The sequence below is a fragment of the Rhododendron vialii genome, chromosome 12a, assembly GCF_030253575.1.
Source record: "Rhododendron vialii isolate Sample 1 chromosome 12a, ASM3025357v1".
NCBI lineage: Eukaryota > Viridiplantae > Streptophyta > Magnoliopsida > Ericales > Ericaceae > Rhododendron > Rhododendron vialii.
The window spans coordinates 10,690,838-10,751,785 of record NC_080568.1 but is presented as its reverse complement, the minus strand read 5'-3'; the positions used below and the strand labels follow the sequence as shown (position 1 = coordinate 10,751,785).

The following is a 60,948-nucleotide window of genomic DNA, read 5'->3' as shown; positions in this document are numbered from 1 at the left end:
ACGGTTAAGTACCCTGACCCTTTTCGTAATTGGGCTAAAAAATTGTTTTGTATTGGAGCTATTTTATGTTGTTATGTAGTTGGACCCATTTTGGAAAAAAATTGTGAAGCAAAGGCCCATTTCTGTATTGAAAAAGGAAGCAGATTCTTTTAGGAAAAATGCCAGCTGTTTACACAGATTTTTTTCACATAGATCACGTACAGATCATTGTGTGGGGTCCACTTCGAGTCTCATAAAAATGAACCAATCCGTTCATTTAATGTAAAATATTTTGTCAAGGCCTCCTCCAAAAAATCAACTCAATACAATACCTATAAGTACATGATCCAATAATCTAATTTATCATTATTCTAAAATCTGAATGAAAATTTAGATGTTTGGATCGATCATCTATAGGTATTGGATTGAGATGATTTTCATCCGGGTCCCTAGAAAAAATATTTCACATTTAATGAACGAATCGGATCGTTTGTATGAGATCCGGAATGGACCCCACACAATAATCTATATATGCGAGATTTGTGTGGACATGTCTGTGAGGGTAGCACTACTGTTCTTTTACCCCTGCTCTTTATTTATTTTTTAATATTATATACATTAGTGGGGCTCGAACCTCCATCTTCACTGGGGAAGGCATGCCACACGCTAACTGCACTGCATGGGTTTGGCCTGCTCTTCATTTTCTGTCCCTGATTTTTTAATAACTCAGTGTGTTCGGATGAGTTGACACATACTTTGATTAATTCTACGAGACGAACTTCCCGTCCTCCTCTGCCCAGTGCACTAGCAGCAGGATCTTTGGCTTGCTTGGTCCACAATGTCCTGTTAAACAATCAAGGTTCAAGTTAATCCCCGGCCTAAAAAAATGAGTTCAAATTCTTGCACTAATCTGAACTGTTCGGTCCGTTCATTACGTAGAATCCGCAGAGTAGTAAATGCATGAAAAAAATAACCTTTATTGGTAGCTCAAAATTTGAATTTGGTTTATAAATGGTTATGGATGGTTAACTTTGAATTTATCTCCCGACGATTTTATAAACCAATTTTTTGTAATAAAGCTGATTTTTTAAAAACATAATATTATGCAGACCGTACCCTACAAGATGAATGGTTCAGATTACTGCAATATACGCACGGTGGGCCCACATATGGTTAGGACCAACAGTGCGGGGAAGCCGGAGGTGCAACCGCTTTAGCCGGAGGTGCATTCTATTTTTTTTAATTCTTATTTCCTTTTGGATCTTGGTGTAGATACTTATTTTTTCCCTTCTTATTTTTCTTTTGGATCTTGGTGTTTAGATAATATATGACTCTTACACCTCTTAAGCTTTAGTGATTGTACATATTAATCAAAACCAACGTTCAATTCTTTTGTGCACCTTAAATGTCACAAATACGAGTCAATTAAACGCAAGTAACTAAAGATGAATCAAAATGATTTATTTTCAGTCAACAAATATTAATAAAAAAACAAAATAACCGTTAGGAAAAGCACAGTGTATGACTTGTATTTTGTTATGTTTGATTCACAATTTTCTAATGGTATAATTTTTTTTTAAAAAAGAATCTTACTTAAGTAGCTTGTTATGTCAGGGGAAGATAGAATTGTTACAATTCGAACACGTACTTTAGGTCTAAAAAACTATTGAGGACCAAAATTATGAAGCTAAAATACTATATTTAATCTTTTTACCTTTGCAGCCAAAAAAAAAACTTTTTACCTTATATTATCCACCTATATTGAATTCTTTTGTTAAAAAGAACTAGGTCTCATTTGAAAATTCACTTTTGACCTCTAAAATATTAGGTCTAGCCCGAAAAATGGTGGTGGTGGAAAGCCCAAGGCGGATAGAATTTGAACTCAAAAAAATTTACTAAAGGGAAGTATCTATGAACGGTCCTAAAACTCCAACATCATATTATGGCTTAACAGCTTGAGAACATCTGGGCATGCCTTAAAAGAAAGCATCAAAAACATTGTTTAGCAATATCACCAAGCATAGCATCTGATTCAGAACAATCTTTTCAAAGTGGTTTTCATTCCAGCACTTACAGGTATCCTATTCCCGCGCATTGATTTGCCAGTCCCTTCGAATCCCCGAATTGTATACGTTGTTTCTCTTGTTCCATTGCTATTTTTTTTGATCTATAAATTGATGGCGTTTCAATGAGTTTTTTGATACTTGAGGCCAACAAGTTAGAGAAGCTTTAACCCCTCTTGTTTGTGACGAAAGAGTACTAATATTATGGCATCACTCAAGGCTGAGAAACCTGCAGCTGGTTCAAACCCAGCTGGGCAGGCCAAGAAGGAGCCTACGAAAGCTCCAGCCTCCAGTCAGGCCCCCAAAAAGGCTCAGGAGCCTAAGAAGAGGGTACGTACTTACATGCATAGAATTTTTTTTTTAATTTTTGGGTTAATTTAGTCTGAACACGATATCAAGCGATTTATAGAATTCTTCTGTCTTTGCGACATGCTTTTGAGATACTTATCACGGATGAGTTTGTCAGTTGTAGTGCTGGGCGTTACAAGGTTTTAAATTGCGAAGAACAATAGAGTAAGTATCCAATCATACGTAGGAAAAATCGGGTTTAGCAGTAGTAATCTCTTAAAAAATTATTTTTGATGTTAGAATATTAAAGAGATAGTAATGGTCATGTATTGGCCGCGAACCAGGCCCAAAAAAGGAATACTAATGAGTAATGATACGTATAGAATTGGCCGGCTGACATGCTTGTGAACATATTGCATTATTGGTATATGAGTATATCAATGCGTACTAGAGCAATAGCATCAAAAGGCCGAAAAAAAGTGATTCGTAGTGGCAAAATGTTGTGTAGCGGCCGCTTATTAAAACCTTACTAGGATAATTAATTATCTTTTGAGTCATGTGGGTACCGGACTAAAATCAATCTCGATAAGATAATTCATTTGTCTAGATTCAACATTTGGGGATGTGTATTGTAGTAATTTTCCATTAGATTACATCTTAAAGACAAGTTCCAATTCCCTCCCCCCCCCCTTATAAATGTTTACTTCTATTTATGTGAGTTAAATTTATTCCTTTTCAGACATCAGGTAGCAAGCCAGCAGCAAAAAAGAAATAAGGAAGGAGATCGAGCATCACACGTATCTATATATCAGCAGATTCTCTATGAAAGCTTCTAATTAAGTCCTTTTCTCTTTTCCCAGCTTGTACGATCGATGCTAGTATATATGAATGTAACTGGCTTGTGATCTCAACTATCTATGTAGCCCTTTTCTTCCCATCAGCCTAATTAAATAAAAGACAACTATTTGAATGATGAATTTGTCATTTTCTATTTATGGAATTAGTGCTTTTAGTAATATATATATATGTGGATGACACTAATCTACCGGGAGGGGAGTTTGTATTGGAGTACCATTTTTGTTAGATTCCACTCTCTCTCTCTCTCTCTCTCTCTCTCTCTCTCTCTCTCTCTTTTTATATAAAAAAGTACTTATTCCTGTTTTACCAGACATGTCATTTTCTTACAACACATTACATTTAATTCAAAAAATAAGTACTACTTATTTTAAGAAAGTGGAACGGATTGTTCCCGGATTCCGACAAACCATTGGCGTATGTATTTATGCGCTTTTTTTTACGAAGACTTTTGGGAGGTGGTTTAGTTTGATTGAGTCTAGATACTCCACCTGGTGGTTGAAGTATTGGAGCTAGGTGGTTTAGTATAATCATGCATTTCATGTTTACTTTTAGTTGAGAAAGTAGTTGGTATCATTAGGTATATCTCTATGAGTAGATTTCAAAAAAATAAAAAAAGAATATTTACAATAAAAGTCATAAATATTCTAACATTTAAAATTTTAAAATAAAAATAAAAATGTGTGTGTGTGTGAGAGAGAGAGAGAGAGAGAGAGAGAGAGAGAGAGAGAGAGAGAGAGAGAGAGAGAGAGCACATTAAATTCGCACTTGGTAGAGAGAGTGAGAGATGCACATGCAAGTTATTTGGAGAGGATCTAACACTACAAGAAATTACACCATTACCGACTAACAATTTAGTTGGCAAAAGGTAGGAATTTAGTCGGCAATAGTATTTCCCGACTAAAAATTTTGGTCGGGGATTTAGTTGGGGAATTGCGGTCGGTAAAGGAAATTACCGACTAAAACATATTTAGTCGGCATATGTTATCTTTTCCCAACTAATTATTTAGTCGGCTAATTTTAATTATTATCGACAAAGTATTTAGTCGAAAAAATTATTTAGTCGATAAATGTTAAATAAATTACTGACTAAATATTTAGTCGGTAAATATTTAATCAATTACCGACTAAATAATTAGTCGGTAATGTATTTAACATTTACTGACTAAATATTTAGTCGGTAATTGATTGAATATTTACCGACTAACTATATTAGTCGGCGAATGTAACATTTATTGTTAACATATTACAGCTTTTACCGACTAAGTATTTAGTCGGGAAATATAATATTACATATTGTAATACTAATTCTAAAATCTGCTTAGAAATTTTTTTTTTTTGGTGATTCACAATAAATTAAATTAAGCAACATCTATTCACCAATCTAATGTAATCAAGTGTTGAAATTCAAGAACAATTCATTCATAACTTCCATAAATAAATGGTGTTCACCAAATACTTAATAAACAATATCCTAGTTCGCGGAGTACAAAATAACAAAAAATCGTACCACGAAAAGTGTACATAGCATCAAACATATCATATCCAAGCCCCAGAGCGCAAAATAATAGGAAAGTTCAATAACGAGAAAACTAGATTATGGTAGAATCCACGGCAAAAATCCAATTTCTTCATATATAGTCCAAAACGAGATGCCAGATACTCCAATATCTGTGGAAAGAACAAAACACAATAATAAGACACATGGTATAGGTAATAAATGACAAGGGTACATCAAAGGAAGAAAAGAAACCTAACATCATGATATTGATACATGCACATACAACAACATTTCTGGAGTATGGGTATATAAGAATGAAGAGAGCCATCTAATTTGTAAGTTCAACAACTACATACATTAATCTTGCTATTTTATTCTTCCACCAGAAGTAATCAAATGTTTGTTTTATTATATCAAAATATTGTCATGCTCATCTATACTACTTTTTTTAAATGTACGAAGATATTTTCTACTCTTATGTTCTCAAAAAAAAACCCTTGCACTTGCCCACCCCATGCCCCTTCCCAACCGACACAAAGCAACACTCCAACATTAACGATACAAAACCCACGCCCATTCCCAACCAACACAATGCAATACTCCAACGTAAACAATACAAAACAACAATGCCTCCCCTGGCCTCCGAAAAAAAGCATTACAACCTCCTTCTGTCAACCTGTTCTCCTCAACCGCCCAACTCTGCCAGCCGACAACCAAGGCTCCAACTACAAAAACATAATGGACACAACTCAAGTGCATTCCAACAGAGGCTAAGACAGGTAAGGCATGTATTCAACTTTCGTCCTTCCTTTGATTGCAAACACTTACCCCCTTCCCCATTCTAAAGACACCGACCACCAATTTCGATAACTCTGTAGACCATAATTTCACACACAAACTGTTTGACAAAATGAGCCTTTGAGTTCTTCGGGCTTATAGATGGTTTGGTGACAACCAGTGAAGATGTCAAGCATGACAGGAGCAATTTAACAATAACAATAAGGTGAATTTTGACCTACCTTCGGTTGGTACTAAGAAAAGTAAGGTGAATTTATATATATATATATATATATATATATATATATATATATATATATATATATAACGTGTCTCCCAACGTGTCATGTCCCCTATTTTTTGAAAATTTGCGTGTCGGGGTGTCAGTGTCGTGTCGTGTCCATGTCTCGTGTATACATCCGTGTTACATAGGTTCTCTTTATCGAGAAGAAATGAAAAATACTATGGTACTGGTGGGCTTGCGAAGACAATTACCCCTACATTTTTAGGTTCATATGGGCCAAGTTGAAGACTCTTTTGCAAGATCCTCTTACATCCCAAGGTGTTGGGAACACCTTGTTACTTGTTAGAAGAATAAATAGTAAGTACTAAAAGAAAGGTTGCGTTGAGGAATGAGAAGTTTCGCTTTGATTTGTGGGGTAAAGGTCTTCGTCAGAAGTTTCAGCTATTCATTTAGAAGGTGATACATCACATTTTGATGGTTAAGGATGCTTTGTTGAGAAGGAAGATTGATATCAGTCCAAGTTGTCCACTATGTACAGAGATGCCAGAGACGATTGAACATTTGTTTTTCCAGTGTGGGTTTCGACTTTGAAGTGGGCTCCTCTGTATCCTTTGTGGAATGGTTTTCTATTTGGCTTAAAAAGGCTCCTAATAAAGGAATAATAGGGGAGTTAGTCCTCATGTTAATATGGTGCATTAGAAATGATGTTTTATTTAGAAATGGCCTTAAAAGTTGTTACAGGCCAGAAAGGATGATGAAAGAATGGATGTGAATGGGCCATGTGCAGCTAATCTGGTGTTAGGGATAAGTCTTTGAAGACTTCCTTTTCCAAGTTTGTGAAACATGGTGCAACAATTGATTTTTTAAGCCCTTGTGTTTCTGTCACTGATGGAACTTGGAGTGCAGATTCACTTCGTGGTGTAGCAGCTTGGGTAAGGGAAGGCAGTGGCAGGCAGGGTGTGGTGCATCAGGTGGTAGTGATGGATTCGATTTTGGCAGCTATCGTGGCGATCAAAGCAGGCTTGCAAGTTCTGCATTGGGCTATTGGCAATGGTGTTGCTGAAGTATTATTCGCGTGGGCTGTGCAGTTTTGTGCAACGGCTTAGAATCCAATAGTAGCCAAATTAAAATATTTAAATATCTAACACAAATTCACAACATCCATAGGAGTCGAACCCTAGATGACAATTGATATGCAACCCATTAAAAGTTAACCCATTAATTCATAGCAAAGAGGAAATTATGTACCAAATATTTCCCACCATCACCTCGATCACACATTGTCTTGTCCATGCATTTGCCTCATCATCATGGCTTTGAGTTCATCAAATTCATGTTGCCTTTGCTCATCTCTTAGCCTTAGCTCCTCATCTTTTTGCCTTTGCTGCTCTTCCCGTTGTCTTTGCTCCTCGTCACGCCGGTTCTGCTCCTCTTTCCACCGCCTTTCATACTCCTCCCGTTCTCTTCGTCGCTCAGCACGAAGTAACTCCATCTCGGATTGGACTTTCTGCAACTTTTGCTGTGCTGAGTTGGAGCTGGATTGGGAAGAGAAGGATGAAGGCCTCGGGCCAACCCCAAATCCCCTTATGTAATACTTTGCTTCCCCAAGACAAATCCTTGAAAGTTCTTCGTCCGTCAGCGGACATCCTGATTGAGATGTCTCGTCTCGCTTGGCCACCATCCTCGCCTGTCGTTTGCAAAAAGAAGAAAATAAATAACGAAAAATATAAGGAATAGACTAATTGAAAAAGAAAAAATAAAATGTCTACAGATATTAGATGCATACATGTATCTCCTCACATTGAGGATCGATCCATCCGCCATTTTTCAATGTATGTGATGCTTGGTATCTCTCACACAAATCTGGCACCTTTCCATTAGGCTTGTCTGCCTAACATATTCAAATACTGACTGAGGAAGTGCTTTACATCATACATATTCACTTACTGCAGATTGTGGGCCAGGGCCTTATATCGGAGTACATTGAAGCACAATCAGATTCAAGCATGTGTGCTCAAATCACATATATTCCTATCATAGCTCACCAAGGATAGCATATAAGCTACTATGAGGCATCATGCTCTGTCAAAATTTAACAGACTTAACAAACAAATCTATAAAGGCTTAATAGTGTGCATCTTTAAGACATGGTCAAAAAGCAGTAAATGACAGCACCACATCAACATCACATAAAAAACATCAATCCACCTCACATCCAGTGCAAACAGAATTTATAGGGCCATTTTTCACACTGAGTGTGTCTTTTCCTTTCACGTGGCAGCAGTCTCCCGTCATACACAATTCCTACAAAATATGTTGAAAATTTTGAAAGCCTCTCGCACTTTTCTTCTCTGCAGTTTTTGTTATTGAGATCTAGCAGATAAAACTTAAAAGCTAAGAGTAACCAATGTGGATTGCACGACATAAGTTCCTATGAACCTTCAAAGCAAGGAAAAGCTATAGCTTATTCCCCTACTGTGAATTAGCAGGTTTTAAATAATTTCCTGCTGGACAAAGTCAAAGATTAAGAATTTGAGGGCTCATATCCTAATTGTGAAACAACCAAAAATACACATCGGTGGTAACCCCTCGTATTTAAATTGAGATTGATTTCATTTGGCACCAGTAATATTGATGACAATTGCTTAACTTAAATGATTTCATGGACCGCCCTTAACTTTTTAGAAGGAATTTTTTTTCAGAACTTTGGAGCTTTGGTGAGAGAACTGTGACATGCTCTCATTATGGAGCTATGACATGCTCTCATTGGTATGGATATATGTCTACCACAATGTCTATAGATAAAAAAAAAAAAACAATGAATATATCTACATAACAGTAACCACATTGATGAAGCTCAATCATATGCCCAAATTCTGAACTATTTTCCAACTCTGTTTAATATTTGATGGTATTTAAAAGGTCTTAACAATGCACAAAAAATCTCACCTCAATGGTGATTGCATCAACAAATGATCGAGAACCCAAAGTATGACCATGAGAAGCCACAGAGTAACCATCTACTGGAGCATTTCTATTTTTTTGCCAGCTATTTTACGGGGTTGAAAAAAAGAACTTGTTAGATATAAGCATAGAATTGGAAATGTAACTCATACAAATATCTGAATAACCTTCCAATCTGGATCGTTGAATATATGATCAATCATAAACTTCCAAGCATCCAGGCTTATGTCTTTGGTAAAAGGAAGCTGATATGGGTTTTTGCCATCTTCCTTCATCTTTTCATAATGATCCTTTGTCTTTTCGTAATGATCACTCATTCTCCATTTCCAGTCTTTGTAGAGTAAGCCGGCTTTATGCTTAAAAACTTCCTCAACTAACGGAGTGAACTCAACGTTATCTTTGGTGACTTCAAATTTGTCCTAGAAGCATATAATAAGTGGAATTAATCCCTTACGATATTTCATTATTCACTAGAATAATCACTATGCACAGTTTGACATTCTTACCAGTACGGCTTGTATTATGGCGCTTGCAGCACTAAAGGAACACTTGTCCACGAGTGGCAAAAACTGTCAGCAGTAGGGCGACACATCCTCCTAATTTGTGACCCCAATTCGTTCGCCACTTTAGTTGCATTTTGCCCGCAAAAAGCTCTCATTTCCTATGTCACATAAACTGGGAGCCTCGTCCCATCCTTGCCATCAATCAACCTTCTAACTCTTTTTCCAAGTGTAGGCCCCTGCACACGTCGCTGCGTTCTTGAAGGTGCAGCTGCAATTGAGATGCAGAAATAGTATAAAAGAAGAGAGAGATACACGAAGAATGTTCATAGCAGAATGTTCAACTGATCATATAATGCCTTTTCTTTCTATTTTTTCTTTGTTCCTTAACTAGTATGGATGGTGGTAGGATCCTAGATACAAGACCCAATATCAGAGATACCATTGCACATTGGCAACTAAGCAAGCTGCTCAATCTGCCATCAATCTTCCATCCAACCTAGCAGTAAAAAAGCAGCAGAACTTGCAGGATAGCGGCAAAAAAATAGCTCAACAATCAGAGATATAACAATAAAACAGATGCAATACAGCAGCAACACAGTAGCAAGACACAAACACAACAATACATGACAGCAATACAACATCAATATGATATGCTATATAGACCATAGCTGTAACCATATGATACACAACAGAACAGATCTGTAGTTACTGGACTGTACCCATTAGAACATTAGAAGCAGCCATATGAAACAATAGTTTGCAATTGTAGAATACACCAACTTAGAGCCTAATTCACTCTACACCAACTTGGATTAAAGACAGTAGCCATATCAGAAAATTATCTGAAAACTTTCAAAACAACAGCAGCAGAATAGCAGTAGGCGTGCCATAACAGGCAGCAGTCATAATAGTCAGCTTCAATACTGGACAATAGTAGGAAACTAGGCAAATAGCAATTGGTGGAACAAACGTGATGCAATAGACAACTAGGGACATGCTCCCAAGAAAAGCGTAAACACGCCAAGGGATGTTCAAAATTTTTAAATGATGTGCTTTCAATTTCCTAGACCACAATAAATACTATGAGATAATTACTTATGTTCAGATTTTTAAAAAATTCACAAAACTCCTAGTTTACTGGATCGCTGGAATGTAAAACGAAGCTAAAAACTAGCAGGATGAACATATGTAAATGTACTTTTAGGATTGTCAGAGAGAGATGTACTTACCTGCAGCACTTGTATGGGTAGAAGGAGATGCAACACTCGAAGGAGTAGATGCCATAATAGGAGGAACAAATGTTGTAGCTTCTGGCTCCGGAGTAGGTGTAGCTGTTGTACCAAGTCGCATTTCTGCAATTTTACGCGATGTGATACTCGAGTTGGAAGATGCATTACTCTTTCTTGATCCAGGACCCATGATGCAATCTGTCAAACGGTGAAATACTACTCCATTAGAAACAAGGATATAAAAGAAGTGAACTATAATGAGACATGTATAGCAAGTGACAAATAATCAATAATAATGAAATGTTTCTTACCAAATGATGTTGCTTATGGCTAATAAAAAAAAATTGATGTTGCTTATGGACTAAAGTAATAAGAATTCTTTCATCTATATTATCCCCTAAGCATGAATATACACATAATTAGACTCCTTAGATACCATAGACAAGTACAAAAGAGACACCCGCCTCTTTGTCAGGATTAAAAGACACACCATAGACAAGTACAAAAGACACTACTTAGTTTACCACCATGAGTACAAAAACATCAAATCTTGAAACATAATGTTCTTTGTCAGGATCTATATCATAATCTTCTTCTTCTTCATCTTCATCTACACCCTCAGATTGTAAAACCATATCCTCGCTAATAATTGCAGGTTCAATGTCATTTCTCCGCAAAGAGGTAACATTGAGAAATTCGGCGACAATTTCTGGAACCTCAGTAGTTGTGTCTTGCTGGAAAACTTCATTGGGAGCACTGCCGGTTTCCAAACTATCCATCTTTGAGACATTCAAGATTCCTTGACGTTGAATTCGTTCTACTACTTTCCAATTTTCACCAAACTTGGTATTTTTAATGTAGAATACTTGCTGGACTTGACTTGGTAAAACGAATGAGTCATCTTTATACCATCGAGTCCTTGTATCATTGCAATGCGCATCAACTCGCGTAGTTCTACTGCTACTAGTATTGTACCATTCACACTGACACAAAACAACTTGATGATTGAACAAATAGTCCAACTCCCATACTTTGGTTAAAAAGCTATAAAATTCTATTGTCTGTTGTTCATGCTCCCCTTCCACGATTACCCCATTATTCTGACTTGTATGTCGATTGTCATGTTCAATAGTATGGAATTGAACGCCATTAGAAATGCACCATGAATATGTGTTTATTAATGCATCAGGTCCATTGGCCAATGACCACAGCTCATTAGTTGCTTCTGGAGACCCTTGGTTCTGCAATTCATTCATCTACATTAAAAAAAGTTCGTATTACGCTACATTGGATAAAAAACATAGCTTAATCTGAAACATGACTAATTCAATGTTCTATGCCTTACGTGCCCTTTGAACCATTGGGAAAACTCTTTGCATTGTCTTTATGCAATATCAACGGTATTGTCACCCTCCAGCAAAGTCTTGTGTATCCTAGTTAACATGTAAGATTAATAATAATGATAAAACATCAACTCAATTTAGAATACATTTAAGTAAATGCGTACTCTCAATAAAGATCGACTTTAGGGCTATTGTATAAGACAAACCAATGAGCCATGTCTCGTTGGTTGACAGATACATTAGGTGCTCTTTGGATTCGACCGAAGGGACGAACATTTTGATTGAATGCTGCTAACCCCAGTGTGCGCTCACCACCATCATCATTCCTTTCTACGCGGTTAAACACTGTCTCAATTCCATCGAGATACATAGAACAAAAAGTTGTACATTCTTTGGATATGTAAGCCTCCACAATTGAACCTTCGGGACGAGCTTTATTAGTTATAAATCGTTTCAGAACTCCGAGTAATCTATAAAAAAAATACCACTTTAATGTGTCATAACTTATAAATACGACTATAAATAAATGACATAGTTAGTAGAATGGTCTCGCCATACCTCTCAATCGGGTACATCCATCGATATTGCACTGGCCCTCCAAGCCTAACCTCGCAAGGCAAGTGAATAGCTAAGTGTACCATAACATCAAAGAAAGCAGGAGGAAAAATCTTTTCAAGCTTGCAAAGTACAAGTACAATGTTCTCCTGAAGTTTATCCAAATCGCTCAGCTTCACTGTTCTTGAGCACAACTGTTGGTAGAAGTTACCAAACTCAAATAGCGCGGTCCTAATTTCCTTGTTCAAATAGTCAAGCATCCCAATAGGGAGAATTCGTTGCAAAAGGACATGGCAATCGTGACTTTTGAGGCCTGATAGTTTACCACGATGAGTGTTCACGCATTTGGAGATGTTTGCTGCATAACCATCAGGGTACTTGATAAATTTTAAGAAATTGCAAAAGCCTTCTCTCTCTTCCAGGGATAATGTGTACATGGCTGGGGGCTTCTCAAATGTCCCATTTGCACGCCTCTTTAGGTGCAACTCCTTTTTTATTTCCTGATCCTTCATATCCTTCCGCGCTTTTTTCGTATCCTTGTTCTTTCCATCTATGCCCAAAGATGTACCCACCAAATTCTCACATATGTTCTTCCTTATGTGCATAGGATCAAGATTATGTAAGTCGGAATAGGCAGTACCAGCGGAACCTTGGTACCTTTGGAGTTGTCTAGCGAAGAAGTATTACAACAAATTAATTTAGGTACATACTTGCCGTTCGGAAAACATCCAAACAAGAGCAGGAAAAGAAAAAGAGATGAGTATGAGAACAATTTGAATTGGGGGAAGAAAAACATTTTGTTTGAGCTACCTTACGCTCCTTTTCTCAATCTCCGAACTAGTCCTATCCTCAAATTTACCATTAAAGAGCTTGCTCTTTCACCAAATATGGTGCTCGGGTAGATAGTGACGAGCACCCAAATATCCAATCTTACTCCTTAATCTAACCGATGAGTTGTCCTCGTTGCAAATGGGACAAGCTAAATAACCCTTTGTAGACCACCCAGACATTATGGCATATGCAGGTAAGTCATGGATGGTCCACAAAAACCATGCACGCATTGTACAATACTATCCAATGGAGGCATCATAAGTTCGCACACCATCCTTCCACAACACCTTCAACTCATCAACTAACGGGCACAAGTAAACATCAATATCTCTTCCAATTGTTGATGGGCCAGGAATAAGCAACAACATGAAGCAAAATGGCTTTTTCATGCACTTCCAAGGTGGGAGATTGTAAGGCAGCATGATAACATGCCACATACTATATGATGTACACATATTTCCAAAAGGATTGAAACCATCAGTAGCCATTCCGAGCCTCACATTTCGCAGTTCAGCAGCAAAATCGGGAAAATGTTCATCGAAGTCCTTCCATTCCTGATCATCAGCCGGATGATGCAATTCATCATCATCTACACGTTTATCTTTGTGCCATCTCATATCAGGAGCTGTTTTCTCATAATAATATAGCCTTTGTAGTCTTGGAGTCAATGGTAAGTACCGCAATATCTTGTGGGGTATCTTTTTACCCGTTCCATCGTTCACTTTGTACCTAGGCTCGTTACATGTAGGGCAGTTTTCTAAATTTGCATTTTCCTTCCAAAATAATGCACAGTTATATTTGCATGCATGAATAGGAATATATCCCAAACCTAAATCCCTCAAGAATTTCTTAGCATCATAAATATTCCAAGGAATAGTACTCTCAATCTCACGGTCTACAGGTAGTATCTCTTTAATAATCCTTATAATCATGTCAAATGTCTCATTGCCCAACTTCTTAGACACTTTCACTTGAAGCATCTTAACAACGAATGTTAACACTGTCTTTGCACAACTAGGATAAGCTTTACATTGAACAACATTGAACAGCTTATCAAAATTTCGCAAATCATCCCTCTCAAGATTAGGCAATCCATCGACATCCTCATCTAAGATGTCATCGACATCCTCATCTAAGATGCCACCAACAAATGACTGTTCCAATATATCACGCAATTGGTTGTCACCCTCGGGGACATCCCCTCCTATTTCATCCCCAATACCTTCATTGTGTTCGTGATAGTCGTCATATTGGCTGATGTGCAGGAATAGGTTCCCCATGGTACACCCAAGTCTTATAAGAAGAGTCGATTCCTTTTAGTATCAAATGGGTCCTAACAACTTCACTGCTAAGTGTTTTGCTATTTAAACAATCAATACATGGACACCGAATCTCAGCTTGTGCTCCTGAATTCGCCATTGCAAATTCTGTGAAAGATTCCACCCCTTGTTTATACTGCTTTGACCACTTATTTTTTATCGCCATCCAATCCTTATCCATTTCTTATTACCTATAAATAATTTTAAAGGTTATACAAGTCAATGTTCATGATAGAGTAATGAAACATGGTGGTTTGGAAGCATGCAACTCCAGTGATAATAGTGTTAAGATTTAAAAAAATAATAATCTTATATGCGCTATTATGATGATCTAAAAATAGAATAGATTGAAAATGAGCAATATTGGCAAGTAAAACATGCAGAAAGGTGATTAAATGCTTAATAATGCTCGTAAATATAGCCTACAGGTATAGAGGCAAAAAGAAAAACTACTAGAATTCTTCATCTAACTTGTGTTTCCAATCAAACAAAAACCGCATGTAGTTGATACTAAAGGAATTTACAAAGCATTATAAACAAACTTGCAAAAGGAAGAGGAAATGTAACCAAAAGAGCCCAAGCAAACACAATTCCTCAAAACTTCATAAAATTTAGCTTAAACAAAACATGCAAATATCATTCGTCTCTCTTTACATGCTACGCCTTATCACATTCGCAAAGCAGCTCTTAAAATTCGTGATTTAAAGTTGAGAATTGCCACAAATGAATTTCAAATAGCAAATGGGCGCCAACACATCTCAGTAGAGGATTGTACCTGGAGTTGTTTATGAGAAGCAGAGTTTCAAATAGCAAATGAGCCCCAACACACATCTCTCTCTTTCTAGCTTTGTTAATAGTTGCACCGTGTCAACTCAAGAGAGAGCTTTTGTCTGCTCAACATGTGAGCAATGTGGTTAGATGATGTAAAATGCAAATATAAAGCCAGATGAAAGAACAAACTTCGGTAATAGAAAATAGCAGGATATAGAGATAACATGACAAGAAGAACAAACTGCAGATATTACTTTATTCTACACTAAGAAGAAAATATACAAAGACAGGATACAGAGACAACATGATAACGACAAGCAAACATGCCATCTTGACAGGAAAAACAACTGCCATAACAGAGAATGACAGCAAGACAACAGCACCCGTAGGAAAACAACAGCAGCAGGCATAATAGGCAGCCACAATACAGGTCAACAGCAACTTTAACATGATATAGAGAATAGCAGTAAAGCATAGCACCAACAAGCACAAAGTATTGAAGCCCCTCATTGGGATATGATTCTGATTGCATAATGGTATGCCAACAATACAAATTAAACAACTAAAAAAGAAGGAAAATCTTACATGCATAAACATGGTACTGAACAGAAACAAGGCAAAATAAGTTGTAAGACCAGATAGTTAACTCCACCAAAATCCTTTTAATCATTTCAAGATAGTCACCTCTAAAGTCCATTCAATGACTTTAGGTCACCAATGTCATTAGTTTTCGCAAAATTCAAACGGTCATTTTTTGAAATTTGGCATGGAGGAGGGTAGTTGTCAACTTTGACAACTTTGTCATTCCCTTCAAAGCCACGTAGATTTTGGCATCAAAGAAGACTGTAGGTTGGATTGAATTTTGGTGTCAATTGTTACCGTTAACATGTCCACGTAGGAATTGACATCTCCCATTGGAGATGCTCTTAGAAGCCAATAGGTGATCATGAGAAACGCCACAAGGCACCTAATTGTTAATGGAGTTCTGACTAGCCGACTCCAATTTGTCTCTGCGTACCTGTTTAGACTCACCCATTGTCAAGCATTCCCTACACAAGCCTCTTTTTCATCATCCACGCGCTTTGTTAGCATTAGAAAAAATTATCCAATACGGATGGAATGTTATATGGTAATGTCCCAACTCATCATGTATCATTGACTAATATTGAGGGACCTATCAGTTCTTTTTAATGATTTGAGAAACAGATTAACATTTGGCATTTGATGAGTAGTGGAACATTGTTTCAAAACCTCCAAATTTAATTATAACTTTTCCTTTCTCTCTCTAGAGTTGTCAAATGTTTACATGTACTTATACTTGTCCATACATATACATACATAAATATATAGCTCATAGCTAAAACTTTAAGCACTTATAACTTTTGTTCTGCAAATTTAATTTTACAAAAAGAATAAATCTGGAATGTACTCGATGAAATCTTTCAAACAATATTCACTACAAGAAAAATTCAATTGGGTGACGAATGAAAATCATCACAAATTGCATGTTTTTCGTCACAAATAATATAGGTGACGAAATTTTTTTTGTCGACTAAAGGTTGTCTAGGATTCCTACCTGGTGACAAAATCTATTTTTCGTCACCTATAATGCCTTTTGATGACGAAATATTTCGTCACCAAAAAGTGAATAATTTGTGACGAAATTTTTTTCCTTGCTTATTGTGCTTTTTGATGACGAAATTTTTTGTCATCAATTATTCCTTTTGGTGACGAAAAAATTCGTCACTGATGGGTCATATCGGTGACGAAATTTTTTGTTGCAAAAGATGTTTTCATATGGGGAAAAAACTCATTCTTTCTTGCTCCTACTGTGTTTTGAACCCGAGTCCCCTGAGTTTTTCGCGCAAGTTTCGACCAACTGCACCACACACATTTTTCAATAAATGGTTGAATTATCTAATATCTAACACATATGTTTAACATGAAAATATATTTCGAATGTAATTTTGAACCTTTAAACATTAAAATTGGTAATTTTGATAAACATGAAAGTTGTAGGCAATTGAGTTATGTTCAAACCCAATTTGAATTATCTCAATCAGAGTTTTTAGTAAAGAGTTATGTCCGAAATACATTTAGTGACAAAGCGCAATTAATAAATTTCGTCACGAAAGGTACCCATTTGACGACGAAATGTATTTTTCGTCATTGAAAGCGTTAAAATGGTGACGAAATTATTTTTCGTCACCAAAGTTAAGCATTTGGTGACGAAATATATATTTTTGTCATCAAATGATTATCTTTGGCGATGAAAAATAATTTCGTCCCCTTTTTTAAACTTCCGGTGACGAAAAATGTATTTCGTCGCTAAACAGGTATAATTGGTGACGAATTTATTTTTTCGTCGCCAAATATACTCATTTAGTGACGAAATTAAATTTCGTCGCCACTTTTTCGTCACCAATTTTCATTTTTCTTGTAGTGATTTATTTTTAATATGAAATTGTGTACACGTAAAAAAATTATTTTATTCCTCGTCTACGATTGGGTCTTTTGTTTTATTCATTTTGTATATGAAATTGTTTGATTGGTTTTACTAAACTCCTCATTGGTATCCTTAGATTTAATTGCTCGGGTCATTTGCTTTCAGGGCGTGACATAGTAAATTCTTCTTCTTCTTTTTCAGCCACGAGTTGGCTTAGAAGATAGGCGGGAAAAGTATGGGTTTCGAGCCCAAAAAAATGACTAACGTGAGGGCTCCCAAAATTCTAAGACCCATATATATATATATATATATACACACACACACATCGGGACGGTTTCGGGGACACTTAAAAAAACCCTTAAAAAAATCCCCCCAAGTTCCCGATTGAATTTTGATGATCCGAGCCGCTCAATATAATCAGAACGTGATTTTAAGGGTGCCTATGAGAAATCAGCAAAAAAAATGACCGGGAAGGATTTCATCCGAACAGTTTTTTATTGAACTTTATTGAACAGTTCAATAAAAAACTGCTCAAATCAAGCCCTTCCCGGTTAGTTTTTTTGCCAGTTTCTTGCGGGCACCCTTAAAATCACGTTCTGAACACATTGAGCGGCTCGAATCATCAAAATTTGATCGAGAACTATGAGATTAAGATTTGAAGGATTTTTTAAGGGTTTTTTTAACAGCCATGTGTGTGTGTGTGTGTGTGTGTGTGTGTGTGTGTGTGTGTATATATATATATATATATATATATATATATATATATATGTACACAATTAGTTTCAAATGAGGGAGTCCTTATTTTAGTTAAAATGCGGACCTCCTCATTTCTTCCATTTTTCGATCGAATTTCGATGATCCGAGCCGCTCAATGTGTTCAGAATGTGATTTTAAGGATACCCGCGAGAAATCGGCAAAAAAAAAGACCGGGAAGGGCTTCATCCGAGCAGTTTTTGTTAGAACCGTTCAATAAAAAACAAACAAAAACTGCTCGGATGAAGCCTTTCCCGGTCATTTTTTTTGTTGATTTCTCGCGGGTACCCTTAAAATCACATTCTGAACACATTGAGCGGCTCGGATCATCGAAATTCAATCGGAAAAGGGAGGTCCGCATTTTATTAAAATGAGGTGGTCCTTACGGGAGACGGACTGTGTGTATATATATATATATATATATATATATATATATATATTAACTTTACGTTTTACTTAATTCTTAGGACAAGTAGTTGAACAAATTAATATCTAATTATCTCTTTATAAAAGTTTCCTAATTTCTACTATCTCTTTATAGAATACCATTCTCTCTCATTTGTTAGTTTGAATGGAGATACTGTTATAGATGAACCTTTGTAATTAATAATTATTGGGATTTTAGGTATATTCCAATTTCCAACAATCTGATAGTACTCTGTCTCCCATGTTCTTCAATACTGTATTGTGTCTGTGTCTGTACTCTGTCTCCCATGTTCTTCTGAGTCTCCTTCAGGTAAATGCGTCCTCATTTTAAATAAAATGCAGACGTCCCCTTTTTTCATCTTTTCCGATCAAATTTCGATGATCCGAGCCGGTCAATGTGTTCAAAATGTGATTTTAAAGGTACCTTAAAGAAATTAGCAAAAAAATCACTGGAAAAGGGCTTGATTTGAGCAGTTTTTATTTGAATCGTTCGATAAAATACAAACAAAAACTGCTCGGATTAAACCCTTTTTGGTCCTTTTTTTTGTTGATTTCTCGGGGGTACCCTTAAAATCACGTTCTGAACATGTTGAGCAGCTCAGATCATCGCAAATTAATCGACAAATGGACATCATTAACATAATACGGTAAGGGCGCCCTTACTTGAAGTACACACACTAGTTCTTTTCAAGTCAGGGATCACTGATTTTTCTTACAGTCCGGACCTCGTGTGGAAGTCCACTTTTCCAATCAAATTTCGATGATCTGAACCGTTCAATGTATTTAAAACGTATTTTTAAGGGTACCGTAAGAAATCGGCTAAAAATATGACAAAAAACGCTTGATATGAGCAATTTTTCATAAAAATGCATTATATGAAAAATTGCTTAGATTAAGCCCTTTCCGGTCATATATTTTGCCGATTTCTAAAGGGTATTCTTAAAGATATGTTTGAAACACATTGAACGGTTCAGATTATCGAAATTTAATCGGGAACAATGAGGTCTTGACCGTAAGAAATTCATGAATCCTTGACTTGAAAATTTCTGTATATGGGGCCAGTTCCTCCCACACAAAATTTAACACAAATAATGACACTCCATCCCAGCCATTGATTTCAATGGTTGAGATTAAAATTTAACCCACCTTCTCTCTCCTCCCACTAAAAAGATTAACGCCATTCTCCTCACCTCAGTTCTCTTCTTCCCCATGCCTGTTCTTTTTCATTGCCGTCGCCGTCCGACAGGGTGCTTCCTTCTCCGACGATGAGACTTACTTCTCCGTACTACTAATGCTCAACTCTTGGGCTCTATCTAATCGAATTTAAATCAAGGATTCCAAGTTCAGTTTCACCAAGAATACAAGCTTAGCGGTTTGTGATAGTAAGTCGATGAAGGATAGGATTCCAAAATATCTAATGTTACATTATCGTTTTAAATTTTTTGTGTGAATAGAACTCTCAAAATAAAAAGTTGAAATTCATAACAGCAAAAACACTTTTGGGGAATAACATCAAACACTTGGTGCCCATGTCATCCATCACATGAATCCCAAAACTAGCTGAAACAAATTCACCCAAAACACCCTAAACAAATTCACTATGCGCCAATATAACCTAAATACAAATACAAATGATTCTGAAACATCTTTGATTCAGAAAAGGAAAAAAAAACTAATTCTTAAACTCGCACCATCGGCCATGGTGATCGAGAATCACGATATGACGACATCAATGGCGAAGGAAATTTCTCTAAGATTCCTTGACCACCAGAAGCTTTAGGCTCATCAAAACCCATTTTTTCCCCACGAAGAAGGTCCTAACTCTCGAATCACAGCAATTGGGTGAAGGCAAGACCGAGAAGTTGTTCGGCGGAGCAGCCACGTGCACGAGGCATGTGAGAGTGAGTACGGAGAAGCAAGCACCTCCTTGGACGGTGGGGGCGGACGACGGTGGTGGTGGTGGTGGTGTGGCTTGACGAAGAAGAACAGGTATGACGGTGAAAGAGCATAGAGGTGAGGAGAACGCCGTTGCTTTTTACCAGGAGAAGGAAAGTTGGCGTTAGTAGGAGGAGAGCGAAGGTGAGTTAAGTTATAATCTCAGCCATTGATTTCAATGGCTGAGATTGAGTGTTATTATTTGTGTTAAATTTTGTGTGGAAGGAACCGGCTCTTATATATATATATATATATGGGCAATTCAAGGGACACCCAAAAAAATACTTAAAAAAACACCCAAAATCTCAATTTCATAGTTCTCGATCAAATTTTTGTGATCCAAACCGTTCAATGTGTGCAGAATGTGATTTTAAGGGTGCTTGTGAGAAATTAGCAAAAAAAACGACCGAAAAAGGTTTGATTTGAGCAGTTTTTATTTAAACCGTTTAGTAAAAAACTGTTCGAAATTGTTCGGATCAAGCCCTTCCCGGTCATTTTTTTTTGCTGATTTTTCGCGGTGACCTTTAAAATTATGTTTTGATCACATTGAGCGGCTCGGATCATCAAAATTTGATTGGGAACTATGATGTGTTTTTTTAAGTATTTTTTTGGGTGTCACCGGAATCGCCCCGATATATATATATTGGGGCGGTTCCAGGGACACTTAAAAAAACCCTTAAAAAACTCCCCCAAGTTCCCGATCGAATTTTGAAGATCCGAGCCGCTCAATGTAATCAGAACGTGATTTTTTAAGGGTGCCCGCGAGAAATCGGCAAAAATAATGACCGGAAAGGGTTTCATCCGAACAATTTTTTATTGAACTCTATTGAACGATTCAATAAAAACTTTGAAAACTTTGAACTCTATTGTGATACCTCAACGTGGCTCTGAAAATGAAAGTTTTCCACAAGTAATTCAAAATGACACAGTTAACCTTGACTATATTCAACAATATTTAGATGGTACAGTTAAAATCAGTTTCGATCAACAAAGACTTAATCCCCTCCGAATTAGAGAATTAAGTCGAACAAACAGTACCACAAGCATACCTAGGCATAGCACATCCAGTATTCCTAGACAAGATTCAGAATTATTAAACCCAAGAGTCACTCTTAGAGGAATAGATTCTAGTTCCCAAATTAGTAAACCGTGTTACTCAACACAGTCAAAATTGGATGATGAGGATACTCCTCAAGGATCCCCTACACAATCCGATTTTGAATCAACTATTCCACAGTCAAACCCAATTGATAATTCCCTTAAAGTCTTACATAAACCTTTTTCTATTAATCTTACAAAATTACGAAAAGGATTACAAGTCACCAAAAAATGAACAAAAAAGAGAAAAATTTCGCAACAAATACAGTAAAAAGGAACGTACAAATATTCGTAGTCAATGGAAAGAGTTTATGAACGATACTAGAAGTCAAATTAAATTTTTTGATTACTTAAAAAATTATTATGAAAAAAAAATTAGCACTACTACCACAGTCACTATATTAAAAACTAAAAAACCAAAGCACAATGATACTTCTCTGTCCGTTCTTTCCCAGGAAAGCATCCCAGTCCAAAATCTACAAAAAGAAGTAAAGAAAGTCAAAAGTGAAATCATTTCACTAAAGAAGACCCCACCAGATGCCCATAACCCACCGACTACTCCAATCACCATCCATAAATGGTACATTCAACCCAAAATAGTAATTCAAAATTATACTGTAGAAATCCCAGCACTAGTAGATTCAGGAGCAGATTTAAACTGTATTAAAGAAGAATTAATACCAGTCAAATATTATCATAAAACTACTGAACAATTAAGCTCAGCTAATGGCAATCAAATGCAAATTGAGTACAAGTTACCCAAAGTACACATTTGCCAGAATAATGTTTGCTTCAAAACATCCTTCTTACTAGTCAAGAATCTTACAGAAAATATAATTTTAGGAACCCCTTTTCTTACGTTACTATACCCATTCACAATAAGTAACTCTGGTATCACTACCCAGCCCTATAATAAACAAGTATTCTTCCCTTTCTTAGAAAGACAGCAACAAAGACAATTAAAACAATTAGATATTAAAAATAGCCAATTAAAACAACTACAACAAGAAGTCAAACAACAAAGAATCGAGCAACAATTAAAGGATCCAATAGTTATCCAAAATATCTCTACCTTCAGAGAAAAATTAGAAATAGAAGTATGCTCTAACCTCTCAAGTACTTTTTGGTATAGGAAAAAGCATATAGTCACTCTTCCATACATTAAAACCTTTAGTGAAAAACAGATCCACTAAAGCTAGACCAATTCAAATGAATTCTGAATTAATGGAAATTTGCAAACAAGAAATCTACAATCTTTTAGAAAATAACATTATTAAGAAGAGTAAATCCCCCGGTCCTGTTCAGCTTTTTATGTAAACAAGAACGCTGAAATTGAAAGAGGTGTACCAAGATTAGTCATTAATTACAAACCGCTAAATGATGTGCTAGAATGGATTAGATACCCAATCCCTAATAAAAAAGATTTAATTAACAGAATTAATGCAGCAATCATATTCTCCAAATTTGATTTAAAAAGCGGATTTTGACAAATTCAGTTACATCCTAATGACACATACAAAACAGCTTTTGTTACACCATTTGGGCATTATGAATGGAATGTCATGCCCTTTGGATTAAAAAATGCCCCAAGTGAGTTCCAAAACATAATGAATGAAATATTTAACCCATTTTATTATAGCTTACATTGATGATGTACTGATATTTTCTAAGTCCTTAGAAGAACACTGGAAACATTTAAAGTCATTTCTAGAAATAATTAAGAAAAATGGATTAGTCATTTCTGCCCCAAAAATTAAATTATTCTAGACTAAGATCAGATTCTTAGGATATGATATTTACCAATCAACCATCACCCCAATTAGTAGGGCTCTTCAATACGCAGATAAATTTCCAGATATAATTACCGACAAAAATCAACTCCAGAGATTTTTAGGATCACTGAATTATGTAGCGGAATTCTACAAAAATCTTAGAACAATTTGTCAACCTTTATTTGAAAGATTAAAAGACAACCCTCCTCCTTGGACAAATAATCATACTTCAATTGTCCAACAAGTCAAAAAATATATTAAATTTCTACCTTGCCTTGGTATTCCTACTAATCATAGTTTCAAAATTATTCAGACTGACGACTCTGATGCAGGTTATGGAGGAATCCTTCTACAACAGATAAATTCATCACCAGAACAACTTGTTCGATTTCATTCTGGGTTATGGGATAAAACCCAAGTAAATTACAGTACTATTAAAAAAGAAATTTTAGCAATTGTTTTATGTGTCTCAAAATTTCAGAATGACATATTAAACCAAAAATTTTTAATCAGAGTTGATTGCAAAAGTGCAAAATATGTTTTAGAACAAGATGTTCAAAACATAGCCCGTAAACAAATCTTTGCTAGATGGCAAGCTATTTTAAGTATTTTTGATTTTGATATCACATATATTAAAGGCAGTCAAAATTCAATACCAGATTTTCTTACCAGAGAATTCCTTCTCAACAAACAGTAACCATTTGTCTAATTTTGCATCGAGGGAGCAGTGAGGATTTAGCAGATACATTAAAATTAGCAGTAACCATTTGTCTCATAGTAACCATTTGTCTAAATTTTGCATCGAGGGAGCAGTGAGGATTTAGCAATTGTTTCTAACAATTTTATTAACAGGTATGGCAGACAGGAAGAAGCAACTTGCCCTTCCACCAGCATGTACCAATCGATACCAACCACTCAACCAAGTCACCAATTACAAGTCAGCATTAGCCACAACTTCCTCTTCAGACCAAAAACAAATAACTGACCCATTTGCTTCCCAAATTCAATCAAGTCAACCCAAATTCCCTTACCTAGCCAGGAAAACGGAATACATATTAAAACCCCAGTTTTCTAATCTATTCCATATTGAACCAATCCATGCCTCCATCACTGACCCTATTCAACTTGCAAAAGCCTATTTTCCCCCTGATTGGCATTTCATCCCTTCACATCCACAAAAAACTCTAGCTTACTATAGAGATATTTTACTCCACCACCAGTCAATAGTCATCAAACCAATTCCAGATAGGAATAACCCAAATGTCACCATTTACCACTCTTTTTATATTCACAATATAGTCAGCCTAAAAGAATGGGGACACCCATCCCAACTCAAAGAACTCCCAAATCATCCAATACCATATAGTTACTATGATTATATTGATGCATTCTCTAAAGTTCTTTACTATGAGAATGAAACCTTCAGTCATTCGTGGTTCTTATCTTTTGACCACAAATTCAAGTCACAAATACCATCTTGGTTTCTCCGATGGTGGTCACAGCATGGAGCTACCCCAGAATTATTACCTTCTGATTTATCAGAACAAGTCAACTATTTTAAAACTGTGTATCCCACAGATCAACATACTAGCAAAATACCAACATTTTTGCTATTCATGGCCAAGTACAAAGTCCCCTGGATCTTCAAATGGAGATACCACATCCAGTCAGACATACTCACCCGCCAAATGTTAGTCAAATGGTGGGATACTTACAAACATCAGAGAGTGATTGACCAAGTTAAGCAAGAATTTCCAGTCAACACTATGGCTACACCAGTCAGAGCAATTCACCCAAGTCCTCCGGAGGTTTCTACAATCAGACTTGGAAGTCCCTCGCCAAGTATAATTGGAACATCCAAATCCAAGACCAGTAAATCTAAGAGCACCAAATTACTAGAGTTAGCACAACAGCTAATTGCTCAGGCCAGTCAAGCTTCAGACTCATCATCCGAAGAATCAGTCACCAGTAAAAGTCCCTATGATTCGCTATTCCAAGATGCTCAAGATCCATTTGCCTGATTTTCCAAAGCCACGAAGAAATCATTCTGCTTTGGACAAATTTCCAAAAGTCAAAAGTAGAAGTCATCATTTAACCACTTTTACTATTCAACCACCGAAAGAAAAGATTCCCATCAGTCACAAAGATACAGTCGGGACCAGCAGCATCTCCCAACAGTAACTCCATTACTTTCCACCGAAAGCAGTCACATGGTCACAGTAAACCAATTGTTACTTGTAAACAGTTTCTGGTTCCTTATTCTATAAAAGGAACCACAGACTTCAATAGAGAGCAGGCTAAAACTAAGCATAAACAAAATTGTTTTTTTTAGTTTCAACTCTGTTCTCCCCATTCTCTCTAGATTTTCAGGTTTTAGAAGGAACTGAGCCTCATCCTTCTCCAGTAAGTTTATTTTAGTTTCTTTTATTTGTGTATTACTTTGGTACATTTTATGTTGTACGCTTGTACATGATCCTGCATTATCTGGAATTATCTTTGTGATTACATTGTCTGTAGAAGAACAGAAGAACAGAAGAAACAGAAGAAGAAGAAGAAGAAAATACAGACAATGTAATCACAAAGATAATTCCAGATAATGCAGGATCATGTACAAGCGTACAACATAAAATGTACCAAAGTAATACACAAATAAAAGAAACTAAAATAAACTTACTGGAGAAGGATGAGGCTCAGTTCCTTCTAAAACCTGAAAATCTAGAGAGAATGGGGAGAACAGAGTTGAAACTAAAAAAAACAATTTTGTTTATGCTTAGTTTTAGCCTGCTCTCTATTGAAGTCTGTGGTTCCTTTTATAGAATAAGGAACCAGAAACTGTTTACAAGTAACAATTGGTTTACTGTGACCATGTGACTGCTTTCGGTGGAAAGTAATGGAGTTACTGTTGGGAGATGCTGCTGGTCCCGACTGTATCTTTGTGACTGATGGGAATCTTTTCTTTCGGTGGTTGAATAGTAAAAGTGGTTAAATGATGACTTCTACTTTTGACTTTTGGAAATTTGTCCAAAGCAGAATGATTTCTTCGTGGCTTTGGAAAATCAGGCAAATGGATCTTGAGCATCTTGGAATAGCGAATCATAGGGACTTTTACTGGTGACTGATTCTTCGGATGATGAGTCTGAAGCTTGACTGGCCTGAGCAATTAGCTGTTGTGCTAACTCTAGTAATTTGGTGCTCTTAGATTTACTGGTCTTGGATTTGGATGTTCCAATTATACTTGGCGAGGGACTTCCAAGTCTGATTGTAGAAACCTCCGGAGGACTTGGGTGAATTGCTCTGACTGGTGTAGCCATAGTGTTGACTGGAAATTCTTGCTTAACTTGGTCAATCACTCTCTGATGTTTGTAAGTATCCCACCATTTGACTAACATTTGGCGGGTGAGTATGTCTGACTGGATGTGGTATCTCCATTTGAAGATCCAGGGGACTTTGTACTTGGCCATGAATAGCAAAAATGTTGGTATTTTGCTAGTATGTTGATCTGTGGGATACACAGTTTTAAAATAGTTGACTTGTTCTGATAAATCAGAAGGTAATAATTCTGGGGTAGCTCCATGCTGTGACCACCATCGGAGAAACCAAGATGGTATTTGTGACTTGAATTTGTGGTCAAAAGATAAGAACCACGAATGACTGAAGGTTTCATTCTCATAGTAAAGAACTTTAGAGAATGCATCAATATAATCATAGTAACTATATGGTATTGGATGATTTGGGAGTTCTTTGAGTTGGGATGGGTGTCCCCATTCTTTTAGGCTGACTATATTGTGAATATAAAAAGAGTGGTAAATGGTGACATTTGGGTTATTCCTATCTGGAATTGGTTTGATGACTATTGACTGGTGGTGGAGTAAAATATCTCTATAGTAAGCTAGAGTTTTTTGTGGATGTGAAGGGATGAAATGCCAATCAGGGGGAAAATAGGCTTTTGCAAGTTGAATAGGGTCAGTGATGGAGGCATGGATTGGTTCAATATGGAATAGATTAGAAAACTGGGGTTTTAATATGTATTCCGTTTTCCTGGCTAGGTAAGGGAATTTGGGTTGACTTGATTGAATTTGGGAAGCAAATGGGTCAGTTATTTGTTTTTGGTCTGAAGAGGAAGTTGTGGCTAATGCTGACTTGTAATTGGTGACTTGGTTGAGTGGTTGGTATCGATTGGTACATGCTGGTGGAAGGGCAAGTTGCTTCTTCCTGTCTGCCATACCTGTTAATAAAATTGTTAGAAACAATTGCTAAATCCTCACTGCTCCCTCGATGCAAAATTTAGACAAATGGTTACTATGAGACAAATGGTTACTGCTAATTTTAATGTATCTGCTAAATCCTCACTGCTCCCTCGATGCAAAATTAGACAAATGGTTACTGTTTGTTGAGAAGGAATTCTCTGGTAAGAAAATCTGGTATTGAATTTTGACTGCCTTTAATATATGTGATATCAAAATCAAAAATACTTAAAATAGCTTGCCATCTAGCAAAGATTTGTTTACGGGCTATGTTTTGAACATCTTGTTCTAAAACATATTTTGCACTTTTGCAATCAACTCTGATTAAAAATTTTTGGTTTAATATGTCATTCTGAAATTTTGAGACACATAAAACAATTGCTAAAATTTCTTTTTTAATAGTACTGTAATTTACTTGGGTTTTATCCCATAACCCAGAATGAAATCGAACAAGTTGTTCTGGTGATGAATTTATCTGTTGTAGAAGGATTCCTCCATAACCTGCATCAGAGTCGTCAGTCTGAATAATTTTGAAACTATGATTAGTAGGAATACCAAGGCAAGGTAGAAATTTAATATATTTTTTGACTTGTTGGACAATTGAAGTATGATTATTTGTCCAAGGAGGAGGGTTGTCTTTTAATCTTTCAAATAAAGGTTGACAAATTGTTCTAAGATTTTTGTAGAATTCCGCTACATAATTCAGTGATCCTAAAAATCTCTGGAGTTGATTTTTGTCGGTAATTATATCTGGAAATTTATCTGCGTATTGAAGAGCCCTACTAATTGGGGTGATGGTTGATTGGTAAATATCATATCCTAAGAATCTGATCTTAGTCTAGAATAATTTAATTTTTGGGGCAGAAATGACTAATCCATTTTTCTTAATTATTTCTAGAAATGACTTTAAATGTTTCCAGTGTTCTTCTAAGGACTTAGAAAATATCAGTACATCATCAATGTAAGCTATAATAAAATGGGTTAAATATTTCATTCATTATGTTTTGGAACTCACTTGGGGCATTTTTTAATCCAAAGGGCATGACATTCCATTCATAATGCCCAAATGGTGTAACAAAAGCTGTTTTGTATGTGTCATTAGGATGTAACTGAATTTGTCAAAATCCGCTTTTTAAATCAAATTTGGAGAATATGATTGCTGCATTAATTCTGTTAATTAAATCTTTTTTATTAGGGATTGGGTATCTAATCCATTCTAGCACATCATTTAGCGGTTTGTAATTAATGACTAATCTTGGTACACCTCTTTCAATTTCAGCGTTCTTGTTTACATAAAAAGCTGAACAGGACCGGGGGATTTACTCTTCTTAATAATGTTATTTTCTAAAAGATTGTAGATTTCTTGTTTGCAAATTTCCATTAATTCAGAATTCATTTGAATTGGTCTAGCTTTAGTGGATCTGTTTTTCACTAAAGGTTTTAATGTATGGAAGAGTGACTATATGCTTTTTCCTATACCAAAAAGTACTTGAGAGGTTAGAGCATACTTCTATTTCTAATTTTTCTCTGAAGGTAGAGATATTTTGGATAACTATTGGATCCTTTAATTGTTGCTCGATTCTTTGTTGTTTGACTTCTTGTTGTAGTTGTTTTAATTGGCTATTTTTAATATCTAATTGTTTTAATTGTCTTTGTTGCTGTCTTTCTAAGAAAGGGAAGAATACTTGTTTATTATAGGGCTGGGTAGTGATACCAGAGTTACTTATTGTGAATGGGTATAGTAACGTAAGAAAAGGGGTTCCTAAAATTATATTTTCTGTAAGATTCTTGACTAGTAAGAAGGATGTTTTGAAGCAAACATTATTCTGGCAAATGTGTACTTTGGGTAACTTGTACTCAATTTGCATTTGATTGCCATTAGCTGAGCTTAATTGTTCAGTAGTTTTATGATAATATTTGACTGGTATTAATTCTTCTTTAATACAGTTTAAATCTGCTCCTGAATCTACTAGTGCTGGGATTTCTACAGTATAATTTTGAATTACTATTTTGGGTTGAATGTACCATTTATGGATGGTGATTGGAGTAGTCGGTGGGTTATGGGCATCTGGTGGGGTCTTCTTTAGTGAAATGATTTCACTTTTGACTTTCTTTACTTCTTTTTGTAGATTTTGGACTGGGATGCTTTCCTGGGAAAGAACGGACAGAGAAGTATCATTGTGCTTTGGTTTTTTAGTTTTTAATATAGTGACTGTGGTAGTAGTGCTAATTTTTTTTTCATAATAATTTTTTAAGTAATCAAAAAATTTAATTTGACTTCTAGTATCGTTCATAAACTCTTTCCATTGACTACGAATATTTGTACGTTCCTTTTTACTGTATTTGTTGCGAAATTTTTCTCTTTTTTGTTCATTTTTTGGTGACTTGTAATCCTTTTCGTAATTTTGTAAGATTAATAGAAAAAGGTTTATGTAAGACTTTAAGGGAATTATCAATTGGGTTTGACTGTGGAATAGTTGATTCAAAATTGGATTGTGTAGGGGATCCTTGAGGAGTATCCTCATCATCCAATTTTGACTGTGTTGAGTAACACGGTTTACTAATTTGAGAACTAGAATCTATTCCTCTAAGAGTGACTCTTGGGTTTAATAATTCTGAATCTTGTCTAGGAATACTGGATGTGCTATGCCTAGGTATGCTTGTGGTACTGTTTGTTCGACTTAATTCTCTAATTCGGAGGGGATTAAGTCTTTGTTGATCGAAACTGATTTTAACTGTACCATCTAAATATTGTTGAATATAGTCAAGGTTAACTGTGTCATTTTGTATTACTTGTGGAAAACTTTCATTTTCAGTAATCCAACTCGTGGGTAGTTGGACATCATTCCAAAAAATTGTTTTGGGAACTTGTATGTTAGCTTCTGAACTACTTTGAATTAAGATAGTTTTATCTTTTGGGCTTTTGACTAAGGCATGGATGTTTAAATTGGTTTTCATACATTTATAATATAGTCTGTATATTAATGCAACTGAATGACTTCCTTCTAGCATATTGGTGATTGCACCAGAAGTTTGAATGTTCAAAGTTAATGACTTCCTTCTATCTATTGAACGGTTTAATAAAAAACTGCTCAAATAAAGCCCTTCCCGGTTAGTTTTTTTGCCAGTTTCTCGCGGACACCTTTAAAATCATGTTCTGAACACATTGAGTGGCTTGGATCATCAAAATTTGATCGGAAACTATGAGATTAAGATTTGGAAGGTTTTTTTAAAGATTTTTTTAATTGTCCCCGGAACCGCTATATATATATATATATATATATATATATATATATATATAGTTCTTTTCAGGTCTGGACACCTTACGGTCTTGACCTTCCATTTCCCAATCGATTTTCGATGATCCGAGCCGTTCAATGTGATCAGAACATGATTTTAACGGTACACGCGTGAAATCAGCAAAAAAAAAAATGATCGTGAAGGGCTTGATCCGAACAGTTTTTTATTAAAAGGTTCAGTAAAAAACTGCTTGGATTAAGCCCTTCCCGATCATTTCTTTTGCTGATTTCTCACGGGTACCCTTAAAATCATGTCCTGAACACATTAAGCGGCTCGGATCATCGCAAATCGATAGGGAAAGGGGAGGTCCGGACGTGTGGACCGTAAGAGGTGTGGACCGAAAAACAATTGTATATACACACACACACACACACACACACACGCTGATAGGCGCATAAATGCTCATATTAGCGCCCCCTAATTTATCTTTGTTAAGTCTATTTATATTATTAATCAGAGCTTAATACTTAGTTTGTGTATTGTAGGTGTTTAGAAGTTTAATACATTAGTTACCGATCGAAGTGTGAATTGCGCCATATAATTTTTCCTCTATAACACAGTTGTGTTAGAAGCATAGTTATTGATACCGTTTCGTACCGGCCGGTACGTACCGTTTTGACGAAGAACCGGTACCCTAACCCCCCAATTTTGTTCCGGTCTCAATACCGGTCCTTACCGGTCGGTACCGGACTTTTCGGGAAATACCGGCCGGTATCAGGATATCGGAAATTCCGGCCGAAATTTTGCAGAGTTTTTTTTTTATTTTTACGCTGCGTTTTTTATTTTTTATTTTTACGCTACGTTTTTTTTTTCTGGTCCCAAAAAAAAAAAAAAAAACGTTTCAGGCCCAAAAAAATAAAAAAAACATTTTTAAAAATTTTAGCAAAACATGGGCTTAACCATAGTACGTGCGCGAGGCTTAGATCCCGGATTTGCACCCCCACTGCGCACGAATAACCCGTGACGCGCACCCGGTTAATTAGTTTCCGAATCAGTTTTTCCAAATTGCCTTCGGCCACGGCACATTTTCCCGAGCGCGCGAGACCTCTTATTGGGTTCTCATTCACAAGGTCACTAGTATGCAAAGTAGAGGTGTCAAATGGGCCGTTTAACTTCATGCTAACCGTGCTTCGTGCCGTGCCGTGCCGGCCCATTTACTGTATTTACTCAAATCGTGTCGTGCCGTGCCGTTTGTCAATCGTGTCGTGCCGTGCCGGCCCGTTTACTTAAATCGTGTCGTGTTGTGCCGTGCCATTTGCCAATCGTGTCGTGTCGTGTCGTGTCGTGCCGGCCCGTTTTCTTAAATCGTGTCGTGTCGTGCCGTTTTCAATCGTGTCGTGTCGTGCCGGCCCGTGTTCTTAAATCGTGTCGTGCCGTGCCATTTTCAATCGTGTCAAGATGTGCCAGCCCGTTTACTTATTCGGGTCGGGTCGGGCCATGCCGTTGCCATTTTAGTCTGCCCGTTTACTGCTTGCATCACAGATACAAAGGTGAAATTCTCTGAGGGTATAAGTTCCAGTCCCTTCACAAACGTAAGTTGAACTTCATTGAGCGTTCAAATTCATACCAATACTGCATCTTACAACTCCATTCAAGGATATCCTAAATGTAATAAAAGAATTGAACCCTGAACTTTTCTTCTTTCACTTGGTACCAAGAAAACAAAAACTCAATTCAACCGAGCGTAGCAAAGTCATTTCACTTAGTTGAGATGACTTCTTCATCTTTTACGGAATTAATCAAGAAAACATGAAGGATTGAAAATTTTCTACATTCTCAGTTTTCCTACCTATTGAACTCATTAAAAAGAAATAAACACAGCAGAATATTCTCTGATCTATTGTATACAAAACCGAAAACAATAGATACTCTAAATGAGAATGGACTTGAAAGTTGTCAATGAGTGGCCATGGCCCCTACCAAAGTAAATAGTCACCACATATCAATTAGCAAATTCGTATATTTTTACTTAGCAAAAAAAGAATTCATATACACATATTGAGTTACTATAGGTCTGACAATTCCAAGTGAAAAAAAGAATTCATATACACATATTAAGTTATACCTTCCATTGTCTTGCTTTTTCGAGCTCAATGATGTTGGCAATCTCAGGATCGACAACTTCAAGTGGATCATTCAATTGCTTTGGCCACTGTATACACAGTTTCAATTCAAAGGGCGAACAAACAGATATTAACAACCAATCAAAACGAATAAAAATTACATCAAAAGGAGGCGAAACATTAAATCAAACAGTTAACGGGCTTAACTGAGACACGAGATTTCTCCTTCTCGTACACAGCTTCATTTGGCAATGATGCCTACACAACAAAACAAAACCAAAACCAGAGCAACATAAACACAAATCGTTTGCAAATAAAAACAGGTAGAAACTGAAGTTTCAAAATACGAAAAAGTTAAGGAAATGAAGACCATGTAATAGAACAATAAGCATATTCAAGAAACTATCAAAAAAATGATGCCTCTTTCATGTCGCTGTATCTTTCTCCGTAAAGAGTAAGATAGCATAAATCTATGCATTCCTATGTTCTAACAATCTTACTAATACCACGTGAGAAGTAGCACAACCTTATGTTTAGATAAGTAACCTAGAATATGCGATCCTTTAAGAATAAAATTAAAACGTTGCAGATCTTGTTCTTATAAGTGAGTTATCAGCAGATTATCTGCATCGATAAAAAAAACCGATACCAATGCGATTCTTATCTAGAAGTATCTGTGCTTCATACAAGTCGTATATGAAGAGGAAATTTCCAATCAATATTCACCACGTAATATAATCTTACGAAACCTCTCACTCAGCTCTCTCTCTCTCTCTCTCTCTCTCTCTCTCTCTCTCTCTCTCTCTCTCTCTCTCTCTCAGTTCCTCACTCTTCCTCTACGAAATACACATGCATATACACAGACTACATGAGTAGAAGCAACAAAAGACCATTTAAGGCTCAATCACGCGTCAGAAGACAATCAAGATTTTCGGTGCCCCATATCAGAGACCTTGGGGCAGTCGGTGGTGGCTGGGAAGGAAAACAAACCATTTCGGGAAGACAGAGGGATAGTATCAATTGAAAGGTAGATTGTCCCGGAGAGTATACAGTCCGCTCCAACAAGTGGTCTCTGCAAAATTAGTCACAACAGTCACAAGGAAGGGAAAAATTCAGACATAACAGAAAAAAACATAATGCCAAAACCAGAAAGAAACGTTCTGTCAGAAATCTTCTCTTTCTGCCTTTTGCCCTTTACTTACCTAGCAACATCGAGCGCTATCTCGAGTGGGAGCAACCCGTTGCGACCCCGCGCATGTAGTGGATCATGTAATCAGATATCAGTTCGAGCTCCATGGCTAAGGAATAACTCAACCACTCGAGGACATACAACCGAAGAGGAAAGTGGACACAGTGCCATTGCTCTGAGTGAGACTGTGAGTCGTGAGAGACTGAGAGAGTGAGATTGTGAGAGACAGAGAGAGAATCAGAGACGTCTGCTGCTAGGGCAACATCTCTTCCCCTTTTATATGAACTGTATGATCATGTGCGTATGAGACGCCAATAATCCATATGCACCAATAACGGAAAATTCTCGTAAAGTCCTATAATGAATCACTTGAGGGCCGCTCGAGCTGTTTTTTGAAAATCGGAATCGTCTATCTTTTATGTGGGAGCGATTATATTATTTTTTCCAGAAATGAAGTAATTTGGTCATCGTTATATGCTTGATTGTTTATAACGTTCGTTTTTCTATTAATGAATCTACGTTCTGATGAAAGAGTTTTTAAAACCTGATAGACCCAAAAATTGGTGAGAGTCGTTAAAACACAAAGAATAACAACATGAACGGTATGGATCGTCATATTTATTTTGTGATCGTGTGGCTAACGTACATTATATTATAGCAGAATACCTTGGTTCATAACCAACTAAGTTCAATGTATATATTTGAAAGGTAGTTACAGACTATTTTTTTCGAATGTTCGATCTAAACCGTTACGATTTAACATTTTATTAAATTTATCATTCTCACCTGAATAGGTGATAATCGAATGTCGAAAACCACATGATCGGAACACATTCGACACTTCTAGAGGCATTAAAGTCTTATAATACACTACTTAAGGGCTGCCTAAGCTATTTTTTAAAAATCGGAACCATCTAACTTTTATGTGGGAGGGATTAGATCATTTATTCCAATAATCAAGTAAAATGCTTATAGCTATATACTTGATCGGACGTAAAAAAAATTCAATAAAACAATGAATCAACGTGCCGATGAAAGGGCTATCAAAATCTGAAGTACGAAAAAATTGAATCCAATGATTAAAACACTAAGCACAACAAAATGAACGCATTGAATGGTATCGATTGTCGTGATTGCGTTGCGATTGTGTGACTACTGCTTGATGGCCTCGTTTTTATATAATAGAGCTACATATTATAAACTAATTTTTTAAATCCATAACACAAATTAATTAGTGGCATAGTGGTTTGTTTGTGTATAAAAGGACCAAAGGACCAGGGTTTAAGTCCTAGTCCAGCTAACCCCTTTTTATTTTATTTTTTCTCTTATTTCTACTATGTATTTTTTTTCTTTTTGGTTTGACACTTTTTTTTCTTATTTCTCGTTAAATTTGGAATAAATAATATATGACTCTTGCACATTTTCTTTCGTATTAAATTACTCTTGCACCATAAATATTTTGATAAGTTTTTTTTAAAATTTTACTTGTTATCTTGTATTGTAATTTTAAATTTGCAAACCAAAGGTCCAAAGCTTATTTTACTAACAAAAAAAAACAAATATTTTTTATCGACTAAAAATTGATAATTTTTTAAAAGTAAAAAAATGATTTTTTAAAAACATGATTTTTTTTAATAAATTGTTTTTTTTAAATTAAATATCTTAGTTGTTTACCTTTTTTACCTTTAAAAAAAGGTAAACAAATATTTTTTACCGAATAGAAATTGTTTAATTTTTTTTAAAATTAAAAAAAAAGCCATTTGGCTTATTTAATTTTTTTTGTTTTTCCATGCCTCGTGCCGTGCCCTTTCGTGCCCATGTCGTGCCGGGTCGTGCTCGTGCCCGTGCCCGTGCCTTGCTAGAACCGTGCCGTGCCATTCCTGTCCACTTTTCGTGCCCGTGCCCGTCTACGACCGTGTCGTGCCGTGTCGTGCCAGGCCAACTTTCGTGCCGTGCCCGTGCTGTGCCACCCACTTCCGTGCCCGTGCCATGCCTCGGGCCCACTACAATCGTGCTGTGTCGTGCCCGTGCTGTGCCACCCACTTCCGTGCCCGTGTCGTGCCTCGGGCCCACTACAATCGTGCTGTGTCGTGCCGTGCTAGGCCAATACCGTGCCCGCGACGTGCCGTGCCGCCCGGTGCCCGTGCCCGTGCCCGTGCCCGTACCGGCACGGCCCATTTGACACCTCTAATGCAAAGTCATTTAAAGTGGAAAAGAATTTTGTAACTAAGCAATGTGGGACTAGAGAATCTCTAGTAGAGATATTTTATGATGAATTGTATGATATGAGGGATTTTTTTGAATTATAATTATATATAATTATTATATATATTGTAGTTGCAGTAAATTCGAAACGGTACCCGGTACCTGACCGGTACCGGTACGTACCGTACCAGTAGAAAAATCGGTACCCTGTCCGAAACGGTATTCAGAACTATGGCGTATTCGAAGCAAGAAAAATACAAGTACTTGTAAAGTTTGAACTAGGTTTGGGTGGGATGCACCGTATCAAGGCTGTAGTGCAACGCCAAGACAACACTTGAGAAGAGCCCCAATAACATACTATTGTGACAGATTCTTCTCCTACAAAAGTACTTTAATATCATGTGAGCCATTGACCCACGTATCATCAATGATTAAAATAATAAGAACAGATATTACACTTTGATCTTAACAAAAAGCCGAGAAAGAGATGCTTTTGGGCCACTCTTCTCTCTCCTCCTTTGTGCATTACCGATGTGGGAAACAAACACAAAAAACTTGTATTGTTTTGAGTTAGTATGACTTATGAGTCTCGTGACTTATAGATTAGCTTTTTGAGCCATATATTGGCAAAATTTGTGAAGGTCCTCAGGTTTTAGTTTCTCCAATCATTCCCAGAACCTTTGGTAACTAAACGCGGGTTTGGTTCACGGTTCACTGACTTATTTGTGTAGTATGAAAAGGTCTCGTTCCGCTAAAGTTTTTATTTTTTAAGTACTTATTTCTCGTTTTATGAAACAGGTCATTCTCTCATAATACATCACATTTAATTCAAAAAATAGATATTTATTTTAGTTTGTGAAACAGGGACTAAGTAAATAAACAAAATGCAAAATTATTAAACTTTTTTGGTTCACCATCGGCTAAGCTCCATATATTACATAAAACATGTTTACCAAAAAAAAATATATTCCATAAAACATTATTATAATTGAAAAAATAGAGGCAATTCTTTGAAAAGTTTATAAAGTAGTAAAAAGAGACTAGTGAATATAATGGTATGTTTGGTTTTAATTAGAAAGCAGTTATGATCGAATTATTATGTTCACAACAGAACGAGAATTCAGAAAACAAATACTCTATTCAAGTGTAATTATATGGCTTAAGCTAATATTAACCATGGTTTGTGGATTGGAAGCTATGTAATCCCAGATATTATTTTCATCATACTCTAAACTAAACACCCTTTTTTTTTTTATCAGCAGTTTACTGACTTTGAAAATGCTTGTGTGGGCTTCATTAAAAAAATTGAAAATTAGAGGTCAGACCTACTTTTTTTTAGTTTCGGTTTCATCCCAACCCTAAACAATGTTGCCGAATCTGGATAGGCTTTGGTTATGCTGCATAAAGATTTTTTTGCCCCAATGAACTATGTAAATTGTATATGTGAACTATGAATTTTATGAGACCCAAGCGGTATTTGAAAATTAGAGGTTAGGCTTACTTTTTAGTTTCGGTTTCATCTCAACCCTACACATTGTTGCCGAACCTGGATAGGCTATAGTTACGTTGCATAATGATTTTTTTACCCCTGTGAACTTTTAACAAATTGTATATATGTGAGTTGCATGAGACCTAGGGGGTATTTTTTTCCAAAACAATGGGCCAAAACATATCGGGTAGGAGTAATATGCGCGAGATTAATCTGGGCCAAAGCCTAATTTTCTGGGCCAGCCTATAAAAATAAAAAAAAACCCCGAAAAATTCAAAAAGGGCTGTTTATTAGGCCTCTCCAATTAGAAGTGAAACGGGTTACATGAAATACTCCAACTCGCACGTGTATTTGGTGGGCCCAAAGTAAATGTTGTACATTACTTGGTTTGACTAAGAATTGGGCTCACAAAACAACTATGGATGGGCCCAAATTACTTACAGTATATGTTACGAAGGGTTTTCGGGGAGGATAATATCAGCAGCTTATAAAGCTAGAGCAGATGTCCACGGAAAAAACGAGAAACGACGAAGGGGGGCTGGCATCACGATTCTTTGGCTCGATTATTGTTTAGTTTTCTTTCAGCTTTCTTTCCTTCATGTTATTTAAAATTTTGTTCAATTATTTGTACTACGGTAACTCGTATTGATTTTCGCTTTTTATCAAAGTTGTTCGTTAGTTTTTGTTTAACTTAGATCTTGTGTTTATTTTATATCCCAAGCAATAGAAGTATGTTTCAAACTAGAATTTCTTTCAATTTTTGCTTGATAATGAGTAACTAGTTGTCGGGGTAGGGTCGCAGGGTGATTAGCACGCCGTGACTAGTTTGGGTACTGCTCCTATTTTCAAACAATGCAAATAAACGTTTTTATATTGGAAAAATACTTCCAGTGGACGAACCTGAGCATTGTCGGAGCCCATGTGAACGAGGGATTGAGGGTCCAAAACTCATTCTCCGCTGCGCATGGGTAAACGGCGACCATAAGGGTTCGCATCTTACGGGATATCTTTTTCAGTCTAAAATCAAACGTTTTAAAGAACAACGATTGGAGCAAATGAGTCCGGGCCAGTTACGAGTGCTATGAACCCTATGACCGTACATTTCTTTTAATTATTTGAAAATACAATTAATTTCTAGGTTTTAGTTAATCTCAATCGAAACGACAAGGGATGGCTACCTAAAAGCCAGTTTTAATTATAACAACCCGAGGTTTTAGTCAGTACACATCACCGTCTCTGTGGATTCGACTCCGACCTTACCGGATATTGTACTACGCCGGTCTCCACCTTACACTTGGAGCAATCCATTAATTTGGGACTAGAGAATCGGTCAAGCACAAACGCATGTCATTTTAAAATGAGAAGGTCTTAATTTTAACTAAAATAAGGACCTCCTCATTTCTCTCATTTTCCGATTGAATTTCAATGATCTGAGCCGCTCAATATGTACAGAACGTGATTTTAAGAGCACCCGCGAAAAAATCGGCAAAAAAAAAAAAACCCGGAAAGGGCTTCATCCGAGCAGTTTTTGTTTAAACTGTTCGACAAAAAATAAACAAAAACTGCTCGGATGAAGACTTTCCAGGTCATTTTTTTGCTGATTTCTCGCGTGTACCCTTAAAATCACATTCTGAACACATTGAGCAGCTCGGATCATCGAAATTCGATCGGAAAGGGGAGGTTTGCATTTTATTAAGTTAAGGTGGTCCTTAAGGGAAGTGGACTACACACACACACACACACACACATATTTATTTATTTATTTCTGGGCCAAAAAATTTGCACTAAGCCTCCTTTACACAAAATAGGCCAAATTAAAATTTAATAGCACAAAATAGGCCTAAATGGTGGAATTACTAATTAGAAACACTTATTATCAACTCCCTTAGGCCATAACCCATTACGACATTATACTAAGAAACGATAGAGACGATCAAAAAAGAAAAAAAAGAAACACTTGACGTCTGACGACTTGAAGGGAAGGGACACAACGACCGACGATAGTGGACGAAAAATACTTTCATACGGCATACCTTGAGAACCCTCTTTTACCATCTCAAACTCTCCACCTCTATCAAGTAAGTTTTTTTTTTAGGGCAAATTTTCGTAGTCGTCCCTCTAGTTTTACGGTTGTCTCAATTTCGTCTTTCTAGTTCCAATTGTCTCGATTTCATCCCTGTAGTTTGTTTTACGTTCAAAATTGGTAAAATCGTTAATGAAACTAACGGAAAAATATGATTAAAAAATTAAGTGCTCCAATTTTCAATCCGGTTGAACCGGTGCGAAGATATTATTTTTTGATCATTTTATCCTAGATGGTCGTAATGAATTTTTGGCTCTAAGGTCTTTCAACGAGCACTCGAAGACTCCTTATTTAATTTTAGGGCTCTCTTAGGGTGTTCATTGAAAGGCCTTAGAGCCAAAAATCTATTATAACAATTTAAGATAAAATGATCAGAAAAATAAAATCTTCGCACCGGTTCAAACAAATTAAAAATTGGAACACTTAATTTTTTAACTATATTTTTTAATGTATAAAGGGTGTAAAAAAATAAGTGTTCCAATTGGTAAAACAACTTGACTATGGAGACTAATTAGTACGTTTGCAGCAAAAAGTACGAGAAGTCTAATTTTCAAATGTTGGATTTTGAGTTATTGTAATGGTTGTATTTTTTTGGGATAATTATATGCTTATATTTTGTAATGGTAAATCTTTTGTAATGATTTATTTTAATATATATAACTCTTTGTAGACCAACTTTTGTATGAAAAATATAGGAAGGCCCCATTCAAGAGATTCGCTTCCGGCCTCCAAAACTTATGAGTCGGTCCTATTTTCAGCAAAAGATAAGCCTAGTTATATTAAAACGAAAATATTACAACTACAATAACAAAGAAAACAAAACAAAACAAAAAAACAAGAAAAGCAGCAACAAATCATCAGCACCGAGTCGAACCCATCGAACACATTCGTGAAAGTGAGTGGACCAGATCTGCACCTAGCTGAAGCTAGTTCCCGCTCTAGGCTGAAGAATTACCACCGAATCCGCTGCGGATGCTGCCATCGATTAGCTTGTTAGAATCAAATTTAAACCATCAAGAATCAATAGCAAGATTTAAAATATATACACATGAGATTAACTTGTTTACTGAGGGGGTGTAAACTCCAAGTTTGTACCCCGACATCTATGGATCCATCGACATTTTATCGCAATAATCTAAACCGTTCATTTTGTAGGGCCGCAGAATATTGTATATATGTAAAAAATCAGTTTGACCCTTTTATATGAATGGTGTTATGAAATCATACAAGGAAACTACATGTTTCACTTTTCGCCAACAAGGTTCTACTAAATTTGATGTTTACTTTTCGGTCTTCAACTCTTAATGCGTTGTTATTGGTTCTCGCTTTATATATTTTGTTTTGTGCCCACGCGGTCTTAAAGAGCTTGAACATTGTTGTAAGTACCATTATTTTGGTTAATTAGGTCATACAAGGGTATATATGTTTGTTTGATCACTTGCACAAACATACCGTGTGCCACGCCTTCTATATCTATCTATTATTCTAATATATAAAGGGAGAACACTTTTTCGTGTAACTCTTTTCTTTTGATCTGATCCATGTTAGGAAAATACCTTCTCTACCACCTTTCGGACGTACCAAAATCAACTATCAGGGGAAGGATATTGAAATAACCTTGCTAATTAGAAGTAATCTCCCCGTAATTGCGAATTTATTTGGGTATTATAATAGTCCGGTAATAATGGCTCTCATTATTTCATTGTTTCTGCATTTTGATATGCTTATTTCTTTGACCAGTGTGTTTAATTTTGCCGTTCGAAAATTTGTATTTTTAAATTGGAGATAGCATGGAGTTTGTATTGGATTGCCACGAAGTCCAATGAAAGAATAATTTGGGACTTCACCTGGGCAGTACATGCTTTTTTTGATTTGTGGATAATTAAATTAGAATACATAATTACATAAAGTGGTTAATATTGTATGGTATTTTCATACCGAGCTACGATAATACTTCCCTGTTCAAAAACAGAAGTTCACAAAAAAAAAAAAAAAAAAAAGTAACCAATGTATATTTTCTTCATCAACACTTGCATATGCGTTGCGTGTGCCCCAACCGATGCCACATAATTTAGTCACTATACTAGAGACCGGGGCACATGAAATGCGTCTGCAAGTTGAATTAATTTTGACATAATATTCACTGACAGAATATGCACTGATGCCCAATAACTTATTGTTTATTGTTTGATTGAATTATGATGAAATCTACAAAATTCAACTTTTGCCCCGCCCTCTAGTATGTAATAATCTATCCTGACAATCTATATTGTATTCTTCACCTTATAGTAGAAATTAATAGGAGTATGAGTCATGAACAAACGTAAAATTACCGGCACTTGGAAACATATAAAATGTAGGCACAAAATTTGACTTGCACACGTATCATGTGTGCTTAGTTTCTAGTTTTAATTAAACTGGGCCGATTTATATAAGCTTCTCGGATTACAAACTAGTGGACCACATTAATTTTGGGGAAAATGACGGCCCAAGACATGTTTTGACAATTAATATCCGCCAAGGACAAGCTAAGAACATTTGTTAATGTTGAAAGTGTCCTTGACGGATATTAATTATCAAAACACGTCATTGGCCGTCATTTTCCCTTAATTTTGTGATTTGAGACAATGCCAGATTAATTGGATTCCGAGTAAAGCAAAGGGTTAGGGCTTTTTTCACAATTATCCAAAAAAAAAGGAGGCCCCATGCTTTGTGGGAGTCGGTTAATCTAGAAGACTCCCACGAAAAGGGGGATATGGGCTTGTTTTTTTTGCTCGGCAAACGGAACTTTTTATTAAACTCGAAAGGGTACATCGATGAGGAAATCAAAAGGGGGATATGGGCTTGTTGGTAGAGTAATTTTCAAAGGCGATCCCCTTTCACTAGAGAAAATGCAAGTCCGGTCCTACTTTTCACTTTTATAGCCGGCCAAGTCCTTCAAGAGCATGAAGCAAGGTAGTGGGTGGAGAGAGCAACTCATGACTGCAAATAACTTCCAATTAACCGCTACCTTGGAAACACATGGCGGTGTAAGAGGAAAGCAAGAAATTCCATCTTGTCCTGGAGCAGTAAGGACCCTTGTCCTATAAATAGAAGAATTCGAGACAAAAAAGAGTTTCAACACCGCTCAAAACCCGGCGCTTCTTTTATCAACTTATCTTTACATTTCAACTACTTTGTACTACTACTTTTATTTCCAGAAAAATCCCTTTTATCAGCACCTTTTAATAGCCTTGTATTCCAGCTGTGTTATTCCGGTATAATAAAGTTGATTTAGTTCTTAATTTAGTTCTATACTTTTCTCACATGTTTGGGAGATATTGAAGTCCACTTCATTGAGACAAACCACGAATCATATATGTTGTGATCTTGCCCTTTGGATCGATCACGCACATTTGTCCTTGTTAGAAGTTAGATATAGGTAAATGCATCCAGAGTCCTACAATCGTGGGACGCAATAATTCCTGATACACCCGCGCTTTCATTAACGCATGCATTAGAATTTTTTCGCTCACGCTTTTGCAGCGAAAAAAGAAGCTAATCACAGCCACATAGTAAAACAAGGATATGCCTATACCAAAACAACTAGAGTTTAGTAGGCCCTTATACGAGCTGCTTTTTTTGGAAAGAAAGAAAATTGCTGCGAATTTCGCAACTAGCTAGTGTCACACTTTTTATCGGAGATATGATAAGAATGCAACGGCCTACAAGGATAGTCGATCAGATCAGATCACTTAACTACTCGATCAACTTGTATGATAATGAGGGAGCTAGAAAATTAAGGAACATTCCATGGAATTAAGCTAGCTAGGAATTCGAGAGAGAAGATGACGTGATCACACTTCATTTGCATAAACATATATATAAACACGAATACATGCAGAAGAGACAAGTTAATCGAAAGTAGTAATTAAAAACCACATATAGTTGATGCAAAATTTAAATACATACAGGAATGAGAATTTTTGTAACGTATGAAGATATAAAATCCAATGTATCATAAAAATGTACTTCAGAAATGAACAATCATGGAAATTGTTAGAAAATCGTGATCTGACAAAATATTACACACATTTTGGCAACTCTGAGTTTGCGAGGTTCTGGTATTCGTATTAAAACTTTTGTGGAACAATAAGCATCCTCTTTGATGTACTGCTATGTTTATTTATTTATTTATTTATTTTTATCAACGAAAGTTTTCTACCATGTTAATAAAGAAGAAGAAGAAGAGTAATGTGTGTCAATAAACCGGCTATTATCAATATGAATATACAAAAGCTTGCATCCTCCTCCCTCAACTGACCAAGGTTATAGAGGCTCGAAGGGAAGGGTCGGCCTAGCGTGTCTCCACCTCAGCCCGGAAAGGGGAAATCAGTGGTGGAGTGGTCAAAAGCGGTAATGTAAACAGTGTTGGAGTTAGGATTTTGAATCGAAGGGGCCAACAAAAAGATAAGTTTTCATTCAAAAAATATACTCTTTGTATTAATAGATCTTTGTTTTCTCGTATCACATAATATAAAAGTTGATTGTTTTGAGTGCCACAATATATACAATTTTTTTTGCCTATCCAATAAAATATATACGAATTTTTTTTCTTCATCAAATGACTAAAGCACACATGTATTTATTACTTGTTCACGAAAGTATTTTAACAATAATATTAGGCTAATGTAGAATTGTTTGAAATTGACCTCAATTGAATTGTAATTTGAAATACATTAGTCACTACTCATAATATTTAATACTTGTTCATAAAGGAGGGGTGGGGGGTGGGTGTGGTTTCTGCCCCCCTCCGGTCCAACTATAGCTCCCCCTGGCTGTAAATTTATTGAAGTTTTTCTTGCATGTATATATTGGACCTATTTGCAGTGGTTGAGCTAGGATCTCAATTCGGGAAAGGCCGAATTAAGAGGAGAAAAAAACTGACAAAAAATGAACTTCTAAATATTGATTAAGTATAGAGTTCAAAATTTAATTAAGTATTCTTAAAAATAGTTTTAACTATTAAAACCCACAAGATGTGGTATTTAATTTTTTGTTTTTTTTAAATGACTGTGAAAGTGTTATTCTACTTCACTTGTGGCAATTAAATTGAGTGACAGTCAAGTGATGAACACACCATACTCCTTACACTAGTTGATGGTTTAAATCTCACCAACTTCATCTACTTTCTCCTACATTAGTATTAGTCGAATAAGATTAATTTGTTATGTTAAAAAATAAACTTGACATGGAAAACTATAAATAAAAAAAAACCAAAGTGGGGGAGGCGAGCCTTGGCCCATCCCAACCCCTTAATGGCTCCGTCATTGCCTATTCGATACGTGTTTGAAGCGTGTCAAGTCGATGTCGATCCAGATGTGTGGTGGAGAACATGCACGTGAGGCCAGTTGATGTGTCCCTCCTCTCCCAACAAATCAAATGCAAAAAGTATTCCAAATCTAGTTTAGGCATAAAAGCACCGAGTTAAGGCCTAATTAAAAATAATTGATATCTTCTTAATCTCTCTTAAATAAAAAGAAAGCACATTCAGAAAATGCCACTAAAAGTCGTTTGATGACATAGAATTAATTGTAAGGAATAATAGCATAATGCCTCCTAATTTTTCTTATCTTATCCAGATCTGAACGGCAGATTTTGATTCTGAACACATCACGAGCTAGAGAATCGAATCAAAACCAGTACTAGTAATTAACAGTGGAAGATTAATTAACCTTGTGATCCATTTAATATTAATTGGCATTTTGAAAAAATGCTCAACAAAATACAGAACTAATTAACCGATCGAACCTTCTATAAGCTCAAGACGTCACACAAGATACTAGTACTAATTTGATGCTGAAAAACATTCAGGAACTACTCAAACTTCTTGAATTTAGTCGATTCTCGTAACACCAGGAAACAAAATTTTATGTGGAAAATTTGTCACCCCTGTTTAAATTTTTTTTTTTTTGTCGTTTGATGGAAAATTTCAAGTGTTCGTAAGTTTATATTGGGCAATGATCTTCACATTCTCCATTTTAATATATGCACTATATTTCTTGTCTTTTAGTGAATGTTTTTTTATGTAATTATTGCACTCAAAGACAAGAACAGGAGTGCATGGCTGCATGCATTAAAAAAAGGAGTGTGAAAATCATTTTTATTTATCTCTTGTACAATTATTTTTTCAATAATATGAGAGACATTCATCAATTCTGAAATATATATAATTTTGTAAATTTTTATGAACAAAACACGGTAATTAATAACCGCAGAGTGTGAGCCTTTTTTTTTTTTTTTTTTTGGGAAACTAATTGATGAGCCTTGTTTGTTAGCACGGTGCGAGACATTACAACAGGTGGGGTCACTTGATCCCGCTGACTGGCGAATTTTCCTATAGATATCAAAAAATTGTCCCACGAATCAACTACAAATCATGTAGCACCTGTCAATTTTTTGAAATATTGTTTAGGTATTTGATCCCACCGCTTATGGTTCTCGCGCGGTTCCGCCCCTATTTTTTAGGCCTCTTCAAATCAATAATGGTGAAAAGTTGTTGAGATTAGAATTTTGCCATTGAACTGCCAAATTACTTTGGGCATTTTTATCGTGCATGGATCAATGATGCCTCCTGTACCATAATTCAATCAGATCAACAAGACAACAACCTATCACATGAAATGCCATTTACAAGAAGAGAATCCGAATCCTTACCGGTTATGTCCCAAACAAGGGATATATAGCTAGTCATATGAGAAAGATGCAAAGTAAGGCATATACTTAAATAAACCCAATTAAGGTGGGAATATATGGTTTAATATTGTACTGATATGACCAGGAAAAAAATTATCCGGGTAAAAGAATGTTCTTGGGTACCTTCTATCGGTTGATGATTCATGGGGTCTGAGGTTCCAATCGCCTCTGTTTGGTTTGGATTTTGGGGAAGATTTTTTAGAGTAATATGTGGATAGAGATAGATATAGAAAATATTGTAGAAAAACTATTGGAGGTCGTGCACAAGGTTTTCGAGACCCCAATCCAAACAAACAAGGCCAACTCAAAATAGCCAACGGATCAATACTGGTCAACTTGTTGAACGGAGTTTGGGAAAAAGAAGGATTGAGATGCTGAGAAGACGGCTAGATCCCCAGCGGAGTCGTTAATTGTAGGAGTTCGATTTATTGGGATCTTGACCGTGGGTTGGTTTCGGTTCCTTCTTCCGCCACTCCGCGCTCCCGCGGCCTGACCTACAGCAACTCACTAGGGTTATGGTAGCCCAGTGACCCTCCGATGATCAAGTTAGATGTGGAGAGAAGTGTATAGGTCTAGGGTTATAGTAGAATGACCTATCTCTCTAGGTTAGAGTCCCTTCGTATTTATAGACCTTCCTTTGCTTGGCCTCCGAGCTAGCGCATGGAGGGTATGCTCGGGTAACCGCCTCGAGTGACGTCATATGTGATGACACATGGCCAGGTCAGACCCCAATGATTATTCTCGTGGCGTAACTGCATGGGGCCCTCCCGGCGTAACCGTATTCCTTCAAGCGGCCTCGGGGCGTCGGGGTCGGGAATACTCCGCGCCCTTAGGCAGCGACAGAGCCCCGGCCGGACTCCCCTTACCGAGCGACATTCTGAGGATGGTGCTATGGTCTCCAGATCCTCATAGAGAATGGCGGACGAGCATCCTCATGCTCGCTCGGTGGACTGTCTGAGCCTCAGTTCAGGAGCCACTAAAAACAACCTATCACATGAAATGCCAATTACTTGAAGAGTGTGTGTGTGTGTGTGTGTTCGGGGGTGGCGCAAACACGTTTTCAAGAGAATCCGAATCCTTAGCTACCGGTTATGTCCCAAACAAGTGATAGTCATATATATGAGAAAGATGCAAAGCAAGGCATATACTTAAATAAATCCAATTAAGGTGGGAATATATGGTTAAGATTGTACTGATATGACCAGGAAAAAAAAATATCCGGGTAAAAGAATGTTCTTGGGGTACCTTCTATCGGTTGATGATTCATGGGGTCTGAGGTTCCGATCGTCTATGTTCGTTTTGGATTTTGGGAAAGATTTTTTAAAGTAATGTATGGATAGAGATAAATATAGAAATTATTGTAGAAAAATTATTGAAGATCATGCACAGGGTTTTCAAGACCCCAAAAGGAACAAGGCCAACTCAAAATAGCCAATGGATCAATACTGGTCAACTTGTTTTGTCTTTATAATGGTTAAGGATTATTTGTTCTCTTTATTCAAAAAAATGTTAGTCCAGTTTCGAATATAATTTGTACTTTCCCTCGCCGACACATATATGAACCTATAATTCACGAAAAATTAACGTAAAATTAACAAATCTTTTTGTTGAATAAAGACAAAAAATAATAATTCAAAGGGATTATCAAGCCTAATCAGTACCCTAGTACAGCTTGGTCTGTTTTTTTTCCCCAAACAGTTTGGTTCCAGTTCAAACTAATTTAGAGAAATGACATAAGGTTCGGTTTGTGATTTTGACTCTAAAACAACCACATTGAATGGAATCATTCGCAATATTTTTGCCAAGAGGCTTTTGACCCAACAGCATCAAGAATGCACTTAAGTGTCAAGAGATAGGAAGTCATGAGTTCCTTAATTTTTTTGTTTTTGTTTTTGACTAGACGATAGGATGTTAATAGAGATATTATATAATTACAAAGTTAGTAGTTATAACAGGAGCTGAGCACCTCTTCCATAAAGACTAGCACTCCTCTTTCAAGATGTTAATTTAATTATTCTAACAATACTGACTTTCGGGGATGCTCTAAGCGTTTGGGATCTCACCTTGAGGAGTGAGCAATAACGAATTTTAGCTACTGGTCTAGACTGTCTAGTACCCGTACTTCCTTGAGAAATTGACTGTGCTCTTAATTAACCTGGATCATGTGTCTCAACAAAACAATAATTGAAGTGGCAATGAAAATTAAGATATATGGCCTCCTAATCCAATATTTTTTCTATATAAAAGTGGGGCTTATGTATTGAAATATACTACTACTTCATAAGGGTTAATAACTACATGGAATCGGAGTCCCGAATCGTATGCTTTAGAATCTTTTTCCCAAACTTCTTTTTGTTTTCCAATATTAATGTTGTTTCAATTAAAATAATTTCAATGGAGCCATAGATAATGTCTGATAATAGAGAATGGAATCTAATCTTGGAAATTAACAATGCACGTGCATGTCATTGCCATGACTTAGGCATGATCAGAATCCAGCTTAATTATGTAAGCATGGATAATTAAGTAACTCTAAAGTCTAAAAACGTAGATTTGTCCCAATTAACTTTAATTGATCCCCGCCAGTGAATGGTTGGATGAGTCCTACGTATAGAACCACAATGCGCGTAACCTGGTTGGATCACGTTAAGTTGTAGGATTCTATCAACGTCGATATTCATGCTTCAAGATTCTCTCCCATAAATAAAGTACAAAATGTTGAAGAAAAAAGGGAATGAATTACAAAATTTCCTCTCAATATGTCACATTCCTTATTCATTTTGAAGTTTTGGAGATGATTTTTTTTAATATAATCATACTATGTATGGGAATAGTATGTGTTTCTGCCGAACATCTGCCTACTATGCCTTTTTTTTTTTCCGGTCAAACGGAAATTCATAAAGACTTATGAAGCAAAGTACCACATTGAGAGTACCAACATAATAAACATAACATGCAAGGAAGGAAGCTAACAACTAAACCTAGTCTAAAACTTGCCTAATATTCAGGCTATCTCTAAGAACAAACTCTCTCATAGCAATGGGCATTTCCATAAGGAATATAGGATTTTCATCTTGTTCAGCTCCCCATCGAGCAAGATAATTTGTGCATTGGTTGGCTGATCGGTAAGTATGGCCAATTGTGGTGTTGGTCCGAGCCATGAGATGGGTGAGCTTCATTTATCATCACGCTTTGGGGGTGGAGTCTTGGATTGCCTCCATTCATCAAGTTCACAGCATTGAGGGAGTCCGATTCTATCTTCACGTTTTCTAATTTCCTCTCTAAGATAATTTCCAATCCCTTATGTACACTCCATATCTCAGCTTCCAAATTCGAAGTGAAAGTACCCTTGCCGTAGTAACCCATGATCCAATAGCCGTTATGATCTCTGAAAAGTCCTCCAAATCCTCTTCTTCCATTAGCCTCGTACCAGCACCCATTCGTGTTAAGTTTGATGTCACCTACAAATGGTTTGGACTAAGAGTTTAGGCATGCAGTATGACGGCCACTAAGAAGAGGGGACTTGAATGCTTGAACAATTTCCTGGTAATAGAAAATAATTATCCTGGCATTGACAGAAGGAAGTATGTTAATACTTTCAAAACTTTTCTTATTTTTATCCTTCCAAATATGCCAAAGAGTAGTGACAAAAACAATATGACATGGGATACCATTTCCAATTCCCACCTCTCTGTTGCTTCGCCTATTAAGGGATATCCACTCAAAACTCGAAGTATCCATGTTCCCTCTCATTAAGTGGCTAGAGGGAATGCAACTCCAAAGCTCCTTAGCTTTGTTGCATTCTCTAAACAAGTGAGTGATGTTTTCGGAGCAAGTATTGCACCTTGGACATAAGTCCGAGGTTGCCATACCTCTTCTGACACGAAGATGATTTGTTGGAAGACTATTGTGAAGGATAAGCCAGATAAAAATTTTGAGTTTTTCAGGCATTTTCATTTTCCAATACCACTTCCAACCCTTTAAATCCATGTCATTTTTGTTAATTATATCATAAGCAGCAGAAATAGTAAAATTTCAATTCCTAGACCCCACCCATGTTGTTTATTAAGTAGAAGGGCAACTAGTAAAATAGCACGTGAGGGAAATTTTCATGCTTCCATAATATTGTAGAAGGGCGCCAAGTTTTTTTTGAACGGCGATAAAATTTATTAATCTTTGAAAGTGATTACAATGACTTAAAAGGACAAGGAAAAGACAACAAGTGCTCATTCGAGACCCAATCCCTTGATTGGCAAGATGCCAACCAAAGAGAAAACCCCAAGGGCGCCAAGTTAAATTATAAAATTAACTAACCTCTTGACTGAAAGTGGTTTCAAATCATTTTACACAACAAAATCCTATTGCATATTGTTCAGAGAGATGTTCAATTATGCTACATAAACATTGTAAGTAAAACAAATTTGACATATATGAATGATATGGATGGTTTTGGTTCTTACCAGATATGGCGGGTATATAATGGAAATTAGTAGAATATAAACTTGAAGACGATATGGATGATAGGGATGTTTACTCCAGTGACGGACAAAAGATTGTAGAGGCCCGAACCCGTAACGACTTGCCCCAACTGGCCTGCTAACTCTTAACCTAACTACGTGGCTCAAAAGGTTACCCTTGAGTTATACACAGGGGCGGAGGCACATGGGTACAAGGGTTATAGTGATAGAAATGAGACTATCATGTATTATTTTTCAAATATAACAAGTCTTTTGGGGCCAATTATGAGGCAAAAATGAATTATTAGTGCATATTGATCTTATAATTAACCTTCTAATTTAGTTATTTTTGGACTTATGCGCAGAAAAAATATATTGCATATGAATCTAATTTTTGATCATACTAATCAAAATTCCTGGCTCCGCCCCTGGTTATACACACAGTAGCTGGTCGGTGTTTCCTTATAAACCATTTCACATTTCTCAAGTGGCCAATGTGGGACCTTAAAAACTCCCCACCTTGGCTGCAACATCCTCGTTGCATTGGCCCAGCAACCTTCTCCTGCTAGCTATGGTGTGGCACTTAGTGTACTCGTACCAGATTCTAGAGGTGGCCCTCACAATGTAGACCAAGGTTGTGCTCTGATACCAATTGTAACGACCCGCTCCAACTGACCTGCTAACTCTTAGTCTAATCATGTGGCTTAATAGGTTAATCTCGGGTTATACAATAGCTAGTGGGCGTTTCCTTATAAACCATTTCACATTTTCTCAAGTGGCTGATGTGGGACCTTACATATATAACCAGTGTATTTCTATAGGGAAATTTATATAAATGGTCCTCCTAATTTCATTCGAGTCCCATTTTCGTCCTCCAATTATCAATTACAACTCTTTTGATCTTCAAGTTTGATTTTCGTACCGAATTGGTCCATTTGATAACTTCTGTCAGTCAAGCTGGACGGAAAAAAATAAATTGATGGCAGTTTGGACGTTGCAGTTCATACCAAGTTGGTCCAATTGATGACGTCTGTTCTCAATCTGATTTTTTCCATCCAGTTTGGTTGACAGATGTTATCAATTGGACCAACTTGGTACGAAAACAAACTTGAAGGTCAAAAGAGTTGCAATTAATACTTGGAGGACGAAAATGAGACTTGGATAAAACTAGGAGGACAATTTCTATAAATTTCCCTTTCTATATTGATAGCAAAAATTATTTACGCTTATATGTTGCTACTTGGTATATATATATTGATCGGCAAAAGATGAAATTTTATTAAAACATGGGGAAAGGGGAAGGGGATCCAACAAAGAGTTGAAAAATACACTACAAAGGCATAGCCCAAAACACCCAAAGGTCTACCAAAGATCATGACAAAATAAGACAATACAGCATAACCCAGCACCCAAATAAATCAAAAAAGCCCAAACGCCTAAATCCGGCCCAAACCTGGGCCGGCCCACCCTAACCAAACCCTAGAACCCTAACTACACCGGCAACCACCACCGCACAAATCACCGGAGCCCAGCCTCGCCGTTAAGCTGAGCCGGCCTCTCCCAGATGTAGAGGCTGGCGATCGGAACCGGCCTACGATAGTGAATGCTGGAGCAAGCAGGGACTGAGGGCCACACCACAACCAACAACAATAGCAAACCCAAACAATCCCCTGCAACACAAACATCATCAGAAAACCCAATCTTCATCAGCAACGGTGCCACACCAGAGCAACGAGATACCAGCCCCTCGCCCGATTGTGAGCTTAGACGGCTGCCGACCAGACTTCGGCACACAAAACGACTAGAGCAGACAAACATGGGAGCCGCACCACCTCACTACCGCCGGACTGTACCACCACCGAACAAAGATCGCCATCTTTTGGTCCGCACTTAAAATAAAATGATCTAATTAAGTTTGCATATGTATATTTATATGTATATATGTAGCCATCATTTTATTTTAAATGCGGAACCAAAAGATGTTAATAACTTAAAATTATGGGGAGTTTTGCCCACACATATATTATTCATTTTAAGAATCTTTTTTCATGCAAGGGACTTGTAGGGACCAATGTTATAGTCCTTTTCTTAATTAAACCTAAAATCTTAGTACGATAAAAGAAAATATTTTGAGTTGTGCAGGGGCTTGGCCCCCTCCCGGCACGGCGGCACCCCTTTCCGTGCCCCAGTTCACTTCATATATTCCGCTATAAATTCGTGGCTCAAACATTCCCTACATATGCTTTGTATTTTCAGCCAAACTTTCATTGATCATGTCATGTTATCATTAGGTATATGATTCTAAGTATATTTAAGATATAGATCACATGAAATGATAATGTAATTAAATGAATAGAGAGGAAAATATAGAAAAGTGGGGGAGCCTACCCAGAAAATAATGCTATCCGACTCGGACCATGACATTATTATATGGCCTGTCATGTGTTCCTTGGACTCGCACAGCTTTAGATTTCGTGGGCGTGGCGGCGTTTTTTCTTCTCCTTTTAGATAGCTGATGATGTTCTACCTTCAAGAAATAGATATTTCCCTCTTAGAATCTCGGCAGATGGAAAAGAAGAAGAATTCCCTGATAAGAAATTAACTCTAATATTGCGAGTAAAGATTCTCTTATGTGACGATCTCTTATGTTGTCTATCATGTGACGCGAAATGGGATCCATAACGGTCTCATTCGACGACCTAAGACATTCATTTTGTGGGCCGAACTCGTCACCCGTGCCAAAAAATTGATATGATTGATTATCGGTAAAGACTTGGCCAACTCATATTTGTCTCAAAGCAGATCGATAAAGTCACCGGACAGCACTGCACATTACTCATTGGACAAATATGCTTACTTTGTTTAGATGGATGCTTGTTTTTTACTAGCTTGAGTTTTTGATAAAGATGATAAACAGATCAAGACCGACAAATGAACGGTCCGGATAGTCAAATAGACTATTATGAATCTTATTTTGTGTCATGAAGAGCACATGTGAGGTTATCACATGAGAATATTTTGATTCGATCCCTCCAAGTTGTTCACGAAAAATGTACCCTTCTTGTTTTATTTTTAGTGTCATTTTTGAAGATTAGTTCTTTTGATAAACGGGTTTAGAACTTGTGACTCCATTTTATCTTTTTATTTATCACCAGCTACATCTTCTTTTCTTTTTCTTTTTTTTGTCTTTTTCATTTACTTTCAACCCTTCAATAGTGGAGGAAATTAATCACAAAGATAGATATATATATATATAGTTTGGATCCTATAAGGTATCCCGCACTGGCTTACAGTGCGGGACTCCCCTTTCCCGATCGAATTGCAACAATCCAAGCCGCTCAAAGTGATCAAAACGTGATTTTAAAGATAGTTTTGAGAATTCAGCAAAAAAAATGATCAGGAAGGGCTTGATCCGAATAGTTTTTTATTGAACAGTTCAGTAAAAAACTGTTCGAATCAAGCCCTTTCCGAGCATTTTTTTTGTTAATTTCTCGCGGGTATTCTTAAAATCACATTCTGAACATATTGAGCGGCTCGGATCGTTGCAATTTGATCGAGAAAAGGAAGTTCCGCACAGTAAGCCTGTGTGGGATCCTTCATTAGATCCTAAGTGTGTGTGTACACACACTCTCCCATCTGACATATTTGAAGTGTTTTCATTTGATACGACAGAAAACAATAGTAGCATGAGCTTGGAGTCAAGACCGAATACATTACGGACGTTGTCAATTTTCCACATTTACAATGTTGATGTTGGATATTGCAGAGAAAGTGGGGCGGGGGGAGCTAATGGCTTTCGAATGGTTTGTTCATTTTGGATCTCAAAATTCAATTTCTTTTTCTGTGCACGATTCATTATAAATAAATAATTTTCTCGATCTATGTCTCGTCACTTAGTGCCACAAAAATCTTCCTCAAAACTTAAACCGAAGTGATCACATATTGACAAGTTGATATGAATGTGGGATTTCGAACAAGGAATATAACGTTCATTATCATTTCTACTAACCTTACATGCAAAGTAAACTCATAACCGCATTTACTACCCATCATTCACCATCAATTCATGACCTAATTTCGTTTCTTGTTTGTTTACACTTGGTTTTACTGTGACACAAAATAAGACCAATTATGGTTTCACTTGACTGTCCGAGCAGTTTACTTTATAGGTCATGAGATAATATTTATCGTCCATTTGAAAACTCTAAAATAATTGGAAGACGACATCCAATTGAATGGGACATGCTTGTCACTAGAGTAACGTGCAATCAACTTCTGACCGTTTGTTTCTTTTCAAACAGATTTGATTCGATCAAGCTTTCATCGTTAAACCCCAATCATCTTGTTAATTTGCCATGCGCGACAAACACATCGGGAGTCGGGACCTACAAAATCACTGACTCAAATATCAAATGGGACTATTGTGTGTTCCAATTTTCATTACATGAGGGACAACATGAGGAATCATCATATAATAGGATCTTTACCCTGCTTTTTATACTTGGTCTCTGGTTAAATTTAATGAGTTCTATACATTGTTAAAGTTAATTCTTTTTACAGGACGATTTTGTCCCGTTTTAATTGGTTTGATTACGAGTCAACTTCGAGAACATTGGCTTTTGTAAACAACATAAGCTTAGCAGTATTTAATTCTTATAAAAATGGTAAACAAGCTCAATTTGTGAATTCAAAGAATTAAAGAGAAAAAAAGGGCAAAGTCCACTTTGGTGGTTTGGGCCATGTGCGGATAAACCTCCTATGATTCATGAGTGTGCACATAATTCTTTGTGATTTTAAAAATATTCGGATAGACCTCATGCTGTCATGTTTTCCCCAATGCATATGACATGCCTATTTATAACTCAACAAACAATTAAAACTTTTGAGGTAAAAAACCACACAAAAATTAGGGTTCTTATTCATTTTTCCGAATATTCTGCGCCGGTATTGTTCGTTTCAGTTTTCTCAGAAGCTCAAATTCATCAAAATCAACGCAAAAAATACTTTTTCTTCTGATATGTTCCTAATAATTCTTTTTGAATTTGACGAAAATAAATATTTAAAAAATCTCTTGTTGTGAATTGGCCTAGGAGCTCCAACGTATCGAGCTAGCAATGATTACAGATATCGTATAATACTATTTTTATTTTTATTTTTGCGAACCCCATCCCCATGCATGCATCGGATCTACTTTAACATTACAAACAAAGCTTGGATATTTTACCACTAAAAAGTGGGAGAAAAAGAATTTATTTAAAACTATCACTTAATGATCCCCAACCCAACCCAGCGGATATGATTCTGGTCTAATCAATGGCAAGTTTTTTGCATGGTGTTGCCCAGTCAACTTTCAATTACTAAACGAGCCACTTGCTAGTTCATTGGAATGCATGATTTTATATTCAAAAAAAGAAGCATAGAAAATTAATATGTATCTTAGGTTCATTCTGCATGTGGTCGGAACTGTACAAATTTTTTTTGGATATAAATTGTTAGTTCGTGTTATTTTTTAAGGGGTATTTGTCATTAAGAAAAATATCAGGGGGTGTCAGTGAAATATGCCCTTTTGGTTATGTATTTTATTAATTACAAGGCCTTTTTTTTTTTTTTTTGGTGTTTAAAATGGAAGTGCAAATATAGTACTTATCACCCCCATTAGGCGTCATATCATACCACTATCTGTGGATGACCCAAAACAATAAACATCCGTTAAAGATTGAAGGTAAGATATCAACACTCGTGAGTGTTGTTAAGAGCATGCGTAGCCTCAATAAAAGGTGATAGGAACTCGAACTTGAACATTGTCCCACTAATTCTGCATTTCCAAGACTACAACATGGACGAAAGACGATGGATGTTCCCATGCATACAATTCGAATTAGATTTGTTCTCACTTTCATATCCACTTGAAATTCACACGTTTTCTCCATATATACGTTGGATTGGCCGCGAAGCCGTGGAAGGGGGTGGCAGCAAGGTCATTTTCCGGCGAACAAAACCAACACTTTACGTCTTTACCCTCCAAGTGGGGAGGCGGATGAGCATAGGATAATCCAACTGCACAGGACCGGATATTGGTAGAATGTGCTGTCGAGCATCTATACGAAATTACCACATCACTCCAAAATTCCTTTTTCCCTCCCCCATAAATAACGTGACCATGGCCCCCTACTGAAACACTCACAAGTCACTAGCAAAAAAGAAAAAAAAATTCACTCAATTTCCCCTCTAGAATTCCTTTTTTTCCTTTCCTTTCTCTTTGGGGAAAGGATTTTTTTTAAAAAAAAATGGTGAAGTTCTCTAAGCAGTTTGAGGGTCAGCTAATTCCTGAATGGAAAGATGCATTTGTTGATTACTGGCAACTCAAAAAAGATCTCAAGAAAATCCATCTCATGAACAATACCAGCCCAGTTACCAAACAGGAACATAGCGATTTTCCCAACACCTTCTTCTCCTCCATAAGGAAAAAGTTCTCCTTGTTTGGCAATCAACATAGAGACCATGGTGTCATTCAAGTATGCCCTCTCTCTCTCTCTCTCTCTCTCTCTCTCTCTCTAAATATCTACATATGAATATGTTGTATGCATTTTTAATGTGATTTGGCTAATGGGGTTTTTTTTTATAAACTTTCGACAGGTTCATAGGAAACTTGCTTCATCAGCAAGTAAAGGGGATTTCTATGAGACTGAACTGCTGGAGCAGTTTGATGATACTGATGCAGCCAATGAGTTTTTCTCCTGTTTGGATTTACAGCTCAATAAAGTGAATCAATTTTACAGGACAAAGGAGAAAGAGTTTGTGGAGAGAGGGGATTCACTGAAGAAGCAAATGGAGATTCTCGTCGAGCTCAAAACCGCGATGAAGCAGCATCGCGAAAAGGGCTCTTCGTCTAAGGAAACCAAGGACGATGATTCCTTTTCTGGCACCATTTCTTGTGGTATATGATCTGATTCCTCTGTTTCAAACGTTTGAAAGTGGGGGAATATTTTTATTTATTTTTACCTAATGCCTTTTTATGCCGTGTTTGGTTCGCTTTAATGAAACGGCAATGACGGTTATTTTAAGAATGCTAGTTTGGATATCTGGTTCACTATGAAAGAATGCACATTACAAAGGTCTGAGTTCCCGTAAAGCTTTGTTACTGTCCAGTCCCCTCCAGTTTTCAAAATTTTTAATTGGAATCGTTCATTTTGTAAAACTCGTCAAGAAGAATATCCATGCCAAACAATTAGTTTCATCGGACTTCATTTGCTACATGAAAGAATCGTGTTTGTGCCAAAAAAAAAATAGACTGTTGAAATTTCAAACCGTATTTTTGTTTGCACAAACATGGTTTGTTCATATAGTAAATGGAGTCATATCAAGCTGATTTTTGGCATGAATTTTTGTCTTGACCAGCTCATAAAAATGAACGATTCTGGTCAATTTTTTGGGTCACGAAAGGACCCCCAAAAGCTGAAAACTGAAGGACACTGGACAGTAAAAAAAAAGTTGACAGGAACTCTGTTGCATTACAAATAAAATCATCATTCTTTTAAATTAGGAGAACGGTCATCGCATTACAAATGGAATCATCATTCTGTTCTCATTTTCTCGAAAACAAGTAAAAAACTGATTGGCCTTTTATTTTTTAAACACAGTTTTACAGAAGTAGTAGTTTCTTAAAAAATACCCATTTGTTAAAAAATACCAAAAAGGTGATTCCTAATATATTAGTATCCCATAGCAATTTAAACTTTTGAATTTATCATTGCTTTTGTTTTACGCAGAATGATTTCTTCCCCTTTCTCCGTTAATACTGGATAATCTTATATCCAATAATGAGTTTTTTAAATTTTCTTTGGCTGCAGAGGAAGAATCCATCACAGGAAAAACAGAGGAAGAGCAAGGGCAGGGCGCAACCAACGAGTTCGAGAACAACGATGCACAATTCTCGGACTCAGGAAGATCAGGGGAGGTACTGGGACAATCAACGAGAACAAACAGAGAAGAAGGGAAAATCACGAGGGCGTTCTCGGGTCGGGTTTTCCATTGCCAAGGGAAAAACATGAGAATCAACATTCCGGTGACTAACCCAACAAGAACATTCTCAGCAATCAGTTACTTGCTTTGGGATGATTTGGTCAGTCAGTCCTCCAGGAAATGTGGACCTGATGGGAAAAGCAGGCTGCATATCAACAAAACAAAGCTTCATCATGCTGAGAAGATGATTAAGGGTGCTTCCATTGAGCTCTATAAAGGGCTAGGGTACCTCAAAACTTATAGGTAAAAGCACTTGCCTGTTTTGGTATCGTATTCGTTTTCTGTTATTGAACTGTGGAGAAAACTAATTTGGCCGACGGGTTTTCGTAACCCATTTTCAATAAAGTTTTTGGAAAATAACCTATTTTCATGATCAAAAAGTGTTGTAAAGCCATTTCCACTGAAAGTTGTATGCGAGATGGCAACTGAGCGTTTTTAATACCAAAAGTAGTTTTCGATAGCGATGGTTTCTTCTCCAGACCCATTTTGGGACTAAACCATGCTGTTGGACAACACTTATATACATGGGCCTTTCTCGGATCGAAACCTTATATGTTTTAGTCGGTCAAGAATATCAATCATGTCACAAGTCATGTTAATAAAATTCAAAATCATATTCATCGGTGCCCAATGAACATGACTTTTGACATGATTAATGTTTTTCTGATCTCTAAGAATAAACAGATCCAATCAAGCAAGCAAGTGAAAAAAAAAAAGCTGACAAAAAAAAAAAGTGAGCAAAGAAAGAACCTACAAATGTACCAAACAACATGGTTAAGTCTCTAAAAGTGAGCAAAGAAAGAACCCTCTCTTTCTTCTCACCCAAACACTTTCTCTCTCCTTTTTCTCTCTCCAAATCCGAGCCGTCCAAAAACGCTATGGACAGCTCGGATGCGCCGAGCGGGCACGACATTGTACCCACCCCACCCGGTACTAAAAATTTCTCCCTCTAAAAAGGGCTGGACCTTCTTGTAAAGTATGGTGCAAATTATTTATGAAACCTAATTTCATGTCGTTTATGTCATCTTTGTTTTTCAGGAACTTGAATATGCTTGCTTTTGCAAAAATTTTGAAGAAATTCGACAAAGTAAGCTATTGGGGTAACTTTTTATTCTTTCACCACTAATAGATAAATTTGCTTTTCTGACTGACCCTTTTGGCTATTGCATTTCCTTTAGGTCACTAACAAACAAGTTTTGCCCATTTATCTAAAAGTGGTTGAGAGCTCCTACTTCAACAGCTCTGATAAGGTAAAACCACTAATCCATTTGGATTTTTTTAAGTAAAAATATCTAGTGTAAAGAGTACTGCTGTTGTAATTGGAAGATGATTGGATGTGGGGCTTCAGATATCCCATCATCAAGATTATTCTTAGACAATGCTAAGTGGCCATCAGTCCTTCAAGTGTATTTCCACACCAGGGATAGCCTAAGATATGCACAGACTGAGCTAAGATATGCTTGTCTGACAGTACAAATGGGTTACAACCAGGTTCTGTATAGCGGTACT

General features: G+C 36.6%; 2 protein-coding genes, 2 long non-coding RNA genes and 1 other non-coding gene across 6 annotated transcripts in view; 2 read left to right on the top strand and 3 right to left on the bottom strand.

Moving 5' to 3' along the window:
• Positions 1-1,667: 1,667 nt before the first annotated feature.
• LOC131311747 (uncharacterized) lies at positions 1,668-33,881 on the top strand. Of its 2 annotated transcripts, XR_009195560.1 has the most exons (3): positions 2,063-2,372; positions 3,070-3,127; positions 33,869-33,881. It is a non-coding gene; the product is annotated as an uncharacterized LOC131311747 (long non-coding RNA). The 2 variants fall into 2 exon arrangements; XR_009195559.1 differs by lacking the exon at positions 33,869-33,881 and having other exon boundaries at positions 1,668-2,372; positions 3,070-3,303.
• On the bottom strand, positions 4,586-9,474 carry LOC131311749 (uncharacterized). Its single transcript, XR_009195561.1, has 5 exons — positions 9,178-9,474; positions 8,657-9,090; positions 7,494-7,598; positions 6,956-7,394; positions 4,586-4,856 (listed from the first exon to the last, which is right to left on the bottom strand). It is a non-coding gene; the product is annotated as an uncharacterized LOC131311749 (long non-coding RNA).
• LOC131311746 (serine hydroxymethyltransferase, mitochondrial-like) lies at positions 32,570-33,634 on the bottom strand. The gene is made up of 4 exons (XM_058339314.1): positions 33,630-33,634; positions 33,467-33,517; positions 33,262-33,348; positions 32,570-32,718 (listed from the first exon to the last, which is right to left on the bottom strand). The coding sequence occupies exons 1-4, from the start codon at positions 33,630-33,632 to the stop codon at positions 32,590-32,592; spliced, it is 270 nt and encodes an 89-aa protein (XP_058195297.1). The 5' UTR covers positions 33,633-33,634; the 3' UTR covers positions 32,570-32,589.
• Positions 33,882-36,941: 3,060 nt separating the features above from the next.
• LOC131312212 (U2 spliceosomal RNA) lies at positions 36,942-37,142 on the bottom strand. Its single transcript, XR_009195783.1, has one exon. It is a non-coding gene; the product is annotated as a U2 spliceosomal RNA (small nuclear RNA).
• A 20,453-nt stretch (positions 37,143-57,595) lies between these two features.
• LOC131311570 (phosphate transporter PHO1 homolog 1-like) overlaps positions 57,596-60,948 on the top strand; it is an 8,253-nt gene continuing 4,900 nt past the window's right edge. Inside the window, exons 1-5 of the mRNA XM_058339064.1 lie at positions 57,596-57,932; positions 58,054-58,354; positions 59,268-59,682; positions 60,478-60,526; positions 60,618-60,689. Of these exons, the coding sequence (XP_058195047.1) occupies positions 57,705-57,932; positions 58,054-58,354; positions 59,268-59,682; positions 60,478-60,526; positions 60,618-60,689 (1,065 nt within the window). The 5' untranslated portion in view covers positions 57,596-57,704. The remainder of the gene's footprint in view (positions 57,933-58,053; positions 58,355-59,267; positions 59,683-60,477; positions 60,527-60,617; positions 60,690-60,948) is intronic.

What these genes read in the sequence shown, in the direction of transcription:
- LOC131311746 (XM_058339314.1), bottom strand. An exon ending in AGGAGAAATCTCGTGTCTCA is followed by an intron (nt 33,349 to 33,466) that starts GTTAAGCCCGTT and finishes CTGTGTATACAG; the next exon opens with TGGCCAAAGCAATTGAATGA. An exon ending in AAAAAGCAAGACAATGGAAG is followed by an intron (nt 32,719 to 33,261) that starts GTATAACTTAAT and finishes ACGTTTGTGAAG; the next exon opens with GGACTGGAACTTATACCCTC.